The 60,948-nt window shown below is 41.4% G+C and overlaps 1 protein-coding gene across 2 annotated transcripts; it reads right to left on the reverse strand.

The window, feature by feature from the left end:
* Positions 1-3,064: 3,064 nt before the first annotated feature.
* On the reverse strand, positions 3,065-46,007 carry FAM91A1 (family with sequence similarity 91 member A1). 2 transcript variants are annotated; one of them, XM_060681847.2, is made up of 24 exons: positions 45,736-46,007; positions 42,033-42,117; positions 40,887-41,038; positions 39,521-39,578; positions 38,484-38,551; positions 35,955-36,068; positions 35,429-35,519; positions 32,866-32,928; positions 30,364-30,470; positions 27,704-27,742; positions 27,463-27,575; positions 24,929-25,047; positions 22,284-22,396; positions 21,891-21,977; positions 19,024-19,156; positions 17,266-17,414; positions 15,574-15,708; positions 13,988-14,101; positions 12,147-12,219; positions 11,572-11,721; positions 10,015-10,122; positions 8,256-8,379; positions 8,081-8,150; positions 3,065-6,844 (listed from the first exon to the last, which is right to left on the reverse strand). In XM_060681847.2, exons 1-24 carry the CDS (start codon positions 45,805-45,807, stop codon positions 6,638-6,640), a joined length of 2,544 nt encoding a protein of 847 aa, XP_060537830.1. In that variant the 5' UTR covers positions 45,808-46,007; the 3' UTR covers positions 3,065-6,637. The 2 variants fall into 2 exon arrangements, with proteins under 2 accessions (XP_060537830.1, XP_060537831.1); XM_060681848.2 differs by lacking the exon at positions 45,736-46,007 and adding an exon at positions 45,433-45,647.
* Between the last annotated feature and the right edge of the window lie 14,941 nt (positions 46,008-60,948).

Raw genomic sequence — 60,948 nt, forward strand, 5'->3', positions numbered from 1 at the left:
GGATAGATGCTGATAGGCAAATATTACAGGCATCTTGCAGATTCAGAAACTGTATTTCATAAAAAAAAAAAACCAAACAACAAAAAAAAAAATCTCCAAGCCCTCATAGAGAGAGGGTGAAAATATTTGGAGGGATAAGGCAGGGGTGGGTTCCACTTAACTTTACTACTGGTTCGCAACGGGAGCGCACATGCGCAGATCGTCCATGATGACGTCCGGGCGGGTAGGCAGAGCCTCCTGCCATTACTACCGGTTCGTAAGAACAGACTGAACCGGGACCAACCCACCACTGGGATGAGGAGATCTAAAGGTTTTGTATTCTGCATGTTCCTGTCCATATCAAATAAATTTGGATTGTTTATTTAATAATATATAGCCACCCATCATATATCCATCATATATCATGCAACTCTGGATGGCTTCCGTGTCCCCGGAAGTGATTCTATGGAAAAGTGTTGCAACTTTGCTTTTCCAGGCAGATCCCTTTCTTATTTATATGTAAATGACCTGGAAATCTGTCAAATAGTGCAATTAAAAATTCAGATGGATCACGTCAAAAAAAAAAAAAAAGGCGGGCATTGCATAACCTGCTTATTGTATAGCGTGATCATTTATTTATTTATTAGTTCAATTTATATGCCGCCCTTCTCCGAAGACTCAGGGCGGCTTACAATGCACTTATAGCAATAGCCTTCATTCTTTTTGCATATACCTGCTTATTAGGGCTTTTGGCCCCCCATAAGCGGTGTTTCTACAAAGTCAGCTTATTGCCCCCACAATCTGGGTCCTCAATTTACCTACCTCGGAAGGATGGAAGGCTGAGTCAACCTTGAGCCTGGTGAGATATTGTACATATGAATAATATGCACAGTGTAGTAACTACGGTAGATCAATGTTTCTCAACCTTGGCAATTTTAAGATGTGTGGACTTCAACTCCCACCATTCCTCAGCCAACCCTCTGCTGGCTGGGGAATTCTGGGAATTAAAAGTCCACACATCTGAAAGCTGGAAGTTGGAAAACCACTGAACTAAACATTTAGCCAAAATCAACAGGACTACTCCTTTACTTGTACATTACTCTGTTCTACCACCAATACTGTTTTTCAGCGAAGTCAATTTGTATCTTCACAACCAAAGAATGTGCATCTCCAATTTATTTCTTTTATTAGAATGTGATTGATAAACTGTTGTCAAGTACCTCAGCAACAGAAATCCATGATGGAGAAAAAAAATAAAATCTGCTAAAAAAAAAGTAGAGACAGAAACAAGACACACACTCATATTTGGGGTGTATATAAAGTGTTGCGATTGAGATAAAATCTGAAGTCTGCCCACATTTGGTGGTTTGTGGTTCCTGCCTCTGGCGTTTTTCTATTTTAACTAGAGAATCTTTTTTAAGGTGGCTGCGGAAGAGGCCTTGTCCATCTACCTCTCAATTGTTATCTAAAGCTTTCCCACGTTAGGCAATTTATTATTTTAGCTGCTTGAAATAACTGTTGGAAGAAATGTCCATTTGGGTTCAGTTCCAAGTGGGAAGACAGTCACTGGAAACGTGGAGACTGCTTGGAAAGATGGTTTAATGGTGGACAGGACCACATGGCTTGAGGTCCTGGGCAAAAAAGAGCACATGGGTGAGAGAGGGAGAGATTTATACTCTCACTTGGGCCTCGCCTTGGAGCTTCCTGTTCCTGTGTAAGAGCAGGTATTGTGATTGGTTGTCAGACTCTCATGGGGCCATGCAGGGGTAACTTTGTAGGTTGTCTTGCGTCCCAGGCTTGGTTGAATCTTGCTGGGTGATGTAATGAAGGGGCTTTGGTCAATTCCTATTATGGCTTAATGGCTCTGTCCTGGTTTGGATCTTGAGTGAGGGCTAATCCTATCATGTCCTGAGGATGAAGGTCTTTTGTTTTGTAGATAAACTGGCCCAGCCTTTGTCTTGTAGATAGGTTGGCACCAAAATATCTGCTGTGCGGCTCTGAGTTTGTCTTTAGAAACTGTTTCTCCTTTGGGGAAAATATAATATTCTGCCTTTTTAATATTTCCTAGATATTTCATTTTTCTAGGAGAGGGGTGGGTGCTAACTTCCTACATAACATAGATAAGAAGTTCCTTATTTTTAAGCTTGAGATTCAATGCCATAAATAAGAGAAAAAAACCGTATTTCTGGGAAGCATTCAATTAGCTGTTTAGTAATATAAAGGACCTAGACATACAGCTAGTCTAATTAAGCCCACATTTTCTGTTGCTAAGGAAGACAGAAACTGAGTTTTATCCCTTTGTTAGGAAATGATTATTACCTGACTTGTTCGATTGGCAATATATAAACCCTCAATATAGCTTTAAGACTGCTGTATTGCATAATACTTGTCCTGATTGGTTAGCTCTGTAGCCAATCTCCTTAAGAGGGAGCTAGAAACATGGTTTGTTTCTCTTTGCTGCTCTTTGCTGTTCTTGCTGATATCTCTGTATGCTACTGTTTGCAAATCCAGAGGAATTGTTTAATGTGAATGACTACAACGACTGGTAAGAAGACTTTGTTATTGGATTATCCCTGGACTGTCATTTTGCTATCTTCTGCTTTATATGTGTATGACCTGGACTGTGCCTTACTATTTCCTGAAAGTAAACACAACTGTGTATCTGAGTGTTGGTTATGTTTATTTGTAACTACTCTCAATCGCTTTCATGTGTACACCCTTGCTGCTCAAGGGTTACTCTGCGAATTCCTTAACACCCTTTCTTTCCACAGTTAAGTGAATCACTGCAGTTGTTAAGTGAATCTGGCTTCCCCACTGACTTTGCTTCTCAGAAGGTCTCAAAAGGGGATCATAATGCAACCGTCCTAAATCCATGCCAGTTGCCCAGTATCTGAATTTCGATCACATGGCCATGGGGATGCTGCAATGGTCATAAGTGTGAAAAACAGTCATGTCACTTTTTTTCAGTGCTTTTGTAACTTCAAATGGTCACTAAATGAATGGTTTTGAGTTGAAGACTACTTGGTACATGTAAATTCATCTACTGTCAAAATGCTCAAATCTCAGAAATAGGCATCCGCAAAAGTTCCAGACTAGCAACACAATTTTATTTGTAAACATTTATGTTACATGTTCCAATAAGTTAACTGAATTCCAGCATTTGTACATTTCACTGTATATGGTCTAAATCGGGTTAGGAAGAAAGAAACTGGATTGCTTCGTTGGTTGTTACTGTCCTGTGTTTTAAAACCTTCCAAAATACAAGCAGCATTAAAAACTGAGGAAATGCAAAGAAAAATAACAGGATTATCAAAAGGAACAATTTAGATGATTAGGTAGCTGAGAGAAGAGGTTGTGTATAAAAAAAGAATCATTGCAATAAAACACATTCTGGAGAAACTCTTAGAGCAAGTCCAATAAAAACATTGTTTCTGGATGCCTCGTTTACTCTAAATTCAAAAAGCAGATTACATCTTAATAATGAAGCACAAAGACAAACCATGAAATGTTATGGCCTAAAATATTACTAACTTGATTCTGGACAAGTAAAAGCTGCTGGGGGAAAAAAACAGATTTTTAAAAAAATAATGGATTCCACAGATGTTAAAATTTTGCCTTTGTTCACAGTATATTTAAATCATCATTCAAAAAAACCCCCTAAAATATAGCACAAGCACACATAAAAACACACGCACAAAATGACAAATTAAGGCTCTGCTTTGTATATTTCTGTTTTCTGTTATAGAAGGGTCAGTGAAGCAAAGGCTTGGCTTAGAATGACCCATCCAGGACCCCTTATATAATATAGCCATTATTCACCATTCAGCACCTCCTTCGTATCTAGCTTAAGTGTTACCTTTCTGGATTCTCATGCCTTGCATAACTGCATCCAAAAAGGCAGCTGGCCTACCAGTAGTTTTATGGAAACTTTAATTAATTATAAGACTAAAAAAATAATAATAATTAGGGAATGCATTATCCGACATCTGGGAATCAAATAAGAAGCCTGAGGGTTGAAATGAAGGGTCCTTGGTGCTCTCTGAGCTTGCTTGTTTTCTTGCAGACGTTTCATTACCCAACTGGGTAATGGCATCAGTCACCTAGTTTGGGTAATGAAAACAAGCAGGCTCAGAGAGGCCCAAGGACCCCTCACTTCTACACACTGTAACTGTATATTGAAACCAAAAGCAGGGTGGCAAATAGGGTTCACAGGAGCCTTGAAGGAGGGCAATTCAGAGTGGGCAAGTCACTAGGGATGGTTGTAATAGAATCTGGAAGGAACCCAGAAGATATCCAATTATCTCCATGAGAGAGTCTTCAGCCTGAAGATTTCAACATAATAAGCTGATGCTTATGCCCAGAAATGGGCCTGCTTCCTAAATGGTGCCCCTTCCTAAATCATTTGGCTTCCCAACAATAACTGGCTTCTGAACTACAATCAATCTTCATATTTACCCTCTTCCTATTTTTTTTCCCCTTCTCGGTTAGAAAGCTCTTAAGTAACAACTGTGGTATTTGAAGTACTGACATGGTGGGTGATAAATTACATTTTTAGGTGAAGCTGCGTGTTAACTATAATATCAAAGCTCTATCCTAATATGAAGAGGGGGAAGGAGGGTATAAAATGCTGACAAACGAAAGCTTGATAAAAATAGGGCTCTTTATACAAATTTTGTCAATTCTTGCTCTTCAGAAGAATAGAATCAGAATTGGTGGAATGGAAATGGAAGGGGATTATGTCTCTGTGTTTGTGTCTTTGTGTGACTGTGCGAGGGAGGGAGGGAAGGGGGAAAAAAAGAAACAAACAATATCCAACGACCCAAGTTCTAATTTTTAAAATATGGACAGCAAATCCTTTTAAGAAGAAAAAAAAACATTTCCTGCTATATCCTCCTGGAATGTCAAATAAGTGCTCTCTAAATTCTTGGTCCCTCAAACATCTCCACCATTCGAGCCAGCTGATTTGCATTAAAAAGGAAGAAAGAAAGAAAGAAAAAAAGAAATCCAGTTAAAGAAACCAGCCAGCCTTCCTGCAAAGCCCTGGATCGTTCAACTTTAGGCCACAATGATATTAGGAAACAATTCCAACCCCTAACTTCTTACAGCTGCGTTTTTTTAGACTCTGCAACCGCCGAGAAGATCCTGAAGTGAGCAGATCTGCATTACAGAATGTGTTATCGACCCTACAAAACTAAATTATCAAACAACACTGTGCGCATTTTCTCTTGCCCTTCTAGGAAGGGAACACTGATATTCTCTAGAAAGACTCCCGCACGAATCATTTCCATTAACGGTTTAAATAATGAACAAAGCACCTCAACTGCTGTGGCCATCCACTAAAACATCTATTCCTCTGAAACGAGTGAAAGCCGTAGAGAAAGGCGATCTGTATGGACAGTTTGTTCGGGTGCATTAGGAAATCCCACAGGAGGGTTATCCTCAAAGCTTCCCAATTCTATACCAGACTTGCCTTCCTTTTTAATACCTTGCTTATAGCTCTAGTATCTCCCTCTATCTGCCTATTCCTACATGGTAGGTAAATGTTTTCTTGAGTTTGGCCTTTTCCTTGAAAGTCTCGGTTACCCCTGAACAGAATTCACTGAAAGCTTTTCCTATGCCGCCTTCGACAACACGGAATATCGTCGTTACATTTTCCAAAGGTTTTGTCGAAAAAGCTTGTTGCCTATCTTTGTCAAGTCAGACCTTTTCACCTAACTTTTCTTTTTTTTCCCCCCCAAGCTGCCCGATGAAGTGTGCTTGAAAACCCAAGGGAACAGAGTCAAATTTTCCGGGTTCAGCTTTTGGGATGCTTGTTTGGCGCTTTCCAAAGACAAATTCCAGATGGGATGATGAATTCGCACCAACGGAGGACTTATAGGCTGAAATCCATCATGTGTAAAACTTTTTGCATAGCTAACTCTACAATGACGTGCCTGCGTGCGAGTGGTTTTTTTTAGTTAGAAAGGAGAATATTAATCAAATCGCTTAATGTTTTCCCATGCGGCATCGGCAGATGTTCACAAAATTTCAGATTAAAATCCAGTACAAAACAGCATCTATGTTTCGGTGCCAAAATCTTCCCACCATTGTTTTTAATCAGGTAGTTAATAGACTAGGTTGGCGATAGTCGCTTGTACTGCTAGTCCTCAAGAGCATTGCCAGAATCACCGACACAGACACGGAGCATTATTTGAGTATAATTTGTGCCTTTCTAACATCGAAAACTGTTTTAGCTGTTTACGTATTATTGTAATACAAAAGAATCAGGCAAATTTAAGGTCAGCATTACTAATATATATATAAAATTGCTATTATCCCTTGCGACAGCATAGAAATTCAATCAATGATCAGAAAGCTTCGGAAGGGGACGGTCTGTTAAAAAAAATAATAATGAAAAGATTGATAGTCTTGAGATAAAGAGACAGGCCAACGATGAACAAAAGCTTTTTCGTTTTGGCAGAACATGCAAGAAACAGGGAGACCAAATGCCTCTTCCTCCTCCCCTCCCCCCATTGAAATGTAACATCGCACCCTTTATTAACACCTTCACTGCAGGGGAATGTGTGTTGTGACAGCATCACAAGTTTCAGAAGATTGGCACTATTGAGTTGAATGCAGTTGATTACCAGGAGTCCAAAGGCAAGTTGTGATGGCCATGCTACTTTACGTGTTCTGGGGGCATGGCTGCAATTAGGACTGAGGAAGGAGAACGTCCACTCCATTCCGATAACACGCCATCCTTAAACATGAGATTCTTGGCAGGCAGCGGAACCCCAGCGTCGGCAGAAGTTAGAGGAGAAAGTAAACTTGACGCAGAAGAAGAAAAACTGGCCTCTGAAAGCAACTCCACGGTTGAAATGTTTTCCTAAAGGAGAAGAAGGGGGCACAGGGTTCAATAGGATTCCAGTTTGGCTACAGGTGGTCCTCATCTTACAACCATTCATTGAATGACTGTTGTATGAAGAGGTGAAATTCAGCAGGTTCGGACAGGTTCTGGAGAAGTTTTGAGTAGTTCGGAGAACCAGCAAATACCACCTCTGGCTGGCCCCCGAGTGGGGTGGGAATGGGGATTTTGCAGTATCCTTCCCCTGGAGTGGGATGGGAATGGAGATTTTGCAGTATCCTTCCCCTGCCACACCCACTAAGCCACACCATGCCCACCAGACCACGCCCACAGAACCGGTAGTAAAAAAAATTGAATTCCACCACTGGTTGTATGCCATATGCTTCCCCCCCTGTTGAGAGAGGGCTATTCAATTTTGACATAGATGGCCTCTTTGACAGAAGGGGAGACATCATCTGTCTACACCACAGTCCTTTCAGCAGTTCCAAGAAGGCTCCACACCCACTTGCACCACTCAGGTGACCATGAGGACACAGATAAACCTCCAGGTGGCCTCAACGACTCTCTAAAAGGATGCAAATGACCAGCTGTCTGCAAGGAGTATAAATCCTTCCATTCCTCACCATCCAGTCAGAGCTGGAGAAGCTTACTGAATGAGAAGCGAAACGTCTTCAAAGACATCTTCAAAAACAAGGAAGTCCAGTTGCCTCCTAAAAAAGCACCTTTGGGACAACCATGATCTGGATGTCTGAAAATCTCTATAGACTTTTAGCTATCCGATTTGAGGTGGATACCCTTCAAATGGTGTGGGAGTATGAACTGATTTCCAGAGAAAAAATTGCAGACTACAGGAACCAGGAGCACTACTCAGGTGACCCTAAGGATAGATAAGTGCTTCAACGACCCTCTAAAAAGGATGCAAATGACCAGCTGTCTTCAAGGAGTAGAAATTCTTCCATTCCCCACCCTCCAGTCAGAGCTGAAGAAGCTTCTTGGATGAGAAGCGAAACGTCTTCAAAATAAAAAACAAGAAAAGCCCAGTTGCCTCTTGAAAAAAAGGACCTTTGGGACAACCTGGATGACTGGGAATCTCCACAGTCAAAAGATCATGAGATATATGCTCCCATTTCAGCTCCTGACAAAGACTAATCATCCATCAGCCCAGATGCAAAATCCTGACAGAAATTTGTAAACCGCCCGGAGTGGCTGGGAGTTGATCAGCATATAAATAAATGAATAGGTTCTTAGTGCATTTACCTGGAATGAATGAACAAAACTAAGGACCTGCAGGGAAAGTTTTCTGCTGGAATGTAACAGTTTTTGAAGGCTGCCAAAAGACAACAGAAAAAGCGTCAGGGTCACGTGCCGTATCTGATAACCGAACGCTAATTTGCTTTATTTTTTTTTTCGGTATAATCCAACCAAGCCTCACCTCTCTCTGCTGCATAATCCATGGCTGGCGATCTTCCGACAGACTTTTCGGTTGAGGTCTGAGCTGAACAGTGGGATTCCGAAGCTCAGTTCCAGGGGAACCCACTCCAGTTCTGTGGTAGGGACTGAAAAGATACCAAGAGAGGGCAAAGTGGAAGGGACTTCAGCTGCCAACATTCATGACTTTTTAAACACCTTTGTGAATTTAAAGCTAAAGCTAAAGGTTCCCCTCGCACATATGTGCTAGTCATTCCCGACTCTAGGGGGCGGTGCTCATCTCCGTTTCAAAGCCGTAGAGCCAGCGCTGTCTGAAGATGTCTCCGTGGTCATGTGGCCGGCATGACTAAACACCAAAGGCGCACGGAACGCTGTTACCTTCCCACCAAAGGTGGTCCCTATTTTTCTACTTGCATTTTTTACGTGCTTTCGAACTGCTAGGTTGGCAGAAGCTGGGACAAGTAACGGGAGCTCATCCCGTTATGTGGCACTAGGGATTCGAACAGCTGAACTGCCGAACTTTCAATCGACAAGCTCAGCGTCTTAGCCACTGAGCCACCGCATCCCTATTTTTGTGAATTTAGGAACCTTCAAATTACATTGTTAGTAATGAGTAATGACCGCACAACAACGATGATGATGATGCAGTAATGATCTCTTCCTCTTGTACAGGTAGCCCTCGACTTACGACCACAAGCGAGCCCAACATTTCTGTTGCTAAGGGAGACACTTGTTAACCGGGTTTTGGCTCATTTTATGACCTGTCTTGCCACAGTTGTAAAGTGAATAACAACAGTTGTTAAGGTTGTTAAGTGGAACTGGCTTCCCCATTGACTTTGCTTGTAAGGAGGCCGCAAAAGGGGATCACAGGACCCTGGGACGCTCCAACCGTCATAAGTACAAGTCAGTTGCCAGGTCATAGGGATGCTGCAACAGTTGCAAATGTGAAAAACAATCCTAAGTCATTTTTTTCAGTGCTGTTGGTAACTTTGAATGGTCACTCAAAGCACTGTTGTAAGTCGAGGACTAACTCTTCAATGTGGCCCTTTCTCCTTCTGTCATTTCTTCTACCACAAAGCCCAACCAATCTACGACTGGAACTTCTGCTTCTCATTATAGCTCAAGGGCCCCCAACCCCTGGTCCATGGACTGGCAACACTCCACTGCATAGAAACAACCAGGTTGCGCAAACAAGCGAAGCCTCATCTGTGGGATGCAGGCAACATGCAAAACCACACCCTCTTTGGTCCATGGAAAAACCTCTCTCCACGGAACTGGTTCCTGGTGCTCAAAAAGTTGTGTGTGTGTGTGTGTGTGTGTGTGTGACTGTTATAAATTACCCACAGATTGCAGAGAACATCATGGACTACAGTGTAATGCCAATTAAGGTTCTCCGTGTCCTAATAATAAAGTCTTCTCAGCGGTGAAATCCTCTGAAGTCTGCTACTGGTTCTGTGAGTCTGCTACTGAGCGTGCGCTTAGGTGTGAGGCACGCTCGCACAGCTCTAAACGGAACATTTTGAAGCCTTCCGAGTCTTGCAAAGGTAAGTAGAACAGCGGGGGGCGGGGGCGGGGGGGGAGATTAGGTAGAAAGCAGGAAATCTGACGATTCTAGTTAATATAAATCACGTGTCACAGCTGATCGTCGCCCAGCTGATCGTCGGAAATACCGGTTTGGGTGAACCTGAAGCATTTTGTTACTACCGGTTCACCCGAACCAGTAGCATTTCACCCCTGAGTCTTCTCCATTTTGATGAGATTACCTTCTGGGCTTTGTTTAGCAGCAGGATCTACGTAAGGCTCTTCAATGACCATTTCAAAGGATTCTGTGCTTCCGTTTACATCTGAGCCCAGGGCAAGTTCTGGCTCACCTGAAGAAGAAAATCAGCACTTAAAATTATAGACATATATCTTCCTCGGATCAAAAATTGCTCACAATGGCACTTCTTTTCCTGAAATTAATCACTGGATAACCTTAGGTCGCACTGCAGTGGTTAACAGGAATAAGATCTGGAAAAGCAGAAAGACTGATATACAGTAAATACAAAAAGCTGGTTAGTCTTCCCTATAACGATGGATGGATGTGAGAGCTGGGCACCAAGAACGACTGATTGAAGATAAATTGATGCCTTTGCACTGTGATGCTGACGTGAATTATGGCATATATTATGGACAGCCAGAGCAACGAACAGAGGTGCTGAATCGTATAAAATCAGAAACATCACTACAAGCCAAAATCACAAGACTACGTCTGATTTACTTTGGCCACATCATGCGTGCAAATTCATTGGAGAAGGCAATGATGCTAGGAATGGTTAGTAGTGGAACAAGAAAAAGGGGCAAGCAAACAACCTGCTGGCTTGAGAACATCAAAAACTGACCCAAAAATGGGCATTCAACAACTGAAAGATGCTGTCCTTGACCGGTTAGCGTGGAGAGCACTTGCCTATAAAGTCATCAAGAGTTAGACACGACTGAATGGTTAAAACAGAGGTGTCAAATTCAAAGGCCATGGCCCGCATCTGCTTGCAGGGTACTTAAGATCTGGCCTGCGGGGCCGCCCTGGAAACAGCGAAGGACCAGCCCGCGGTGCCTCTGCCAGCGAAAACAGAGCTTGGGAGAGCTGCGCACAGTCCTCTTGGGCTCCGTTTTTGGCTGTGCCGGCCCCTCTGAGCTCCGTTTTCACTGGCAGAGGGCTGTAGGAGGCCATTGCGGCCAAAAACAAGAGCCTTGTTATCAATGCCCACCCAGGCCACGCCCCCAGCCCCCCCCCCGAGGTCAAACACAACCCTGATGTGACCCTCAATGAAATTGAGTTTGACGCCCCTGGATTAAAACAACAACATGCAGATGAACTGCATTTGCTGTAACTAAACGGTCTGGATTGGGGTGCTATTCAGCAGGTTCTGGAGAACCGGTAGTGGAAATTTCGAGTAGTTTGGAGAACCGGTAAATACCACCTCTGGTTGGCCCCAGAGTGGTGTAGGAATGGAGATTTTGCAATATCCTTCCTCTGGAGTGGGGTGGGAATGGAGATTTTGCAGTATCCTTCCCCTGTCACGCCTACCGAGCCATGCCCATCAAGCCACACCACGCCCACCAAGCCACGCCCACAGAACTGGTAGTAAAAAAAATTTGAATTCCATTACTGCTCTGGATGTAAGGTTCTGGAATATGTTTCTTAGTTGAATACGTCTTAACAAAGAAAGAAGAATCTTGCTACCATTCCGATCTCTTTTCACCACTTGCAAGAATGCCCACAAATTCAATTTAAAAAAACAAACAAACAACCCTACCCAATTTGACAACCCAGGACCAACCTTTTTCCTCAGACGCATCACTCAGCTTCCTCTTCACGGGGTGACTGAAAGGGTTCAACATGGTGATGTAGCCGCAGAAGTGCTGCAGATCCATCTTTTCCCTCAACATCTTCAGTGCTTTATGGACACCCATGTTGAGACGAGAGAAATCTAGACATAACCCCCCCCCCCCAAAAGAGTATATTAAATCCGTTTACTACATTAAACCATGGACGATAACAGGAGGATATAAAGATTTGGAGAATTATTGAATGCTGATATAATGTTCAAGTTTGGGATTTGATGTGCTCACAGTGTCTTTTCATATTTGGGGTTTCTGTTTTTGTTTTGTTCAGTTTACAGTACTTTCTTAGGGAAAGAAAATGTGCGATCAAAACTTTTAATAAAAAAAAAACAATTATTGATGGTAAACAGGCTTTCCTCTCAGGATACAAGACTTTGCAGAAGTCTCTAGACTTGAAGTCTAAGGCTGCTTCCTAGAAGCATGAAGTGATAGAAACAAAATTCTGTCTTGATTTAATTACGTGTGAACAATCAATCATCAATCAATCAATCAATCAATCAATCCATCTTACCTCCTTGTTGTTCTGCTTCATCAAGTGGAAATGGAATATGGAGAGTTTCCCCCATGCCGTGTATGCCATGTCCCTAAATGCCAAGAGGTACAGTAAGGTAAAAGATTGGCAGCCTTCTGACAACTTTCGGTTCTGCGTTCTCCATCGCTTTGTGATTTTGGAATATTGGTAAGAGTTGTTGGGTTAAGGCTGGGGAGGTCCAGGGACAACTCTCTCTATGCCCATAAAGTTCCCAAGGACCCTGGGCCTGTCATTCTCTCTCAGCGCTATCTTACAAAGGGGTTGCTAGGATAAAATACAGGTAGGATAGGAACGTTTAGGACATCTTAGAAAAACAGGTAATCCTCGATTTATGACCCCAGTTGGGACTGGAAAGTCCATCACTAAGCAAGGTGGTTGCTACCATGTTTCTCCAAAAAGACGACCCACCTTGAAAAGAAGCCCTATCATGTTTTTGAGCGCATGCGATCAAATTAAACCCCACCCACAAAATTAGCCCTAATTAAGACCCCGCCCACCCTGGGGTTCAGGGGGTGGGGCAAGGCACACCGTTAAAAAATAAGCTAGGGTGGGGATGGCGGGGTGGAGCTGCCCTACTTACCAGGCCTTGCACACCGTGACACCTGCCTCGCCTTCTTTTGTGGCCGATTGCCACCATTCACATGCGTCGCCCTGGCCTTCGTTTCACCTTCAGATGCCTGCTGGCATCTCTTATCTGCAGCCAATAACAGAGCTCCGGATCGATCCAGAGCTGTTATTGGCTGCAGATGCCTTCCGACAGGCATCTGAAGGCAGAACAGAGGCTGGGGCGATGTGTGTGAGTGGCGGCAAGCGGCTGCAGAAGAAGTGGGCCAGCAGGGCGGGGCTGTCAGTGCCACTGCCGCGATGTGAGTCAATAACTGGAACCCTCCAAAAAGAAGGCTTAGCCGGTTTTTCAGGGATCAAAAGAAAATAAGACCCGGCCTTCTTTTTGGAGAAACACGGTAAATGAGTTGAGTCCAATTTTGCAACCTCTTTTGCTCTTGTCGTTAAGTGAATCCCCACAGTTGTTAAGTGAATCTGGCTCCCCCTGTTGACTTTGCTTGTTGGAAGCTGGCTAGGAAAGTCACAGATGGCGATCACATGACCCAGGGGCACTGCAACCATCATAAATATATGCTACTTGCCATGTGCCCAATTTCTGATCATATGACTATGGGAATGCTGCAATGATTGTGTATGAGGACTGGCTCTAAATCACTTTGTTCAATGTCATTGTAATTTCCAATGGTCACTAAGTTGAATGGTCGTAAGTTGAGGAGTACCCGTACAAATGAAATAAATGTTTGTCTGTATACTGGTTTATAAGCCAATTTTAAGACCCAGCATTTCTAAATATCCTGTCCTGCAATTGCTGAGCACCCGGACCTGCAAAACTCCTAAAATTAGTTTTATATCTAGTCCTCTCAAGTGTGAAGGGTTGCGAGTGGAGTTTCACACAGTAACATCTAGCTACCTGCATCTGACAACTCCCAATAAAGACAAAAGTGGTAATGCAGCGCCTCCTGGTGGTTAATGTCATATAAAACAATGTGATGATCCCCCCCCCCCCCAATCCATTGAAAATTGAACTTTGTGGAAGAGGTTGTATTGGCTGATCTGATGTAATTGGTGTCTAATCCAACACATCTGGAAGATACCCTTTGTATTCTATGATTAAAAACTGCTGACCAGGAATTTTAATAAGCTACGCTTAAATGAACAGTCTACCAGCCATTCTTTGCCTATTCATCTTTCTGCTTCTACCCTGGCAAAAAAATCAGAGTCAGTTATTCAGTCTGTTTTTGTAGAAGTCTTCGTACCTGAATCAGGACAGCAGAATGGGTTAAAGCATCATTCAACATCGTAAGCACATTCGAAGTGGGGACTACTCCTGGATCGTGACCCCAAGATGTTATTAATAAACGGTCGTAGCCCTGGGAATCAAATTCAAAGAGACAAATGAAGACTCAATTAACAAGATATTTCCATCTACAATAGTGTTATTCAGTATCTGTATTTTTCTGCACGTTTTGCCATTCAAATTTTACTTGGTTCTCCTTTCAGCCTCGTCACCTGGCTTAAATCTTTTTCTCTTTGTTGGGAGAAAAGAAAATATGCAAAACCTGATCTGTATTTATTTAATACATACTTTTTCAAGTAATATATTTGTTAATGCCATATTTATAATTTCCCTGGGCACTATCTTTGGTGAAAGGCTTAATGTAATAATACAGAAAGTGTATCTCTTTTTGTAGCTAATTTGTTATCAATAAATCAATTTGTTATATAAAGAATCAGAGGTATATTCTCTAGATAACGGGAGAGTGTCTTAACTTTTGCTGCAAGTGTGTCAGTGGATCTCAAATCATGGCTAATGTAACCAAAAATCATATTTAGAATGTATTGGACTCCATTACATTTGGATGCAAAAGGACTGTCAAAAAACAGCACTTTGTTGGAGATGTGATAAGGATCATGCTTCTTTAAAACCACATTTTTACAATAATTCTCTACTTAACAAGTTTTGGGAGAAAGTAGTTGATTGTGTGACAGAAGCTAAAATTCTCAGAGGATAATATTTTCTTGAACAGCATACCTAATACATGGAATTTGATAACTGAGTAATGTAAATAGATTCTCCATGGTCAAAAAACTGAAATTGCAGCACTGAAAAATAAATGTATGCCTTCCCTTCACTCAATGAAGTCCTGATTGCACTTACCTCCAAGGAGTTTATGACATTTATGTTCTTGACATATTATTTCATTTAATTATATAACATTTTAATGTGTTTTTTCTACTCTTGGACAATGAATGTATCGTTATCACTATTAGCTTTGTGTCTTGCCTTTTTTCTTTTTATTAATTAAAAAGCAGTAACAATAAATATAAAAAGGTGTATATTATCTAACAAAACCACTAAAGAGAGTGATTCAGCCCATTTTCAAAAGTTCTCTAAACGCAATGATTTCTTCTTTTGCGAAATGATAATGGCTTAGATTAATTATATTGGTTTATCCCTGGAATCACCTGTCTTCTACTATGAATTAGAAATCCCTTAGATTTCAAACATCAATAACTTCTCAAAGGGGTGCAAAATATTTTGAATTCTGAACAGGTCATTTTGGTAAGAAGTAAGGGAGTAAAAAGAGCCCAATTTTAACTCAAAAAGGGGTTGACTTGGAAACAATTTCACCATTACAATGAAGGAGAATATTTGTAGCTCAGGGGCTGCACTGATGACTTTATCTAGTTTGGAGAATGAAACATTTGCAAGAAAACAACCGAGCTCAGAGTTGTTTCAAACTTTTACAGTTTCACTCCACATGCAACTGTTGTTGAGTTGTTCTGAAGCTGAGGCCCAATTTCAGAAGATTCTCTGTCCCTGAAAATGTGGAACACCTACCTGAAATATATCTGGCAGTTTTCGAAGCCTTGTGCCTTTAGATAATAACAGGGATGGAGGCCCCTGTCCAGTTATGTGATAAATATAGAGCTTGAACCACACAGAGCTCACTTCTGGAATAGCTGGCCCAATATGCTGTGAAAAGATGAAAAAGGCATCCGAAGTCAGAATGAAAGCAGACAGGGCAGCTAATTCTGCTCAGCAGGAAAGAATAGAGCCACTGCCATCAGCATTTGCAGTGGTCCTCAGACAATTTTGTGTTTTTTTTTAAAAAAATGTTAATTATAAGATAAAAATACATAAAAAGGGGAAAGAGGAAGGAAGGAAGTGAAGGGAGAGACGGAAGGAAGGGAGGGAAGGAAGCGAAGGGAGGAAGGAAGGAAGTGAAGGGAGGGAGGAAGGGAGGGAGGAAGGAAGGAAGAAAGGAAGGAAGGAAGAACAAAAAGTAGTAACTTCCAACTTTTTTTCACTGCAGTCGAATGCAAAAAAGTTACACCTCAACCTTTTTGCTTTACATTTCTAGACATTTCAAGCAATTTCTATAACAACAAATCCATTTTAATCATCAACACCTAAAATCAAAGTTTCATTTTTTTTCCAATTTAAAGCAAAAAATCCAGAAGTGGTTTCCAAGTAGAAACAAAACTAGATAAGATTCTTCTCTTGGATTAAAACAGTCAGTTTCACCATCTCTGACAACTGCATCATCTTTAATATCTCTTCTTCCACTGTGGGAATTAGTCCTATATTCCAACAGGGTTTTTTTTTCAGCATGACTTTTGGAATTGTTATCTATTAAAGAACAGAAAATATGCTCATTTTGAAACATTTTTAAAAAACACTTTTTAAAAATCTGATTAGGGCTTCCAAGCAGAAAAAAACCACTCAAGAGATACTAAAAGATCTCTCATAATAAATACACAGGAAGCGTCAATTCTTGGGTATTTATTATGAGAGATCTTTTGGTATCTCTTGGCTAATTTTTTTTTTTACTTGGAAGTTCTAATCAGATTTTTTAAGTGGTGCATATTTTTTAAAAATAGAAACACTGTAGACTTTTATAAATGGCTATGAATAGTTGTGGGGGATTTTTTTTTAAAAAAAAGGCAATACAGTACAAATACAGCACAACACTATGCTAAGTAAATTTTACTTTTTTGTTTCTCAACCCCTTCGGACTTTCATGAAACTCTGAACAAGTTGAGAAACAAAACACTTTTTAAATGTACTCAGCATTTTGTTGTGCTGTACTTGCAGCTTGACCTTGCAATTAAAAAAAATGTACCGTATTTTTCGGCGTATAAGATGCACTTCCCCAGCCCCTAAAAGAGGCTGAAAATTTGGGTGCATCTTATACTCTGAATGTAGCTTTTTCGAAGCTTTTTTTCAGCTCTAACGAGGCACTAACGATCTTCCGCACTTAGCCTGCTTTTCTCATTGCTTCTCTCTCCAAAGATCAGCTGTGTTTAGAAGCTGTTTTTTATCCCCAAGCAGGGGATAAAAAGAATGTGCGTGCACTCAAAACCAGCAAACTAATGTGCTGAAGCTCACCAGACTAAGGATGCTAGCCAGATGAATACCTGGTAGGCAGATTCCCCCCACTCCCCCATTTTCTTCTCCCAAAACTAAACTGCGTCTTATACTCTGGTGCGTCCAAAAACTACGGGTATTTATTCTAAGGATCTTGCTTACCTGGGGGGTGCAGCTGCTGGTAGGTCGAATTTCATTGGTGAGGGGTGCCATGGAGACAAGCAGTGTGTAGTTTTTGTTCAAAACTCTGCTGCAGGTGGCAGGATCCAAGCCAAGCAAGCTTTCGCAACGTAGTAAATCCAGAGGGAAACCTACATTAACAATGTCAAATACAGATAGCAAACGAACATGAAAGGGGCAGAGGGAAAGAGGAAGGAAAAATACAAATTTAGATGGTCTCTCTTCCTCAGAATCTAAGTACTTGGGGTTTTTTTGTTTTGTTTTTTTAAAAAGAACACCATTAGGTAGGTTTGGAATGGGTAAGGAGATTTCTTGGTGAACAAACTACAGGTAGTCCTTGACTTACGACCACAATTGAGAACCAAATTTCTGTTGTTCAGTGAGATGTTTGTTAAGTGACATTCGACCCATTTTACGACCGTTCCTGCCACAGCTGTCAAGTGAATCAATGTAGTTGTTAAATTAGGGACACAGTTGCTAAGTGAATCTGGCTCCTCCAGCGACTTTGCTTGTCAGGAGGTCGCAAAAGGTGATACTGAAACTGTCATAAATGTGAGTCTGTTGCCAAGCATCTGAATTTTGATTACGTGACCATGGGGAATGCTGCAATGGCTGTTAAGTGTGGAAAAACGGTCATAAGTCACTTTTTTCAATGCCATTGTAAGTTTGAACAGTTGCTAAATGAACTGCTGTAAGTCGAGAACTATCTGTATAAATTCTTAGGCCCTTTTTGCTTGCATCAGTTAACCCAAAAGTGCTTGAACCAAGGGTGAAATGCTCTCGGTTTGGATCGGATCGCCCGATCCGGTAGCGATGGAGGTGGGTGGTTCAGAGAACAGGTAGCAAAAATCCCTGCCCACCCCCCATGCCCAGCTGAGCTGCACAATCATCAGAGGCTTTTTTTTTTACTTTTAAAAGCATTTTTTCTACAACCTCTTTGGCCGAAAAAATGCTTTTAAAAGTAAAAAAAAAAAGCCTCTGATGATCGTGCGGCTCAGCTGGGATCCTCAGAGGCTTTTAAAAGCATTTTTTTCTACAACCTCTTCAGGTTACTTTTAAAAGCCTCTGAGGATCCCAGCTGAGTTGCCTGATCGGCAGAGGCTTTTTTTCTTTTAAATGCCTCTGAGGATCGCAGCTGAGTTGCCTGATCGGCAGAGGCTTTTTTTCTTTTAAATGCCTCTGACGATCCCAGCTGAGTTGCCTGATCGGCAGAGGCTTTTTTTCTTTTAAATGCCTCTGACGATCCCAGCTGAGTTGCCTGATCGGCAGAGGCATTTAAAAGTCTCTGCCGATCAGGCAACTCAGCTGGGATCGTCAGAGCCTTTTGAAAGCATTTTTTTATAACCTCTTCGCCAAAGAGGTTGTAGAAAAAATGGTTTTAAAAGTAAAAAAAAAAAAAAAAGGCCACGCCCACCCAGTCACATTACTCCCCCCCCCAACCAAGCCATGCCCACAGACAACTGCAGCTAGGTAAGTCCTGGAAGCGATATAAACTTTAACGTTATTTGGGGACTAACGAGAACAGACGAAGTTGGCCTTAGCTACTGTAGATTATGTTCCACTCTTCCTGCAATTTTAATACCACACAAAAATTAATCTTTAGAAGAGAAAAACCACACCAGCAACTCTCTGCTCCCAAATGATATTACCACGTATTTGGAACAGAGTTGCCCGACAAGAAAGTAAGCGCCGAGCACATAAAATAACAGCTTTCTACTAAAACAGATGTTTTCACTGTACCATTAGTGGGTTGCTCAGCCTGCGAAACCTGAGCCACGAGGTCCTTATTGTGTCTCAGGAACAGGATAGTGTTTCTCAGGGTAAGAGCGTGATCAAAGTATCTTTGAGCTTCACCCTCTCCTGTACTCTGAACCTGAGTAAGAGAAGACAAATATGTACCATCTACGCAAATGCGGTTGCCACAACAAATTGAATTAAGGTATTACACAACCTTCCCAACGCAAGGATTAGGAATATGTCACAGCTGCTTTTGACACTCTGAAGGAAAAAAAACCCCTTATTATATTTGCAGCTATTATATTCCTAGTACTTGGGCAAACTGTACTGTATGAAAAATGGAAGGCAAATTTCAATACTTTACTTAATGCTTCTGGATCCATTTTTATAGGTTAGCTTTGGGTGCATATAAAGGTAAAGGTTCCCCTTGCACATATGTGCTAGTCGACTCTAGGGGGCGGTGCTCATCTCCATTTCAAAGCCAAAGAGCCAGCGCTGTCCAAAGACGTCTCTGTGGCCATGTGGCCGGCATGACTAAATGCCAAAGGCGCACGGAACACTGTTACCTTCCCACCAAAGGTGGTCCCTGTTTTTCTACATGCATTTTTTACATGCTAGGTTGGCAGAAGCTGGGACAAGGAACGGGAGCTCACTCTGTAACGCGACACTAGGGATTCGAACCCCTGAACTGACGACCTTTCGATCGACAAGCTCAGCGTCTTAGCCACTGAGCCACCTGAGTGCATATAAATAGCTATATATGACTATGGACAGAAAGCTTATCTATATAAATGGATCCCGATAGAGGAGGTGTGCAAACCTTCTGTCTCCCAGCCTAATTTCAAAGCTCCTCTCCAAGAGATCTGTTCAGCCCCCCTGGTTACAGATCTCTATGCCCGTGATGGCGAACATGTGGCACACGTGCCAGAGGTGGCACGCAGAGCCCTCTCTGTGGCCATGCACGCCATTGGCAGCTGGTCTTTGTGGGTGCCGGAACGCCGAAAAACAGCCTGAAAATGGCCCAAAAAATTACCCCAAAACAGGCCTGTGCATGCCAGCCAGCTGGTCTTCAGGTTTCCAGTGCTCCAGGGTATGTGAAGACCAGCTGGCTGGCGTGCAGGAAACCTGAAGACCAGCTGGCCAGCACGCGCATGCGCGCTGGCCAGCTGATCTTCGGGTTTCCGGCACTTCGGCACATGCACATGCATGCATGTGCATTCCAGTTTGAACACTCGGTGCCGAAAAGGTTCGCCATCACTGCTCTATGCCTTCCCTGCATTCTGCTGCTTTGGAAAGAGAGTGGAGCATGTCAGGAAGACAAGGGGTGTCTCCAGCCATCTCTGCTTCTGATCCCCGCCACTGTTTGCCTCGGTTGCATGCGCTGTGTGGCTTGCCACAGATTATCTCTGATCCTCGGTGGTTTGAATAAAAAGTTCATCCCTGCTACATAAAGTTGAAATCGGTTTTTAAGCAAGTAAGGATGATGGCGGTGAAGAAGAGAAGAATGCAATCCTCTTCTTTTAATGACCTGATAATCCCTTGCAAGGTGGAGTTTGAGCAACTGAATGGAGCTGGGTGGCTACTGGCCGGATGCCCTTCCTGTCGCCAATGCGGAGCTTTGTTCAGCCGATATATTCTCATTGTGCCCAGAGAGAGAAATATCTGCCTCTACCTAGGATCGAACTCACAGCCTCCTTCTTGATTGTGAGGCGAGAGCTCCAATTCTAGGCCACCGCACCACTCAAGAAGAGAAGAATGCAATGATGATACAAAAATCTGATTAACTGAAAGGTACAGGTAGTTCTTGAATTATGACCCCAACTGAGTCCAGAGTTTGTGTTGCTAAGCAGTTAAGTGAGTTTTGCCTAATTTTGTGACCTTTCTTGCCACAGTTGTTAAGTGATTCATTGGAGTGGTTAAGTTAGTTAACATGGTTGTTAAGTGCATCCGGCCCCCCATTAACCTCACCTGTCAGGAGGTCGTAAAAAGTGAACCCATGAGCCCCGGGACTAGGGGTGAAATGCTCCCGGTTCGGACCGGATCACCTGATCCGGTAGCGATGGAGGCAGATGGTTCGGAGAACCAGTAGCAAAAATCCCCGCCCTTCCCCCATTGCCCAGCTGAGCTGCGCAATCATCAGAGGCTTTTTTTAAAATTTTTAAAAGAATTTTTTCTACAACCTCTTTGGCCGAAAAAAATGCTTTTAAAAGTAAAAAAAAAAAAGCCTCTGATGATCCCACAGCTCAGCTGGGATCATCAGAGGCTTAAAAAAAAAAAAAAAGAAAGCCTCTGCCGATCAGGCAAGTCAGCTGGGATCGTCAGAGGCTTTAAAAGCATTTTTTTTAATAACCTCTTTGGCTGAAGAGGTTGCAGAAAAAAATGTTTTGAAAAAGATCATCAGAGGCTTTTTAAAAAAAACTTTTAAAAGCATTTTTTCAGCATAAGAGGTTATAGAAAAAATGCTTTTAAAAGTAAAAAAAAAAAAAAAGCCTCTGATGATCGTGAGGCTCAGCTGGTATGGGGGGGGCGCGCAGGGATTTTTACTACCGGTTCTCAGAACCACCCGTTGCCATCGCTACCGGATCGGGCGAACCGGTCCGAACTGGGAGCATTTCACCCCTGGACAGAGCATATGCCCTGATAAAAAACACTTAATCTCTCTCCTGGTATAGCCGACAAAGCAAGGAGAGCCTGTGGCTTAGAGGTTAATACATCTACCTAATATGTAGGCAGCCCGGGTTTGAATCCCAGAAGGGTATGGCTATCTGATGAGAGCTAAATAGCTTGAAATAGATCTATACTAGTCTCCCTTTATTTCTTTGTCGGTAAAACATAAATTTAACACAATCATAAGGGTCAGGTTTTTTTACCTTTTCAAGTTCCACCAGAAAACTGTCCAGTGACTCATCGGACAGTTTTCCCACTTCGAACATGGTGACTGCATGACTTTTCAAATTCTGCAAGACAAAAATGCGTTGTTACTCATTTTCGAGGTAAAAAGCACCGGGAATAGCACTAGCACTTAAGACTTATATACCACTTTATAATGCTTTTACAGCCCTCTAAGTGGTTTACAGAGTCAGCATATGGCCCCCAACAATCTGGGTTCTCAAGAAGAACATAAAATTAAAAATGCCTCTTGAATGCCGTTTGTGAAAATCAGTGCTTTAAAATTGACTTTACCCATGATTCTGTTTAAAATAAAAGCAATCCAAGAGCACTTTAACATGTTGCGTTCAATCAGATTGAGCAAGTTAACTTACCGGCGAAAGATTCCCCATCATTAAAAAGGCAGTCAGAGTTGAATCAAAGAGGAATGCTATCCTCTTCATGTGTGCGGTAGACAGACTTAAGCTGTTCACACTGGCTGTGTCACCTTGGAAAGCAAAACAAAAAAAAATCAAACCAATCAAAACAGAATTCCACTAATCAGAATTGCCTATCTTATTGTTGAACTCACCACCTAGTTGGGGTGCTGTGATGGACAGCTTGCCAAATTGTGCGAACCGCCCTCTACTGCCCTCACCCACCTGCCATTGGGATATGCTCCAAATCAGCTGATGTGCTATGATGTCACTGTAGGTTTGTGTCATTCTTGCAATTAAAGCCTGGAATACTACAGGTATCTTACAACTTACTTCCAACAGTCAATTTACAACCATTTGTTTAGTGACTGTCCGAAGTTGCAAAGGCACTGTAAAAAAGGGACTAATGACTGATCGTCATACTTATGAGTGTTACAGCAGGAGTGTCAAACTCATGTCGTCACGTCGTTGTCACATGATGTATCAGGACTTTTTTCCCCTTCACTAAACTGGGTGTGGCCAGCGCATGACCAGTGGTGGGTTGCCCCCAGTTCGAACCGGTTCTATAGAACCAGTAGTAAAACCGGCAGATCTGCCCACTGACCCCAACGTCATTAGGAAGCTTCTGTACATGCGCAGAAGTGTGCGTGGCCCTGTTGCAAACCAGTAGTAAAGGTAAGTAGAACCCACCCCTGCATGTGACGGACCCAGCCCACAGGCCGGGAGTTTGACAGCCCTGTGTTACAGCAACCCTATGGTCATGTGTTCAAAATATGGGCACATGGCAATGTTTGTGGCATTTTGGGATCATGTGATCTCAATCTGAAATCTTGTCTTTCTGACAAGCAAAGTCTTAATAACAGCTTAACCACTATGCGTTTCGCTTAACAACTTCAGTGATTCAGTTAACAATCACAGCAAAAAAAAAAAAAGATCCTAAAATTCAACTCACTTAGCAACTATCTTGCTTAGCAATGGACATTCTGGTCCCAATTGTTGGGTTAAGATAAATTTGAGTTAAATTTTTTAATTGATTTTAAATTGGATTGTTTTAATTTATGGCCAAAATATTTAATTATTTTAAACTGTTTTTAAATTTTGTATGTTGTTTTTACTTTGGCTGTTCACTGCCCTGAGTCCTCTTTGGAGAAGGGCGGTATAGAAATTGAAACAAATAAATAAATAAAATAAATAAATAAATTGTGATCATAAGTTGAGGTTCTATCTGTATAATATTTAAGCACCAAACATGATAGTGAATAAGGCCGTAAGGCCGTATCTAATAGCTATTGGCTCAGGTCCTCTGAAATACGAATAGGCTGTGAAAAATATCAAGGCAAGAAATTTAATTGATAGAAAATCCTGAGTATCACAATCACAATATCTGTGAGCAATTCGGACTACATTAGGCAGCAGAGAGACTACACTGAGTGTTCTTTTGTTTGGGTAAGGTGCCTTGAATAACCTAAAGAACTCCCACAAAAGCCACATTTCCTTGGAGATATGACAAGACATATCCTTCCTGCAGTTCTACAAATGTAGTGGTTTAGCATGAGATAAGGATGGAATCTTCTCCTTAAAAGAATACAAGGAGATTCATCCACAAATGATCAGTGGCTTCCCCTTCACTGCTAGGTTTTCTTCCTCACGTTTATTTATTTTATTAGATTTCTATACCACCCTTCTCCCGAAGGACTCAGGGCGGTGAACAGCCAAAGGATAAAACACAAGAATACAAAATTTAAAATAAATTAAAACAGATTAAACAATTTGGCTCAATTTTAAAAATATCCCATAATTAAACAAATTAAAATTAGTATTTAAAATTTAAATTTTAAAATTTTAAAAAGGAGAAGATTTAGGCCAGGCCAGCTTGATGGAATAAAAACGTTTTAAGCGCGCGGCGGAAGGTGCGCAGATCTGGGATCCTCCGTATCTCCGGTCGGAGCTCGTTCCAGACTGTAGGTGCCCCCACAGAGAAGGCTCTAACACAGTGAGACTAGCATGTTTGAAACAAACCATTGCAATTCCTGAAGTAAGTGAAAAAGAATCCCTGTAATACGTTGCCAGCAGAGATCAGAAGATGCCAGGCCTACTAATGAGAGGCACAGAATCAGGGGTGGGCTGCTGGGGGTTCGCAAGAAACTCTAGCTAAGATTCTGTGCAGTTCGAATCCCCAAATCCCACTCCTGGCTGGCCCCTCCCATCCTGCCCCGCCCCTCTCAGGAGTCCCCACACGGCCTGTTTTGGATGCAGGTAAGTGCAGGGTATGCACGGACGCTAGGGGAGGACAAAAAATGGGCCTACTGGAAGTTTGGGAAGGCTGGAAACGGGCCCATTTCCAGCCTCCAGAGGGCCTCCGGAGCCTGGGGAGGCCCTCCTGGAGGATCAAGGAAAGCCTCCAGAGCCCGGGGAGGGCAAAAACGCCCCCCCCTGCTGTGGTGCAGGAGACCGACTACGCCACACCCACCATGGCCATGCCCACCCACCATGGCCATGCCCACCCAGCAACTGGGCAGACAACCCCTTGTTAAAATTTTTGAAGCCCACCCCTGCACGGAATGATATGAACTGCAACTGCAGTCAGCACCTAAATTGCTCACCTTGGTCATCTTGACTGTTAGTATCTGTATCGGTGGCAGAAGAGCCAGCCTCTTGGACAGGACTCCTGCTTTCTCCACTCTCCCAGGATAACAGCATCTTCTGTGGGTCCAACGATGTTCTGACCAGGGGAAAAACATGTCATAGGAAGAGCCTTATTAGATCGGATCACAAGACTTCCTAATCTGGAACGCTTGTAAGTCAAGCGTCTGCCTCCCGCAGAGTCTACAAACAGGATCTGAGGACAGCAGATCCCTCCCATCGCTGTGCCCCAGCAACTGATCTGAATAACTGAGGTTGTGAAACTGGGCAGAACTGTCATCTCAAAATAGCATACTGTTCTAGAAGTCCACAAGCTCTCGGCAAAGATTTGAGTTACATTTTGAGGCTTCACAGTCCCGACGTTCACTGCCCAAGCTTCTAGCTTACTATCACCGAACCCACAGGTTAAATTAGACTTCTCTAGGGAACTGGTTTTAATCAGTGAAAAGGAAAGATTTATTTGTTTTGTGAAGGGATTCTGACGCCTGTGATAGAACAAAAATTTGGAAATGGAAAGATTTAAAAAGGTGCTTTTTTTTTGTGTGACAGTGAGTGGCAGCCCTTTTAGCTGTGTGCTTGAAATGTTTAACGAGGCTCCATTGAATTCAAAGGCTTTTATTTGTAGCCGTGTATAGGATTAGACCCTGTATTGTGCTGATTTCATTATAAAATCAAACTGCATCTGTAATTGAAGTTAGGATTTGTTAATCAAAGAGACATTTACTAGGAATTTGCAAAGGACACAAGCCCCTTAAAAAGGAAAAAAAAAAGCACTTTTATATGCCCAAGAGACAAAATTTGAGGATGCCGGAATGCAATCTGTAAGGGTCTGTGCTATTTTTCTTGCCACGTTTCACAGTAAGATTACAGTAATTTAGCCAAGTTTTTCTTTAAAGTGGCAGTTCCTTAATTTTCACCTTACCCAAAATTTCATTAGATTGATGTTAGGACAACCAGCAAGAGAATACGACTTGACAACAACTCAGCCCAACATTTCTGTTGCTAAGTGAGACAGTTGTTAAGTGAGTGTTGCCCCATTTTACAACCTTTCTCGCCACAGCTGGTAAGTGAATCACTGCAGTTGTTAAGTCACATGGTTGTTAACTGAATCTGGCTTGCCACTGACTGCTTGTCAGAAGGTCACAAAAGGGGATCACTTGACCCCAGGATACTGCAGCAGTCATAACTGTGAACAAGCATCTGAATTCTGATCACGTGACCATGGGGATATTGCAACGGTTGTAAGTCACCGAAAAACGGTCATCGGTTACTTTTTTCAGTGCCGTTGTAAGGACTTGAATTTGAATGGAGAGCACTTGGGAAAAAAAAAAACTCAGGTAGAAATATTTGCCAGGAAAGGCAGAGTGGCTTCTTTTGCAGGCAGGCATCAATATTTTAATTCAGGCAAGGGGGCCTTGGTTGGCTCACTGGGTTTTTGGCTGATAAAGAGGGAGGGAGGGAGGGAGGGAGGGAGAGGGAGGGAGGGAGAGAGGGGGGGGAGAAAGGTGGGTTGTTAGAGGTTTTCCCCGGTTCGGGAGAGCCGGTAGTGGAAATCTTGATAGGAGAGTGAACCGGTTCACTCCAAACATCAGTTGGGCCCTCCCCCACAGCCCCTGTACTATACCTACCTTTATTTCTTTTGTTTTTAGCTCAGCTGTAAGGCGTGGCAGAGTGGATTGCCATGCCTCAGCTGTTTTTTTACTAAATGCACTTGCGCAAAGCGCAAGTTTGGCACACGTGTGAGTAAAGTGAGCACATGCGTGGCGATTGCACGCAAAGCGCGTGCACGATGCGAACTGGTGGTAAAACTGGTTAGAACCTACCACTGGATAGATAGATAGATAAATAGATACCATATTTGGTATTTGTTTCTTAGCACATATCGTAATTATATTTCAACAGCATTATTATGTTTAACTTTTATCAGCTAGTTTGTGGCCTGCCTTGAACACCATCTACTGATCTGTTGGTGGAAAAGCAAAATATCAGTCCACCTTTTAGAAATACTTCGATTCCAAAACGATCAAGAGCTTTTAGAAGGATATAAAGCTATCACCTGACTGCAATTTAAGGTCTTTTTCTGGGATCACAGCCACACAGGGCCACTGTACAATTCAGGGGGAAAAGATATAGCTCATTTTAAAAGTTGCAAATGTGAGCTACTTTTCTACCTCCAGATTTCCTGAAGCAGTTTTTTGCAACGGAATCTAAAACACTGTACAGCTCTCATATACATAATCCTCCAAGCCAGTGTTTCTCAACCTTAGCAACTTTAAGACGCCTGGACTTCAACTCCCAGAATTCTCCAGCCAGCCATCTTAAGTTGCCAAGTTGGGAAGCCTTGCTCTATGGATATTATTGACTATTATCTACTATGATTCTTCAGAACAGTGTTTGGATAAATGTTCAAACCAACACAGATTAAAACTGAGGTAGGAAGTTGAGAAAATTGTCCTCTTCTGCTTCCAGTGTAAAATTGTATTTTTATACTTACTTTAGCCTGTTTATGGAGGGAACGTTCCGCCATGATGAATGAAGATTATCCAGGTTTATTACTTGACCCTTTTTATGGGCAAACCCTAGCCGGCAATACATGGAAACAGCATTCTGGGGGAGGGAAAAAAAACACCCTTCTATCAGCAGGCTGCATTTTAATAATGTTGAGAAAGAGAAAACGTTGAGCAATAGAACAGTTAATCTTTTCTCTTATACAATTAAACGGAGTTGAGGCCTACCTTCACAAGCGACAAATCAATCTCAAGGACATTTGCTAGCTGAAAAATACACAAAATAAGTTAAGGGTTATTGATAATTGTGTTCATTTACAACAGCTCCATTACAACAAAATTACAACTCGCTCAACCGCTGTCTAACAACTTTGACATCAACGCACAGGGGAAAGCCAAATGGGCTGCTGAATGCCCAGATACAGGCAGTTATGTAGATGACCCTAAACAAAAGGTTCCAGGTTTTGACCTTCCTCACCAGCATTGGTCAACTCTGAACAGGATCTGTACCCAACATGGTGTCTGCCAGGACTCATTGTTCAAGTGAGGTCTTGTCTCTACCCCTCAGTGTGACTGTGGTGCTCCTCGACAAAATATCCATCACATTGTGTTTGAATGTCTATCAAGAACTTACATCGGCCCAAGGTCTGATTTTTTTCAACGTAGACCACCCTGTCCTTGAATGGCTGGGTGGACTGGACATTAACATCTGAACCAGTGGTGGAATTCAAATTATTTTACTATCGGTTCTGTGGACGTGGCTTGGTGGGCATAGCTTGATGGGCATGGCAGGGGAAGGATACTGCAAAATCTCCATTCCTTCCCCACTCTGGGGCCAGCCAGAGATTGTATTTGCCGGTTCTCCGAACTACTCAAAATTTCCGCTACCGGTTCTCCAGAACCTGTCAGAACCTGCTGAATAGCACCCTTGATTAATACAATACTGATATAAGTCCATGTATTCGCCATCCGCTAAATAAATAAAGCTCCATTAAAAATGTCACACTTATTCAGTACTGACCACATAAGAGAGCCAAATGACTGAATTATATAGTGTTTTCTTGGGATATTTAACATTTCATCATGGTGAAATAAAAGCAACCAATGAACTCATCAGCCCGGTCAACTGGCTAGCGTTCTAATACTACGGTAAATACATTTCAAGTGTTTAGTGGAGGCTTAAGATATCAATACACTCCGCAATGATAAATCTGCATCACCTTATGGAAAATGCATTCTTACACAATTTCACAATCTCAGCGGTTTTCATGGAATTGGAACACAGCCACAGTTCAGCAGCACCATATATATACTTCGGAATCTAAAGCCCCTTGGCCCGAAGTTTGATGGATAGTCCGATCTAGCATAAATCAGCTTTGTTTGTTAATGTGAAGGCAGATTTCAGAGGAGAAAGTTGAAGTACTTTTCAGAGCTACAGTTCATTTCACTGTCATTTCAAGGATTTATGACATGGGGCTAGGAATCTTGAGTTAATCATACTTTCAATTGGAAAATGTTTTCCATTAGTACAAAAATGAAAAGAAAAAAAAAAGCAGCACGTTCTTCTGGTTATTTTTCCAATTTAGCCCAGCAAGCTTACATCATCACCTCCGTAATAGAGATTGAGTGGGAGATGATGGGAAGGTCAGGAAACTGAGGACTGGCTCCACATGGGAATGGAGGGATCGAATGGCGGCGACTTGTGTTTTCTTCCAACCCTCAGTATTCATCCCCAAGCTAGGGATGGTGGTCCTAAGATTTGGCTGCTATTAGGTCGGTATGTCCTGTCCTGTCCGGTCCTGGTCCATGATCTAATGATAGATGGGGCAAACAAGCTGGCATTTAAAAAACTGCCCTCGGTAAACCTGGAAGGTGAAGCTCCCTTCTCAGGAATATGCTCACCTGGCTTTGGGGTTTGGCACTATACAACTAGGGCGGGTGTCAGCAACCTGCGGCTCTGGAGCCACATGCGGCTCTTTGGGCCCTCTGCTGTGGCTCCCTGCCGGGTGATCCCACCATTGGCTGGCCCCGCCCTTGCCCTCGCCCTCCCCTCCCCGTCACTCCTCACCTGGCCTGTGAAGGTAAGGGCAATGTCGGGGGATAGAGAAGCAGCCAGGGCAGAGACATAGAGAGATACAGAGAGAGGGGGAGAACGAGAGAGACAGAGAGAGATACAGAGAGAGAGAAGGAGGGAGGGAGGGATGTCAAAAGGGTTTGGGTTTTTTTAAAAAAACTGGTTCTCTGCCCTAATGACTGGCTGGGTAGGCGTGGCTGAGGGGGAGGTTCATGTGACTGGTGGAAGTGAGTGACGTCGAGTTGGCCACACCCACCCAGGTTTTGTGGCTCCCGGTGTTTTCTTTTCTGTGGGAAACGGGCCTAAATGGCTCTTTGAGTGTTTAAGGTTGCAGACCCCTGAATTAGGGGGATGGGGAGAAGACAGAGAGGAAGTTGTCAGCTGTAAGACCTTAATGCAGGGGTGTCACATGATCATGGGGATGGTCACATGATCATGGGGATGGTGCAAAGGTCATAACTGAAAAATGGTTGTAAGTCACATTTTTCAATGCCGTTGTCACTTTGAACAGTCACTAAATGAACTGTTGTAACTCAAGGACTACCTGTGCCGAGGACTAAAAGAGGTCGTCTCTCTGCAGTCCTGGGGAACTGTTGCAAACCCACTACAACCACCAATTGTTTGTTTGTTTATATTTTTACAATTTATATTAATACGGTTGCTCATTTCATCGATGGGGCTCTGGGTAGCCACAGGAATTAAAATTCACTACAATGTAAATTAAAGAAAGATCGAATAAAAATCTAAATAAATAAAAGCTTCCAAGCAGCGATTGATTTATAGCCTCAGAGGAGTATTTTAAAAAATGACTTACCTCTGCGACATTTGTGTGTTCATCTATGGAAACAAATATCTTGTACAGCAGAGTTTCAAAATAATCTCCCTGAACTCTGTTCATCACAAATCCTTCCAGTGGCGGCACTGAAAAGAAAAGCTATGTTTTTAAGGATATTGTTAGGTAGAGAAAGAAATGCCATTTATCGAAGAAAGAAAATACAATAGAAATTCCTGCTTCTCTGTCTCAGAAGAGAAATTAGCCTTTCATAAGTGAATGAGATACAGTCACAGACCTATTGTTCTACTTTTACTTTACCAAATACAGGTAGTCCTTGACTTACGACCATAGTGGAGCCCAAAATTTCTGTTGCTAAGTGAGACAATTAATTAAAGTTGAGTTTTGCCCCATTTTACCATCTTGGTTTCCACAATTGTTAAGTGCGATCATTGCACTTGTTAAGTTACTAACGTGGGTGTTAAGTGAATCTGGCTTCCCCATTGACTTTGCTTGTCAGAGAGTCGCAAAAAGTGACCTTGGGATACCAGGATTGCAATCGTCATAAATATATCCTACTTGCCAGGTGTCTGGATTTTGATCATGTGACCATGGGGATGCTACAATGGTCATTAAGTGTGAAAAACGGTCATCATTCACTTTTTTCAGTGCTGTTGTAACTTTGGTCATTAAGCAAATGACTGTAAGTTGAGGACTACCTGTAGCAAATGAGTAAATGGGACACATTCATCAAACACATACCGTAAGGCTCTTCAACATTAAAATTTTCATGTAAGATTCCTATACAACTCTTGCCGTTGGACTTTACTGGGTTTTTTAATGACTGCTGTTAAAACTGATAATGAAGCAAATGCATTTGCTCACAAGTTTTTTTTTCTTTAGCTTACAAATAGGCCAGGAAGGGGATATATGGTGAAAAGTAATGAAATAACTTCTCTTCTATGACTTAGGACCATGATGGCGAACCTATACGCGGAGCCATATTAGTGGGCACGCCAGCTCAGCTCTGGGGCGCATGTGCGCGCCGGCCAGCTGATTTTCGGGCCTTCTGGGCCCACCAGAAGTAGGGAAACAGGCTGTTTCCTGCCTCTGGAGGGCCGGTGGGGGGGGAAGGAGGCCCGTTTTTCTTTCTTACCTGGCTCCAGATCCTCTCTGTGTATCTGGGAACGGTGAAAACAGCCTTTCCCACTCCCTTGGAGGCCCTACGGAGGCTGAAAGGCCCATTTCCCCACTCCCGGTGGGACAGGAAGTGACATTTTTTCCTGTCCCCAGCCTCCAGAGACTCCTAGAGAGGCTCCTAGAGACTCCTAGAGAGGCTCCTAGAAACTCCTAGAGAGCTTCTGGAGGCTGGGGACAGCAAAAAATGTCACTTCCTGTCCCACTGGGAGTTGGGAAATGGGCCCTTTCAGCCTCCGTAGGGCCTCCAAGGGAATGGGAAAGGCTGTTTTCGCCGTTCCCAGATACACAAGAGGATCTGGAACCAGGTAAGAAAGAAAAACGGGCCTACCAGGCCATTCTATGCCAGGAGCGGTGGGGGGGGGAGGGGGTTGCGCACACATGTGCATGGGCATGTGCGCACGCAACCCTCCCCCGCCCCCCCTCTCCTGGCACGCGATGGCAAAAAGGTTAGCCATCACTGACTTAGGATCAGTCAACAAAGCTAAATCATGGAATATGCAGCAATATTAAAGTTAAGTTTTTCAGCACACAATGAAACTGAAATCTGGAATTCAGCATCATTATGTCATTAAATTGCTAAGTGAATTGTCTACAGCAGGGATCCCTGACCCCCACCGGGCTGTGGCCCATTCGGAATCTGGCCACACATGCGCGTGGGAGCACGTACCTGTGTGCCTAACATAGGGTGTGTCAAATTTTTCAACTTTCAATTTCCAAACATTACAGTTGCTCAAAGATTGTGACATGCCTTGGGGATTGTAAAGATATTTTGCTTTCTTTAATATAATTGAGCTGTGCTTGAAAAGTAACTACATAAATATCATAACTTTTAAAACACTGTGTTTGTTTCATGCTGCGTAGCTCCGCTTGCACAAGTAACAGGCGAGCGCCCTCACATGCTCAGCCCCATTTGTGTGAGCGGCAGGCGCGTGAGAGCACGCTCCCTGCTGCTTGCACGGGAGTGTCCCCTCTTCCCCCATCACCGCCACTGCCAGTCTGCAAAGCCAGAAATAATGGAGACCGCTGGTTTATTGAGATTCTCAGTCATCCAGGTTATGGTTGTCTCAAAGGTGCGTTTTCCAAGAGGCAACTGGACTTCCTTTGTTTTTCCTTGAAGATGTTTCCCTGCTCATCCAAGAAGCTTCTACAGTTCTGACAATTCAGTTCTCCAGTCAGAACTGAAAAAGCTTCTGGGATGAGAAGCGAAACATCCTCAAGGAAAAACAAAAAAAGTCCAGTTGCCTTTTGAAAAACCTCCTTTGGGATATTAAGTCAGTTAAACTATTCAATGTTTAATTGTATCAATGTACTGAACAGTTTTTTTAAAAAAAAACATACACCTACCTGCTATGCAACTGTCATCGGATATTGGTACATCAAGGTAGATAAACCCCTTATTATATAAACCTAGGGATATAAAAAAGAACCCCATTATCGTAACAGATATTCATGCAGTGTCTTCAATCAATTTGTTGTTCCAAGAAACAAAGAACGTGAGACAGAGTTCAGAAAATGGTACATGGAATACTGACAGTTATGTCCACATTTTTCTTCTATTCAGATTAAATCCAGTTGCTGTTTTGAAAATTAATCCAAATTACTACACACATGGCACAGTATTGGGCAGAGATGCTAGTAAGAAAGGATACATCTGTGGCACAGACCTGTAAGACACAAAACTCATTCTCTAAAGCAGTTTTCTCAACCTTGGCAACTTTAGGATGTCTGGGTTCTAAGACATCTTAAAGTTAACTTTAAGAATTCTTTGAGTTGAATCCAAACATCTTAAAGTTGCCAATGTTGAGAAACACGGCTCTAAAGTATCCTTCCTTAGTATGATTCTTTCAAGTTTGAAATTAATAGGCTAGGAAACATGTGCATATACAGCCACACACAATCACACACTCACACACAATGTAAGCATGCTGCTTTTTCAATGACAGATTTCCTTTGAACATATTCAGATGAAAGTTTCAAAACAAAAGCAAAGCTGGAAAGTTACAGTATAATTACAATTTTATCTTTATGCATATTTGCTTAAAATATGATTCACCAAAATCTAAATCCATCTCTGAACAAGAATTAAATGTATACTTATGTAATGAATTACACGTACTTTTAATGTACATTAAATGTACATTTCATAACCCTGTTCTCTAAAAAACTTGGAAAAAGACAAATTTTAGCTGAAAAAGTATCTGCAGTGAAACCTTGCAGTAACAGACCAGTAGAGAAGTGTTATATCCATTATTTCCAAATGCCTGTTAAATTGTCAATTATGTTATTTGCAGCAATTTACAATGTTATGTTCATTTGCATAATGATCTCATTTAGGGTTAATTATATCATTATGCCAATCGCCAGAAATGATGTGAAATTAATATAAATTTAATTTCCTTCAGGAGGATGCCTGGACAGAAATCTGGTTAACTGCATTCAAAATAACACTAAATTTGTTTTGTTAAATTGTAATTTCACTGTTTATCAATAGTCACACATAATTATTCTAAAATCTCAAGTGTTATACAAATAATTTATTGGTTCTGTGCGGTGCTCAAATATTTCAGATAGATTAAATTTTGCAAGTAAATTCCACCAGCATGATTCAGATGACTGAGACACTTATTCCATGAGCTGGAAGAGTGTTTAATTATTAAGGCTATTTGCAAATATGAAAAATATGAAAATAGCAAAACTATTTTCTAAATTGAAGGGAAATCCAAAACAATACCTGATTCAGCATTGGGATCAGCTGTTCTAACAAAGATACAGAATAACAGAATTGAAAGGGACCTCAGAGGTCTTCTAGCCCAACCCCCTGCTCAGGCAGGAAACCCTATACCCATGATGGTGAAGCTATGGCACGCATGCCACAGGTGGCACGCAGCACTCTCTCTGTGGGCACATGAGCCTTCACCCAGTTCAGCTCCGCTGCGCATGCGTGCGCACCTCCCACCAGCCAGCTGGTCATCCAGTCTCTGTTGCGCATGCCCAGGGGTGGGACGCACGCGGGGGCCCCTACGTACACATGTAGGGGGCAGGGCATGTGTGTGGCCCCATGGGACTGCACACACATGTGGGGGGTAAGGCATGTGCGGGGGGCACGCACGCATGCGTAGGATGGGGTGCATGTGTGGGGGCTGCAAGCACATTGCATTTTGGGGGTTCGTGCGCACTTTGGGCACTCAGTCTGGAAAAGGTTAGCCATCACTGCCCTATACCATTTCAGACAAATGAATGTCCAGTCTCTTCTTTAAAACCTCCAGTGTTAGAGCATTCACAACTTCTGGAGGCAAGTTGTTCCATTGATTAATTGTTCTATCAGGAAATTTCTCCTTCGTTCTAGGTTGCTTCTCTCTTTGTTCCGTTTCCATCCACTGCTTCTTGCTGGCATTCAGGTTCTTTGGAGAATATGATGACCGTCACTTCTTTGTGGCAGCCCCTGAGATATTGGAACAATGCTATCAAGTCACCCCTAGTCCTTGTTTTCATTAAACTAGAGATACCCAATTCCTGCAACCGTTCTTCATGTTTTAGCCTCCAGTCTCATAATCATCTTTGTTGCTCTTCTCTGCACTCTTTCTAGTCTCAACATCTTTTTTACATCACGGCGACCAAAACTGGATGCAATATTCCTGGATGCAGATGTTGAGACAGTACAGAGAAGAGCAACGAAGATGATTAGGTGATCTTACCAAGTCATTATAAAGTGGTATTAATGCTTCATGTAATCTTGATAAAAAAAAGGGGGGGAAACCATACAGCAAAAGGTAAATGCCCAAATTATTCTCTACTCATTGATTCTCTCTAATTTGGATGCTTTCCAATCTTTACCTTAAATCTGTAACAAAAATAATACGCAAAAATTACTCTTTTGTTTGGAAGAAAAAAAAAACATGTAACTCACTGTGAACAACATTGTAGTCTAGGACTCCAGCAAGCTGAGGACCTGAATCAATGATTTTATCAACTGCAATTTTTTCACAGGGTGTGCATATCTAACGAGAAAAGGATGTATTAAATAAGGAATGCATAAGGGTTTAAAAATTATTCCATGTAGAGTGGGCAATGAAGAACTCAATCTATCCCTATGCTAAGAACCCACTGTTTGATTCAATTAAATTTTCCACTAGAGAAAGATGCATGTTTTCTATCACATTAATTCAGGATGACTTAATGAAATTGTACTTAGTAGGAAGGTATAGATAGATATTTTTTTTTTCAAACACTGCATAGTTTATGAAATTAAACATAAGCCACAGCTTATTACTGCTGTAATTTTCAAGCAACTTTATCAAACATAATTCACCAAAAGAAAAGTTTCTGATCAAAGCAGCCCAGGTTTTTAGGTTCATGACCTGGAAGTGGAAGTAAATTTTTTAGCAGTCCATCTGCAACTAACTGAGCTGGAAAAAAAATAATTTTATTTATACCTTAATGTCATCCTCTGTGATGTAACCGGCTTGTACTACCCACCAAGCTTCAATGGCAATTTCTACTGGTTTCATGGGTAGCAGGTCACGGGCAGTTTTCCTTCTAAAAAATTTCTGAAATGTTTTAAGAAGAAATTACTGTAGGTTTTCAAATGCAGAACATTCAAATTTTTAAGCACACTATCCCTTCCCCCTGATAAGACTGTCCTTATCATTCAGCCTTGTTTCCGGCTGGGGAATTCTGGGAGCTGAAGTCCACAAGTCTTAAAGTTGCAAAGTTTGGAGACCTCTGATATAGACTGAAAGTGAGAAACTGTAATAGGTTCTCTGGTCCATATTTCAGTTTCACCCACATAAATTTCTTTTTAACTGAAGCACATGCATCCAACTGAGAAAAATACATTTGTTTATCTTTTTTATAAGCCAAAGACAATGATAATAAATACATAGGGATAGACCATTTATCAATCATAAATATCCAGAGCCTACAAAGTAAGCTTTGCATCAGGGGTACCCAAACTCACCGACCTCTTTGTGAACTTTTAGTTGGGTCATCGACTCCCAGACATTATATGAAAATAATGTATTAAACACCGCTTTAATTATTAATGACTAGCTAGATACCCATGCTTCGCATTGAAACTATGTGATCGGGGTTGATAAATCAACACTTACAGCTTGAAAATTAATGAGTAGTTACCATCAGCCTCTCCTATCCCCTTCTCTCCCTCAGGGTTGCCCCAGAGACCTCCCCTATCCTATCCCCTTCTCTCCCTCAGCCTTGCCCCACATAAGCCTCCCCTATCCTATCCCCTTCTCTCCCTCAGCCTTGCCCCACAGAAGCCTTCCCTATCCTATCCCTTTCCCTCCCTCAGGCTTGCCCACAGAAGCCTCCCCTATCCTATCCCTTGGTTGCTGCTGTAAAAGTAAAACTGAAAGTGAAACTCCTCTCCTCTGCTTGTGTTTTGCATTTGGAACAGATTTCTTTTCAGGTGGGGAGGGGGAGTAGAACTCCTTAGCATCAAAGTGTGTTAATCATAATATAGGAAATACTAATGCTCTGATGGCCATTTCGAAAAATCCTTTCTTAGTGAGCACCTAGAAGCCAAGAGGAACATACATGGCAAATTTCATGTTTGTAGGTTTTACGGTTCTGGAGATTTCGTGATTACGGCGTGAGTGGCTTTCGCTTTTATATATATAGATAAGAATACCAACCCTTATGGATAATCCCTTCAACCCTTGGAGCTGATCATTCTGGAGAACCCTGCCTTTCTTGGTCATATTAAACACCCTTGTCTTCCTTACTGTACTGTATCATACATGGGCCTGCCATGGCCATCATTAGGGAGCTCTTCTTAGCTATTGTTGAAATAATTTTGTTAGCTGCCCATTCATTTTAGGATGTCCAAGGTAGTCCTCAACTACCATTCGAGTGACCGTTCGAAGGTACAATGTTACTGAAAAAAGTGACTTAAGACCTTTTTTCACACTTAAAACTGTTGTATCATCTCCATGGTCAAGCAATCAAAATCCAGATGCTTGGCAACTGACTCATATTTATGACGGTTGCAGTGTTCCAGGGTCACCTTTTTTGACATTCTGGCAAGCGAAGTCAATGGGGAAGCCAGATTCACTTAACAACAGTGTTACTAATTTAACAACTGTGTAAAGAGAGGTTGTAAAATGGGGCAAAATTCACTTAACAATGATCTCACTTAGCAACAGAAATTTTGGGCTCAATTGTGGTCTTAAGTCAAGGACTTCCCGTAATTGAAAAATGCAGAGGTTTATCTTCAAACCCATAAGCGAAAGAAAGATTTCCATGTGCTGAGACTTATCAGAAGTCCTTTTCCAGGGAAACTGAGCAAGCAACTGGCTTCAGAAATCTCTCTGGAGCGAGGCATACATGTCATTTTCCAAGCTGTCTCTGAAGGCTGAGATCTTTTTGATTTCCCAAGACTTTTAAAAATTTTCAGCCAAATTGAATTCATCTTCCTATTAGAACACTTTTATTTCTGGGAGTGTGATCCAGACACACATTTATAATATTGTCTGATCAGTGCTACAGTGTTTTTTATTTTCAGCACGTTCTGTTTAAGGGCAGGATATATTTTTTTTAAATTAAAAAAAAAAATGAATCGATGCTGTGCAAGATGATGGCAGGATATTTATTGCCATATTTACTTTCCCTCCAGAAATTGAGGGAAAGTCATAGACTAAAAAAAACGACCCTTGTAACTTGGCAAAGACTACAGATGACCAGATGCAAACAGTGGCAAGCCAATATCTCATAAACTGCCAACTGTACCTGCCAAAACAAACTGTCCTTGTGGGCAGCCTCAAAACTCACCAAGCCAAAGAACTGGAAATCTGAAAACATTCCTTTTAGGTTACAAAAAAACAAAAAAAACAAAAAACCTGGCTAGGCAAAGTACAAGTGCTCAAAACTATGAACATATTTGTTTTTATATCAACCTCTGAACAAGAGGCCAATAGTAGATCAAATGGAGAAAACAGAATACATACTTTTGATGACCTACATTGGTTCATCAGATCAATATACTGGTTTCTTCCTATGCCAAGAAGCCTTAAGCCTGAAAAAGAAAAAGATAAATCTCTTAAAAACAGAATTCTATTTTGAGAGAAAGTATTACTAATATGCCACATTGCTCCCCCCTCTTTTTTTTTGCTCTATAACCCAGAAAGGCACCCTTAAATGGGCAAAAATAATAGATTTATCTGAACGTCATTTGTCATTAAAATAACATTCAGTTGAAGATAGTCATTATATTCTGGTTGGCTGAAAACAAGCATTATGTCTGGAATTATCATGCATTTTTCTAAATCTAATAATCTAAACATCGATTAAGTTAATCCTTGATGCAAAAGTTATGTAAGAACTTTATCTGAAAGCAGTCATTTGAAAGCAGTCATTTTTAAGTTGGAACAAAGAAGGCCTCCTTAATTCTCCTACAACTTGGAAGATTTCAAACAAGATACATATATATATCCTTGTAACAGCTTTTTATCAAAGACAAGCATTGTTTTAAAAGTTTGTCCTGGAATTCTGAGCTTTTAATCCAAGATCTGTATTTGTGCAATGGAAAAGAGAACGAGTATATCTGCAAAAGACATTTATTACAAGTTATAGCAATCTAACTAGAACATTAGATAATCAGAAAACTAAACAAAGATAGAACCATTACTCAGAGCAATTGCTTTAATGAATAACTGCAAAGTGACTGTAATTGAACGGCCTAAATAATCTAAATATCATTATTATGGCTTACAGCTAAGACAATAAACAACTATTTAACAGACATGTGATCATGCAGAAAATTTATTTTGTTAACTTTCTCCATGTTATTCTCTTATTGCTGTCTCTTTTGTTCTGTTTTCAGATGGGAGAGATTTACTTTTAACTTCAAAAGCTTTCTTAAACAAAGTATTGCAACTTCAAAAATAGGAACTATCAGGCAGCTGGACTTTCGAAACTAGGAAATTATTTTTAAAAACTAGGCACTTATTTAACACACGTAAACTGAATGTAAGTTTATACTTACAGTCTGCAGCAGTAAAATTAGGCAATGAATCATAACTTTTTTCACTGTTCATTATGTCCTTTGCAAAAAGAAAAAACAAAGTGCAAAGTCAATTCAATCATTGTACATTTTAAATTTAATAGCTGTATACTGATGCTACATCAGTATGTGCTTCAAATCCCAAGTCTTGTATTTCAAAAAAACTACTGATTATCACTGGAAGTTTTTTAGAAAAGACTGGACAGCCATTTGTCTGAAATGGTATAGGGTTTCCTGCTTGAGCAAGGGGTTGGACTAGAAGACCTCCAAGGTCCCTTCCAGCTCTATTCTGATTAAAGATTGATTACTGTCACTGGAAAAAAAGCCTGGGAATTAACTGACAATTCAATCTCTTCTTCATTATACATGTTAATTCTTTCAAAGCAGCTTCTTTGATTGAAGAAATTGAATGGAGAGCTCCAAATGGAACATAAGTAATTCTCAATTTACGACCACTGGCGACCATTCCAAACTCATGACTTACCTAAAAAAGGTAAGGGGGTTGCAACTTGGCTATGAAGTTCCTACAGTTGGGTATCTTGCTTGCAGTCATGTGACTGCATTTCCTGCACTCAGCAACATGGCCACATTTAGGAGAGTCTGCAATATCCCCATATCACCTGACTGCATTGTACAACACTTTGGTGAAAACTGGAAGTTATTTCCGGTTTTCGACAAAACCAGGCCATAGTTTAGTTTAGTTTAGTTTATTTGATTTGTATACTGCCCTACTCCCAAAGGACTCAGGGCGGTGAACAGCCACAAGATAAAAACACATAAATACAAAATTTAAAAACAGAAAAAAACCGAATTAAACAATTTGGCCATAGTGAACAATGGGCTCATTTAACGACCAATGTAAAAAAAAAAAATGTCAAAAAATTGGGTTGTAACTGACCTATTTTATGACTGTCACGACATATGGCTATAATGCAGGGGTCTCCAACCTTGGCAACTTTTGAGATTTTTGGACTTCAACTCCCAGAGTTCCACAGCCAGCTGGGAGTGCACAAGTCTTAAAGCTGCCAAGGTTGGAGACCCCTGCTATAATGGATAGGTTCCATTACGGTCTTATGTTGAGGACTATCTGTACTAATGCAGCTCAAGGGGTATAATGTTCCCCTACGTATAACAGTAGCCAAAGAAAAAGCAAACACTAGACATGTGTTTCCAGCAGGTAAGCATTAGATGATATGTATTGTTTGCTGTGTTTTGTTTTGTTTTGATGCATTTGTGGTTGTTCTGTATGTTGTTTTTAAAGACAAAACTATTTAATAAAAATTATTTAAAAAAAAAAGAAAAAGAAAAAGAAAAAGAAAAAGGAAACCAAGTATTTCTCTAAGCTTACCTCCATTATTCCTGTGTAATATGAAAAAGGTGTTATCCTTAAGCCCTTCACCATAATGTCAGACAAATGGTAGGGGTACAACATAAGATGATCTCTGCTGTATTTTAACAGATCCTCGTAGTATTTGCGTTCATCTTTCTTGATGTGCTTAACTGGGGAAGAAATGAAATGTTAGAACAACAGTCTTCTTAAATTAGTTAATAATGTAATCCCTTTTTTAAATAGGGTACCAATGGGACATAAAGACATCAATGCAAACGAGTTTACTTTCACACAAAGCTGAACAATTCCCTATGCATCTATGTAAGTAAGAAAGTCAAAACAAGACAGAATGGTTGTTATACTGAAATCTGCGGCCCACTGGGAGAAAAATTATATTCTTAATTTATTATTGAATTATTTATTTATAGTTCACCTACATGAACTGCCCATCTCTCTCAAAGAGAGACTCTAATACCCTACCTCTGTCTAGTGCAAGATTATTTTCAGCAACACTAAAAATGCAGAGTATAAGACAATGCAATAATGTGGATGGAACTGAGATCAAAACCAGAATTAAAGTCCATAATTTAAATACTTAATAATGAAAATAAAAATATTATGCCACACAATACTTACTACAAATGTAGGATTCTATGTTTGTGCTGGCCAAGGATGATGAGAACCAAAATCCTTGAAAGCCAGAAGAAACCAGCAATATCATCAGAACTGAGTTTTTATATGGGACCTGATGTATATAATGACACGGGGAACAAAGCCATCTAAAATGTGTCCACACTCATAGGTGCAAAAGAGGGAGAGAATGTTTTAAAATTTCTAGATTATTGACAGAAGTTCCAGAGCATTTATTTAAAGCATACATCTCATCCGTTTTGCTCAGTTTCGAGACACAAGTGATGGGTTTATTTCTATCTACATTTGTAAAATTCTAACAAAACACCTTGTCTTTAGGTGCTGTCATTGTTTATAATGTTTTACAGAAATTCATAAGAATTGGTGTAATTTCTTGATTTTCCTTTGTAAATTGGTCAATGTACTTCAGCAACAAAAAAAATCTATTAGGGATCATTTTTTTCAGCATGGCCAATATTGATAGAATAGTTGCAAAACATTTTCCCTTTCCCAAATCTGTATTTTTTTACTCACCTAAGTTATTTCGGTACCGAAGTTGATTGCGGATACTGTAGAGTACAACCTGCTTTTCATATTCTCGTTGTGAGTTTCCAAGACCCTATGAAGCAAACAAATCACATTCATTAGGATAAACTAATAAAAATTTGATGAACACTTGGATGTTCAGAGATTAACATCCACTCTTTCAGCTTGAAAGCACCACTCATCTTAATGGATTACTTTTCAAGAAGATGCATGATTGACTTGTAATAAAATGAATGTATTTTTACCTAAAAGAATTGTTATAAAATGTGATGATAAAAAGTAGTTGGATACTTTTCTCCAAATACAACCAATTCTTAGAATAAATTTGCATGTAATTTGGGGAAAAAACATCTGCAGGAAAAGTTACTGGAAAGACAGTTGATTTTATTGAGGCTGGCTGTGATTCAATTACTTCCCATTAGTCTCATGAGGGTAAAAACTGTAAGGACCTGGCACAGAACTTGTTGTGAGCACAAATACAATTTTGAGAATGGAATCAGTATGAATCTCAAAACTGTAGCGGTTTCTAGCATTCAAATATCATGATTTTTATTTAGATATTCAATTTCTATAACAGCCATCTCAACCAATGCCTTTAAATAACATATCGCATCAATGATATATCAAACATATCATTGAAAATCATTGAAACATATCAATGATTTTATACAGCAATATTGCAGACCTATTTTTAAGAACGGTGTAAAAAAAAAGGTCTTCACATGATATTTTTAAATACCACTACGAAATGTTGCCACTGTCTACCCATGTGTTCTTGAGAACAGTCTGCATCTGAGATTGCAAAAGACAACATACCGATTATAATGCAACATTTAAACTTAAACCAATAATCAGATTTTATAAGAAGCCAAAAATGCAGAATGAAATTTATTATTCATTATCCTGGAACTATGGAATGAAAAATTGGAATATCTAATCTTGGAAAATCAATGGATCCAGGTTTTAAAACACAAAATATGCATGATTTAAAAATGAAATCAATTCATTAGAAAGTATTATTTCATAACTTTTGGAACTCTCAAAGAAGGTTTAGAAAGTGCTGGACATTTTCTGCTGGAATTGTATGAAATTTGATATACGACTTTAGTTTTGTTTCAAATCATAGCATTTGTTAATATACTTTGGGAAAGAAATGCAATAGCTAAAGGTGTAAATATGAACTATATCTTATTCTGAAATGGACTTTGTCACTTTGTGAAGAACTTTGGCTCTACCAAGTCTGGTGCTGACAAAGAGTATAATCTTAAGTAAACAGAAAGAAATTTCTTGATAATAAGAAATGTATTCAAGATATGAGTTGGGTTTTCTAGTTTTTAAAAGTCTTTTATGTTCTTAAAAATGAAAATTCAGATCTTTTTAGTACTAAGTTTAAAGATCAAAATTAATTTTATCTCAATACAACATGGATATTATACACGGTTTTTTTTCCCTTTTTTGTGAGTTTCCATGTTTTGGTACATTATTTTAATTATTCTAATGTTATTTTTTCACTGTATAATCATGTTTTGTTGGTGTTGCATTTGTTTCTATTGCAACGTAATAGAAGTATTCTATTCACTACTGAAAACATTAGGACAATTAAGTTTAACACTGACATTAGTTAGGATGTTAATATGGCACTGATACGAATGATATAAAGTTACCAGCTTGCAAAACAAATACATGCAATTCTGGCATAAAGAGATTATAGCAATATTGGTTATAACTCTTTCACATCATGTGTACTAGATTGTGTACAAGAATGCTTATATCTTTTAATCTGTGATTCTGGGAAAGGTGGTTGAATAGAGAAGAGGATGACCAGTAATAAAGGGAATGGACCCTTTATTTACACTTACAGTGTACAGTAAGTTACAGTGGCAATGATAACCTGAATGACAGGTGAGTGCAAGACCTGAAAGACCAGGTGAGGGACAGATCATGATGGAGAACTCTATGTAGTCACTAGGAGTAAAAAATGACCTTATTGTATATAATCGATAGCACTTTAATCAATCAATCAATCAATCAATCAATCAATCAATCAATCAATCAGAACAGAGCTGGAAGCCCCCTGCTCAAATAGGAGACCTATACCATTTCAGACAGGTGTCTGCTCAATCTTTTCTTAAAAACCTCCAGTGATAGAGCACCTACAACTTCTGATTAGTTGTTAACACTTTGTAAATTCAAGTTATGCCTGCACAACTCCCTAACCCATAATTGTCTTAACCATACTTTATTGAGCTAATCCAGTTCTTAAGTGATCTTAACTAATAATGCTGTCCGTGCAAACTACTTAATCCAAGTGAGCTAATCACATTTTACTTTAGAGTGTTTTGTGAACTCATTTTAGACATGACTCTTAATAGGCTCCTGTGGCAGAGCCACAGGTAACCTGGAATAACCTTGACTCTGTAGAGATTCTCAGTCATTCAGGTCATGGTTGTCCCAAAGGTGATTTTTCAGGAGGCAACTGGACTTTCTTGTTTTTTACTTTTGAAGAAAGAAGGAATTTATATTCCTTGCAGACAGCTGGCCATTTGTATCCTTTTAGAGGGTCTTTGAAGCACTTGGAGGTTTATCTGTGTCCTCAGGGTCACCTAGTTCCTGTAGTCTAACGATCCTCTAAAACAGTGGTTCTCAACCTTCCTAATGCCGCGACCTTTTAATACAGTTCCTCATGTTGTGGTGACCCCCAACCATAAAACTATTCCTAAGACCATTGAAAATATGTGTTTTACAATGGTCTTAGGTGACCCCTGTGAAAGGGTCGTTCGACCCCAAAGGGGGCGCGACCCACAGGTTGAGAACCACTGCTATAAAAGGATGCAAATGACCAGCTGTCTGCAAGGAATATAAATCCTTCCATTTCCCCATTATCCTGTTAGAGCTGAAGAAGCTTCTTGGATGAGAAGTGAAACATCTTCAAAGAAAAAATAAGAAAGCCCAGTTGCCTCCTGAGGGGAAAAAAAAGCACCTTTGGGTTAGGGTTAACCTTTGGCTAAGACGCTGAGCTTTGTCGATCAGAAAGGTCGGCAGTTCGGCGGTTCGAATCCCTAGTACAGGTCTCCTGCGTGAGCAGGGGGTTGGACTAGATGACCTCCAAGGTCCCTTCCAACTCTTGTTACTGTTACTTGAGAGAATGTCCTCCATGTCCACCTCACTAATGGCTCAGGGAAGCTCATTAGCCGATCCTTTGCAGTCGAAGATCGCGCCTTATGTTCAACCAAGGCTCTTCCAGTAAAAAGGGAAGTGGCAATTCGGATTCACGAGGCCCTAAGTAAGTCAATGTGTCTCAGTAAACTTGGCAACCTTAAGTCATGTGGACTTCAACTCCCAGAATTCCCCAGGCTGTAAGGAGGACGCAGGCGGCCACGTGCGTTACCTGCCCTGGAACAGGGTCATTGACCGGCATTGCCTTAATTCTCCTCGGACTGCAGCTCACCCCGTTCCCAGCCAACGGAGGCCTATTGCTCGGGGAAAAGGAGAACCGCAGCCCGCTGCGCTACGGCGGGAAGGAAGGGCAGAAGAGGAACTTCCAGCATGGACCAGCGGGGGAAACGAACTTGACTTTTGGCTCAACCTGAGTGGGCTACGGGCAGCCCGAGGGGTCAATTTCGCGGGACGTCGGAGGGGCGTTGCTTGCGTATGGGTGCCGGGAGGGGTCAGTCAGTCAGTCAGTCGGTACCTGCTTAACGCTGGCGGGGAGACGGGCCCAGGGGTAGTTGTGGCGAATGTGGAACTCCACGTCCACATTCATGGCAGGTTCCCCGGGATGGGGGCGGAGCGAGCAAGGGAGAACGGACGGAGGGTTGGCGGGCCCCAGGTCCTCTTCGCGGCCGCCTCAGCCCCGCTTCCGAGGCGACCCCACGCAACTGCTCAAACTTGCCTTCCGCTCCCCCTCGCCGCTTCCGCGTTGTGGACGCCGGCGGGTCCGCCCCTCCACCCGACGTCAGTTCCGGCGCTGAGGCGAGCTGGAAGGCGTGAGCGCGCGTGATGGTGGGGTGGGGGGAGAGGACAGACGCGCGCGCCGGATCTATGGGGCCCTCCTATAGAATAGAATAATAGAAAATAATAGAATAGAATAGAATAGAATAGAATAGAATAGAATAGAATAGAATAGAATAGAATAATTAGAATTAGAATTAAATAGGAATAGAATGGAATGGAATGGAATGGAATTAGAAATAAATAATTAGAATTAAATAGGAATAGAATAGAATAGAAATAGAAATAAATAATTAGAATTAGAATTAAATAGGAATAGAATAGAATAGAATAGAATAGAATAGAATAGAATAGAATAGAATAGAATAGAATAGAATAGAATAGAATAGAATAGAATAATAGAATACCGGTAATTAGAATTAGAATTAAATAGGAATAGGAATAGAATAGAAATAGACATAAATAATTAGAATTAGAATTAAATAGAAATAAATAATTAGAATTAGAATTAAATAGGAATAGAATAGAATAGAATAGAATAGAATAGAATAGAATAGAATAGAATAGAATAGAATAGGAAGGAACCTTGGAGGTCTTCTAGTCCAGCCCCCTGCAGGAGAACCTGAATAATGAGCAATTCCATTAGCTGTAATAGATTCTTATGTATGAAAAATGTATTTTGCCTTATGCGAAAGAATCCTTGAGAAGCCAAGAAATGGGACCCTTGGAACGTGGTCTCACAACACGATATCTGTGAAACTACGATTCCCATGATGCTTGGGGCATGCTCCACCTTTTTATTTGTGACATAGTAGAGAATAGAAGGAAGGTGGAGTCTAAATATTAACCTGAAGGGCCTTATTTCACCTGTACAAGTAGTCCTTAACAACAGTTCATCTAGGGACAATTCAAAGATAATGGCACTGAAAAAAGTGACTTATCACACGACCATTGCAGCATCCCCATGGGTCATGTGATTTGCATTTCAATGCTTGACAACTGACTCACTTTTATAATGTTTGCAGTGTCATCATGTGATGACCCCCTTTTGCGACCCCCTGACAAGCCAAATCAACGGGGGAAATCAGATTCACTTAACGACAGTGTTATTAATATAAGAATTGAAGTGATTCATTTAACAAATGAGACAAGAAAAGTAATAAAATGGGGCTCACTTAAAAAAGCTCTCTTAATACATTTCTCACTTAGCGATATAAATTTTGGGCTCAACTGTGGTCATAAGTTGAGGACTATCTACGTTCCTTGGAATACGAGTCTTATCATGCTTGACTGAGAGTAATGGGGTCTGTCAGGCTGTTGAAAACCGACAGGAGGCTTATTGCTCTGTTTGCGTATTATGTTTCTATGCCAATAGTTTTAAAAAAACATAATTCTCAGTCATCCAGGTCATGATTGTCCCAAAGGTGCTTTTTTAAGAGGCATCTGGACTTTCTTGTTTTTCTTTGAAAGTCTTCAAATGTTGCAAATGCAAAGATGAGCTGGAGAACAAGTGTTCTGATGGAAAGGCTGATAGTTTTCCTTGCTGTTCATAGAGTTTTCCTCACTCTGATATAGGCGCATATGCAAAATTAGTCAGAATGACTTAAAAGATAAAGACTTGCTCTTTGAATATTAGAATAGAATAGATTTTTTTATTGGCCAAGTGTGATTGGACACACAAGGAATTTGTCTTGGTGCATATGCTCTCAGTGTACATAAAAAAAAAGATACATTCATCAAGAATCATAAGATACAACACTTAATGATAGTCATAGGGTACAAATAAGTAATCAGGAAACAATATCAATATAAATAGTAAGGATATAAGCAACAAAATTACAGTTATACAGTCATAAGTGGAAGGAGATGGGTGGTGGGACTGATGAGAAGATTAATAGTAGTACAGACTTAGTAAATAGTTTGACAGTGTTGAGGGAATTATTTGTTTAGCAGAGTGATGGCGTTTGGGGAAAAAACTGTTCCTGTATCTAGTTGTCTTGGTGTGCAGTGCTCTATAGCGTCGTTTTGAGGGTAGGAGTTGAAACAGTTTATGTCCAGAATGCGAGGGGTCTGTAAATATTTTCACAGCCTTCTTTTTGACTCATGCAGTATTATTATCTAATAATAACTATCTGCAAAACCATAATTAATGGTTTAAAAAGCTCAGTGCCTAAATCCAAATCAAGCAAATTGTGTTATATACTAAATCCCAGTGAAATTCATTTTGGTTTTGCATAGTTTGTAGGCGTGTGCCTTTGAGTCAGTCTTGATGACTGCCTGGATGAAACCCTGCAATTTTCATGGCAAGGTTTTAAAAAATGGTTTGATGCTCTCTCTTTCCTAGGGCTGAAGGAGTGTGACTGGCCCAAGGTCTGCCAAGAGTGATAAGTGAAGAATCATGCGATCTCTCAACATCACAAAAAACTATGATTTAAACCTTTGCATTAGAGATTAGGAGGACTTGCATAAGGGTGTGGCTTGCACCATATCACTAACTTGACGCCAGCTTGATGTGCTGCAGATGCTTATACATCTGGACTTGAGAAACAGATACAGCACGTGATGTACTAGCATTGTTTTCTAGGAACTATTTCTAGGAACAAACCAGTGGTGAAATCCAAAAATTTCCCCTACCGGTTCTGTGGGTGTGGCTTGATCATGTGACTGGGTCAGTGGTGGAATTCAAAATTATTTTATTACTGGTTCTGTGGGCGTGGCTTGGCTGGGTGGTCATGTGAGTGGTTGGACATGGCCAACTCAATGTCACTCCCACCCAGTCACATGACCCCCCCCAAGCCACACCTGCCCAGGTTTTGTGGCTCCCTGTGGGAAATGGGTCATGTGACTGAGTGGGCGTGGCCAACCTGATTGGTCTCACCCTTAGGAAATTTCTTAGTTCAACTCACAATAAAATAGCATAATAAAATAGCACTGTTTGAATAGAATAACAGAGTTGGAAAGGACCCTGGAGGTCTTCTAGTCCAACCCCCTGCTTAGGCAGGAAACCCTACACCACTTCAGACATGATTATCAATCGCTTCTTAAAAATTTCCAGTGTTGGAGCATTTACAACTTGGAGACAAGTTTTTCCACTGTTTAATTGTTCTGTCAGGAAATGAGGGAGTTAATCTATTTTCCAAAGCACCAAAATGCACAACAAGAAACAATGGTTGGAAACTAACCAAACAGTGAAGCAACCTAAGACTAAGGGCAAGACCAATCAACCAATGGAATAGCTTGCCTTCAGAAGTTGTGGGTGTGCCATCACTAGAGGCTTTCAAAAAGAGTGAGGGAAGTACACGCAAAAAGGACAGTGCAAGGAACCACTAAAACAATGCAGAAAACTTAAAATAGCCATTCCCCTTTTAAAAAAAAGTCAACCCCAAAGCAAAGGCAGCATCTGAGAGGGAAATTAAGAGCAGCTGCTCAGGCTAATTGAAAGCTTGGGCGTGCTGCCAAAAGCCATTAACCCTTCCAACTCTATTATTCTATGTTCTCTATGTTCTAAATTGGGTGCTTCACAGCAGAAGCAATACAGCTGGCTGAACCACACATGCATTAAATTTATATCCTGTATGATCAAGCTGCATCATTGTCCCCTCCTGTATTTTTCCCCCCAGGAAGAAGCAAGTAGTAGCCAACACTGCAGCAGCTATAAAAGGTCTTGGGAAACCTGATCACAGAAGTATTACTTAATACTCTTTATAATGAAAATGTTTGTAATCTTGTCCTTCTTTCTGAAGGGAAGAGGTTAATCCCATCCCTAGATGGATGATTGATGGGTTTCCCTGTCCTAATCCTGTCAGTTTCTGTTGTTCATTGACTTGATTCAGCGTGTATCGGCTGCATTCCAGCTGCAACTGTTAAATGGAGCTATTAACTGAAGGGAGAGAGAGAAACCTCTCTTGCACTTTATTTTTAACCAGTTCTCCAAACTGCCTAAGCAATTTACTAACAGTTCAAGTGAACCGGTGAGAACCAACTGAATTTCACCTGTGAACAAACTAACTGTTTGGTTTGGCACAGCAGCCAAACAAGACTGACACAGACTTCAGTGGATAGTTAGGACTGCACAAGAAAATAACTGCAACCAGCTTGCCTTCCATTGAGGACCTGTATACTGTGCAAGCCAGAAAGCGGGCTGTGAAAATATCTATAGACTCCTCGCATCCTGGACATAAACTGTTTCAACTTCTTCCCTCAAGAGGATGCTTTAGGGCAGGGGTGTCAAACTCGTGGTGTCACTTTGTCTTCATGTGATGTATCGCGACTCTTCCCCCTTTGCTAAACCAGGGGTGGGCGTGGTCAATGTGTGATGCATCCGGCCTGCAGGCCATGAGTTTGTACCCCTGTTATAGGGTACTGCAACCCAAAAGAACCAGATACAGTTTTCCCCCCATGCCATCACTCTGCTAATTCCCACAACACTGTCTATGCCGTAGAACAGGGGTGTCAAACTCAAGGCCTGCGGGTCGGATCTGGCCCACAGGGTACCTAGATCAGGCCCTCGGGGCTGCCTTGGAAACAGCAAAGGACTGGCCCACAGTGCCTCTGCCAGCAAAAACAAATCTTCGGGCAGGGGGAGTAGATGAACGATGAAGTGCATCAATGAATGAATAAGATGAATAAAAGTAGGTCCAATGAGAACCTGGAAAATTAAAAGAAAGGGGAAAGATGTAATTGATTTAAACGAGACCCTGATCCTGCAGATCAAATTGATGAATATGTGGCCAGGAAGTGAAAGGAAGAGGGAAACACAGAAAGTCATGACTGGACAAAGGAGAAGTGAGAAGTTTAATCAATAAAAGAAAGTGTTACAAAGCAGAGTGTAGAGGTGGTTGAAGCAAGCAATAGAAAGGTATTAGGCTTGGTATAAATTAGATTTAGCTGAGTTTTTTATCTATCTCTTACCTGAATTTCTTTGGATTTGTATTCCTTAGTTCCTTTCTGCACTTTGCATAATGTTGTTTACTTAGGAAGGGGATAGCATGATGGAGATGTATGTAGAATAAGAACAGAATTTAGAATAGGATAGGATAGGATAGGATAGGATAGGATAGGATAGGATAGGATAGGATAGGATAGGATAGGATAGGATAGGATAGGATAGAATAGAATAGAATTCTTTATTGGCCAAGTGTGATTGGACACACAAGGAATTTGTCTTGGTGCATATGCTCTCAGTGTACATAAAAGAAAAGATACATTTGTCAAGAATCATAAGGTACAACACTTAATGATAGTCGTAGGGTACAAATAAGCAATCAAATCATATTAGAAAACAGTCAATATAAATCGTAAGGATACCAGCAACAAGGTTACAATCATACAATCTTAAGTGTAAGGAGATGGGTGATAGGAACGATGAGAAGATTAATAGTAATGCAGACTCAGTAAATACAGTAGTTTGACAGGGTTGAGGGAATTATTGGTTTCGCAGAGTGATGGCGTTCAGGCAAAAGCTGTTCTTGTGTCTCGTTTTTTTTTTTTTATTTGATTTATAGCTGCCCTTCTCCGAAGACTCAGGGCGGCTTACAATGTGCTCAGCAATAGCCTTCATCCTTTTGTATATTTATACAAAGTCAGCTTATTGCCCCCACAACTGGGTCCTCAATTTACCTACCTTAGAAAGGATGGAAGGCTGAGTCAACCTTGAGCCTTGGCGAGATTCGAACCCTGCAATAATTGCAGGCAGCTGGTCTTAATAACCAGCTTAATAACAGGGTACCTTAAACCCCTGTACTACCAAGTCTCGTTGTTCTGGTGTGTCTCGTTGTTCTGGTGTGCAGTGCTCTATAGCATCGTTTTGAGGGTAGGAGTTGAAACAGTTTATGTCCAGGATGCGAGGAGTCTGTAAATACTTTCACAGCCCTCTTTGGTACCAGGTTGGTAGCAATTGTTTTTTCTGCAGTTCTAATTGTTCTCTGAAGTCTCTGTCTGTCTTGTTGGGTTGCAGAACCAAACCAGAAAGTTATAGAGGTGCAGGTGACAGACTCAATAATTCCTCTGTAGAACTGTATCAGCAGCTCCTTGTATATTTTGGAGCAACCCAGTCCTAGATGGGAAATGAAACTTCTTGCTTCCCATTGCTGTTCCCGATTTCAAGAACCTTGATGTGCATCAGTCTATTTTTAGGACAGCTGTAGCCCTCTTATTTCCCCATTCTGGAGCTATGCTGCAGTCATGCTCTGCAGCTGTTGAAATGTGTAACTGATTGATGCACACTACAAAGATGCGGATAACCATTAGAAGTGGAAATATAATGAACGCTTTTGGAGCACGTCCAGCTGCAGAGTCAGTGAAGCTTAAATCTACAGCAATATGTTCTGGTCGGACTACTGGCATAATGGTGTTGACAACTGGGATGTAATAATTTATTAAGATTTATAGCTTTCTCAGGGAGCATTGAGCAAAGAGCAATACATGAGTTGCATATACTACTAAATATTTACAGCATACAAAGTGCCTATTAGGCCAATCTTCCTGAAAGCTGATGTTGTCAAGATGTGTCTGGGCTACAAGTTTTCAGAAGTCCTAACTAGCTTGGTGGACTTGTATTCTCAGTATAGTTTAGAAAGGAGCAGATTGGAGAAGGTTGAGCTAGGCTAGGACTATGGAGAGCCAGTTTCAAATCAAAGGTATGAAACCTTGTCTAATGAAGAGAAGGACCAGGGGAGGCATGATAGCAGTGTTCTAATATTTGAGGGGCTGCCTCAGAGAGGAGGGGGTCAAGCTATTTTCAAGGCACCTGAAGGCCAGACAAGGAATAATGGATGGAAACTGATCAAGGAGAAATTCCACCAAGAAATAAGGAGAAATGTTCTGACAGTGAGAGCAATCAACCAATGGAACAGAAGTTGCCTTCAGAAGTTGTGGGAGCTTCATCACTGGAAGCTTTCAAGAAGAGACTGGACTTCCATTTGTCAGAAATGGTGTAGGGTCTCTTACTTGGATGGGGGGGGGTTGATTAGATGACCTACAATGTCCCTTCCAACTCTGTTAATCTGTTAAATCTTAGTCCAAATGTCTGTCTTGCCTTACAGAATCAGTATGAGGATAAAATGGAGCCATGATGTGAACTTCCTTGAGAAACAGAATGCAGGTAGTCTTCAAATTACAACAATTCATTTAGTGACTGTGCGAAGTTACAACAGCACTAAAAAAAAGTGACTTATGAGTCTTTTTCACATTTAATGATCGTTGCACCATCCCCATGGTTGCATGATCAATTTTTTTTTTTAAAAAATTGACAACTGACTCATTTTTATTATGGTTACGGTGTCCTAGGGTCATGTGATCTCCTTTTTGTGACCTTACAAGAAAAGTCAATGGGGAAGCCAGTTCACTTAACAACCATGTTACTAACCTAACAACTGCAGTGATTCACTTAACAACTGTGCCAAAAATGTTGTAAAATGGGGCAAAGTTCAGTTAATAGCTATCTCACTTAGCAACAGAAATTTTGGGCTCAATTGTGGTCATAGGTTGAGGACTACCTGTAAAAATGAAAATGAAAGAACCAATCTATACAGTTACGTATGATCACGATTGGGACCAGAATCTCCATTGCTAAGCAAGGAGGGTTATTATGTGAGTTGCGCCTAATTTAATTGATTTAAATTTAACTGATATTTGCCACATTGGTTAACCGCATAGTTAAGTGGATCACACAATCATTAAGTGAATCTGACTTTCTCCATGGACTTTGCTTGTCAGACGTTGGCTGGGAAGTTCACAAATCTCCAGCCATTCCAGACCTTCTTTCTAAATGCAGAATTTATATTTCTGAGTGTTAATGTGTTCACCAGCTATAGAGTACTTCATTGTAGCTCCAGCATCCAGCCTTTGGAAAACTATTGTCAACACCCAGCAGTGGTTGCACAGTGGTTAGAATGCCGTATTGCAGGCTAACTCTGCCCACTGCCAAGAGTTTGATCCTGTCTGGCTCAAGGTTGACTCAGCCTTCCATCCTTCCGAAGTTGGTAAAATGAGGACCTAGATTGTTGGGGGCAAGATGCTGACTGTAAATTGCTTAGAGAGGGCTGTAAAGCACCGTGTAGTGGTATATAAGTCTAAGTAACATTGCTATTGCTACTGTTAGTAGTGAAACCAGAAGACTGAGTTCTAGTCCTATCTTAGATATCAAAGCCGGCTGGATGATTTTGGGCCAACTCCCAGGGTTTTTGTGGGGAAAATGTAGGAAGTTAGCACCCACCCCTTTCCTAGAAGAATGAAATGTTTTAGGAAATATTAAAAGGGCAGAATATTATGTTTCCCTGGATGAGAAATGGAGAAGCATGTTTTAAAAGGCGAAGCTCCCACCTTCTTGCTCCCCCCCCCTTTGTCAATGAGCCAGAGGCAGAAACTCAACCTTTGTGTCTGCAACACAATAGGACCCACCTAGCAACAGAAACTCACCACATGGCACCTGGGAAGATTACATCAGCCAGCAAGGCTAGCTAAGACCCCCACCCCCTGGGAGTCTGACAACCAATCAGGATACTCTTTCAGGGCCACAGGAAGTTCAAAGCCAGAGAGAGCATAAAGCCCGGGGACTCGCGGTATCTCGCCCCTTTTCTGTTCAGGAACTCAAGCCATGTGATCCTGTCCACCATTAAACCATCTTTCCAAGCAGTCTCTATGTTTCCAGTGTCTTTTTCCCCACTTGGAGCTGAACCCAAAAGGATATTTCTTTCTACAAAAATAACCCTGAATTATTTATTTAAAAAAGTAAAGGCAGGATTAAAATAAATACATATTGTCTCAGGATTCTCAGATGACATTTGAAGGAAGGGTATCTAAGGCCATCTTTCTGAAAACTAGAGATTTTCTCTCTAGGAACTACTAAAACTCTCGGTGCTGTCTGTTTGTAGCCTTTAATTAGCTAAAACAGTATATCACAGGACAACAATTTTTGAATACAGTTGCCTCAAATACACCAATTTAAAAAATGCATCCAAAATCCAGGACCTGTTATTCCTATGGAATTGAAATTTCAAGGATATTCAGACCAGTTGTATTTATAAAATTGTGGCCCTTGCAGTGCTGTCATGGTCAGCCACTGTCATGTGGTCATGGTTTCTGATATTCCTTGCCAACTTCCCACAAGCAAAATCAGTGGGAAAGCCAGCAGGAAGTCAGAAGTCACTCCTGCTCCCATTTTTTGGGGTCTCCCTGTCGTGATTCTGTTTAGGTACGCTGTTTCCCCCCAAAATAAGACATTCTCTGATAATAAGCCCAATCGGGCTTTTCAGTGCATGGCAATAAGGCCAAGCTCTTATTTCAGGGTTCAAAAAAATATAAGACAGGGTCTTATTTTCGGGGAAACACGGTAAGTAAATACTGACAAAGAATGACCCAGTGGGTCAAAGTTGCCTAGTATGCACTAAGGTTCAACCGTTGAATTGAATTGAATTGAATTGAATCGTCAGGTGAAAATTAAACCCATCTTTCAGAATAAAAACAGTGTCCTTTCAAGACCTTCCGAAATAGGTTCATTTGGGTTCCTCCTCTACTTAGAAAGAACTGAATGAGCAGTTTAGGACTTTGAATTAACGTAATCCATCCTAATTCACATAGACAGATTTTTATATCCCAGCATAATTAATCTCAGAAAATAGATTTTCCCCTTCACCAAGCAATTTTAACTGAACTATGGGTGAATGGAAAAGCATTATCACTTTAAGGGTTTCATGAATGCCTTCTAACAACAAAATTCACGTGATCATATATGAACGAGGAGCTATCAGAGAGTACACAGTCAGTGACAGATAATGTGCCATCAAGTCAGTGTCAACTCTTGGCAATCAGCAGAATAGATTTTCTCCAGGTTGATCTATCTCCAAACTGGCTCTTCTGGTTGTCCAGTGCTTTTATCCTAATTATCAATTAATTAATCAACAGTAATTGAGTCCATCCATCTTGTTGCTGGTCATCCTCTTTTCTTTCCTTCCTTCCATCATCATTCCCAGCATTATTTTATTTTTGTAACCCACCTTTATTATTTTTACAAATAGCTCAAGGTGCCAAACATATCCACCCCACCTTCCTCCTCCTATCGTCCTCACAACCACCACCCTGTGAGATGAGTTGGACTGACAGGAAGTGATAGGGGCTCAGAGTCACCCAGCTGGCTTTCATGACTAAGGTGGGATTAGAATTCAGGGTCTCTGTTCTGTCCCCATCTCACACACGCACCCCCGCAGACAGTCAATAGTGAAATAAACCAGCCGACAAAGGTTTCTCTAAGAGCAGAATTGGCAGCAACCCAGTGGCTGGCTGCCAAGAGTCTTTTACTTACGAAGGGAGTGTTTTTCAAAGCCAACACACAAGAGATAAGAGAATACTCAAAAAGTCCAGCAATGCAGAGAGGTTTGTTCAATATCAGTTTTTGCTCATCACAGAGCTTGAACGGCCACCATACCCCCTTTTATACCCTGTGGGGTGTGGTCCAGTGACTCAGCCTAATCCCTGGCACGCCTCTTCCTCTGCTGCGCACGCTTATGTCTGCGACGCTGTCGAGGATCCAGCCAAGACTCATCATCATCATCATTACTGTCCACCTGCAGCTGCGTGGAAGTGCTTGGCCCCGGGCCTATCTCTTGGCCTTCGGAGGACACCGGAGGCATTGCCAGAGAGGAGGGTCCTGGAGAGGGAGGCCTTGCCAACTCCTCTCCTTCATTCTCGGAGTTCTCTCCTGCTGATAACACAGGCTCGGTGATCGGAGCCACAACAGTCTCCTACTTTCTAGTCTAATGCTATTCTAGATTTCTCCAAAGAGCAAGATCCAGTGGTGGTATTCAGCTGGTTCGGACCAGTTTGGGCGAATCTGTAGTGGCGACCTGCGGGTGGACCTGCCCACCTGCCCTGGCGCTATGCCATCCTATTTAGCCACATTTTCTAAGCCGTGTACACACACTCACATTTTTGGTACGCAGCAAACCGGTGGTAAAATTATGTGAAACCCACCTCTGGCAAGATCTTTATATAATATGCCCCAAATATGATAATTTTTCCCCCTGGTCATTTATTCCTCTATTAAGAACTCTGGATTGATTTTTGATTACCTATTTGTGTGCTTTCTTGCCTATCCAATATTCTATGGAGTCTTCTCCAACACCAAAGTTCAAAAGTGTCTTCCCAGCCTGCTCCTTTAAAGTCCAACTTTCACTTCCGTAGTGAGTTCAAGGAAAACCATTGGCAGTACGATTCTGATCTTTGTAGGTCCTGACATCTCAATGTCTTTTTCTAGATTGCCATTGCTATTCTACCAAGAACTAGTCCAGTGATGGCTAACCTTTTTGCGATCGCATGCCAGGAGGGGGAGAGGGGGGGTCGCGTGTGCATACACCCATAATTCTATGCACCCCACCCTCGCGCATGTGCGCGCGACAACCCCCCCCCACGCTCCTCATGCTCCTGGCACACGATGGCCCGGTAGGCCCGTTTTTCTCCCTCACCTCGCTCCAGAGCCTTTCTAGGAGTCTAGGGAGAATGAAAACGGCCTTCCACTCACCCCCTGGAGGCCAGAAATGGCCTGTTTGCCAACTTCCGGTGAGACTGGAAGGCCTGTCTTTTGCTGTCCCCAGACTCCAGAGCCTCTCTAGGAGTCTGGGGAGGGCGAAAACAGCCTTCCCCACTCACCCTCCCGGAGGCCCTCCAGAGGCCGAAAATGGTCTGTTTGCTAACTTCCAGTGGGACACTGATATGGCTACGTGTGCCACTTGTGGCACACGTACCATAGGTTCGCCATCACGGAACTAGTCTGTAATGTATTTCTTGATGCTCGTTCGTTTTGGTTTGTTTTTCATTTTGCTTCTTTTGTGCTTTCAATTCAGTCTTGGCCCTTGTGCTTGGACAAGACCATATGGTTTTCTTGGACACCAACATTTTCAGAAGTGGCTTGTCATTGTCTTATTCCTAGGGCTGCAATAAAATGACAGGGCCAGAATTACCTAGCAATAGCACTTAGACTTATATACTGCTTCACAGTGCTTTACAGCCCTCTCTAAGCGGTTTACAGAGTCAGCATATTGCCCCCAACAATGTGAGACTTCATTATACCAACTGATGGATGGAAGGCTGAGTCAACCTTGAGCTTGGTGAGATTTGAACTGCCAAATTGCAGTCAGCCGGCAATCAGCAGAAGTAGCCTGCAGTACGGCATTCTAACCACTGTCCCACTGCATCTCTTAAAATAGTTTCATGCCTAAGGTAGGACTGAATTCATGGCTTCTCAATTTCTAGTCTGGTGCCAGACTAGACCAGTAAACCAAAACTGTTTTTCTTACCATTGATAATTGACCCTAAAATGAAGAAACTCTCCACCACTTCAATATCCCCGTTGTCAATTGTAAATCTGGTTACTGTACCTGTTGTCATTATATTAGTCTTCTTTATATTTAATCTGCATCCCAATTTTTCAGTACTGTTTAATTTTCTTTACTAAAGCTTGCAGATCCTTTGTATGTTTTTAGGTAACAGTGTCATCAGCATAGTGCATGTGCTTGATATTTCTTCCTTCAGTTCATCTTCCAGTCCAGACTCTCTTAATGCATATTCAGCATTTAAGATGAATTAATAAATATACACTCTTACTTCACTGCTTGCCAAACTGGAGCCAATCTGTTTTACTATGTTCCATCCATCTTGTAATTTCCTTTCCTGTGTTAGATTTGACGATGAATCAATGAGGTGTTCTGAGATTCCCATTCAAAATAACAGAATAACAGGGTTGGAAGGGACCTTAGAGGTCTTCTAGTCCAACCCCCTGCTCAAACAGGATGTCAGGCTCCCGTTGGAGCCTGAATCTGTTGGGGAAGACAAGCTGGAACTGGAGCCAACAGAGATCGAGGGGACGCCTTCATTGGAAAATGGGGAGGAGCAAGGCCAGTCAGGCCAGGGCCTTTCAGGATTGGGACATCTTGTAGGCAGGGAGGAAGTGGGGCAGGATGACCAAGAGAGGCTAAGCAGTGAACATGAGAGACAGAGCTCAGGCGATGAACAGGAGGATCACCTCCTCCTGATCCTCAAGCACGGAGAGTGGAGAGAAGGTGAGAACAGTGCAGACTGACCCAGCTACTCAGGAGGAGAGCATCCTGCCCCTCTTCACAAGGCACACCTGGAGACTGAGACTTCAGCGTTCCAAATTGTGATCTCTTTCAACGCTGACATAAAAGGCACAGGAAGACTTGCTTAGTGCTGGAATGAACTTTCACCTAGTTCCTGGCTCTTCAGCAGATAGAGTTACCTGGGCAACAGAGGGAGGGGGGAATTCTTGTGAAGAGAAAGGGAATGGGACGAAGAGATGGATTTGCATAGTGGCCAATGAGACATTGGGGTTGAAGAACGGAAAAGGAGGGGTGTGGAAGGAGGTGCCAATCTTGGCTGCAACTGAAGTCAGGCATGTCGTTCTTTCTATACTTAAATAAAAAAAAAGGATTCATTAGAAACTTTGCATTTGAAAATGAAGTTTATTTAAGATAGCAGCGAAACCTGACAGAGACACTGTGGGGAGGGGCATTTGTCAGAACAAATACTGAATTCATGGAATGTTGAGTGCCGATGTTTGAACTTTCCTGAATTCCTTGCATTCTTTCTGGATTTCTGGATGCTTGCCTTGCTCCTTTGATTCCTAGACTCCTCGACATGCCATGCTGGATTTCTTGCTTTGTAGCCGTGGTGCTCACAGTGATGGGCTGGACTATTTGCAGCCAGAGGCTGCTTGAGGTGTGTGTGTGGGTGTGTCATCACTTTGCTCTGGGTCTTGCCAGAAATGTGGGAGTGTTTTGGGAAATTTGGAGCAATAAAGGGGCAGTTTGAACTGCCAGCTGCCTGTGTTACCTCTGTGGCGTGCCCCAGGACATCACACAGGAAACCCTATGCAGTTTCAGAAAATGGTTGTCCAAATCTCTTCTTAAAAATCTCCACTCACCCACCCATAACTTCTGGGGGCAACTCAGTCCACTGATTAATTGTTCTAACTGTCAAAACATTTCTCAGATATTCCACAGTTTGACATGGTTGATACAACTAAAGGCCTTTCATAATGATGAAGCACATACAGACTTCCATTTAGTGTTTCTTTGGGTTTTTTTTTTTTTTGCTTTTTACTTTCTCAATTATCCAGTGTACAGCTGCCATAATGTCTCCCTCTGATAGAGGCACAAGGATGTATTAATTGTGCTGTCTTTATCTAACTGCCGTGTTGTCTCTTTTTCCCTTTACCAGATGTTGCTCGGTTTACATGGCATATTCACCTAATTGAACTATGTTTTCTTTAAACATGACCCACATTTGGGGTTTCATATTCGTGAGTTCTGATCAGACTTTGTGCTGAAGTTAACAGCAATAAAGTAAAAGAGTGCAGCTTGCCTACCACACTTCCTCATTTTTTTCCCCACAGTGCCGAAGATTTTTCTTATTTTTAATAAGAGCTATCGATCATGACAAAAAATATCTGCACTTTTCTGTGGTCAGGCCATAAAACTTTTCTTTTGGGGTGGGATGGTGGCTGGCGGTGGGAAACACAACCTTGTACTAAGTTTATATTGTAAAAGTCTCCGTTGTTGCAGCAGGTGGCAGCATCTAGCTGACCTTTGACTGATTTTATTTTTTATTTTTATTTTTTATTGAAAAAGTTTTACAATTACATTTTCTCCCCAATTTCCCCCCCACTAACCCTCCCTAACCCCCCTAGCCCTCCCCTCCCCCCGGACTTCCACAAAATATAATCCAAATCAAAATCCACTTTTTATAAAACTTGAACCCCTCCACCCCCTGTATATTTTTCACATCTTCACAAAATTCAATTATTCTATCCCTATATAATACTTTCAGTTAAAAGCTATCTGATATTTCCTAGTTTGATATTTATTCTGCACATAATCTATCCACTTTTTCCACTCCCATACATAAGTCTCTTGTGTCCGATCTTTTAAATATGCTGAAATCT

This window comes from Pantherophis guttatus, chromosome 3, assembly GCF_059756535.1.
Source record: "Pantherophis guttatus breed Tessera chromosome 3, ASM5975653v1, whole genome shotgun sequence".
Lineage (NCBI taxonomy): Eukaryota > Metazoa > Chordata > Lepidosauria > Squamata > Colubridae > Pantherophis > Pantherophis guttatus.

Excerpts from the sequence above, each read along its gene's own strand:
- FAM91A1 (XM_060681847.2), bottom strand. The coding sequence starts at position 45,807 with ATGAATGTGGACGTGGAGTTCCACATTCGCCACAACTACCCCTGGGCC. Across the intron at positions 35,520-35,954 it reads TCACAGAGGATGACATTAAG|ATATGCACACCCTGTGAAAA; the intron begins GTATAAATAAAA and ends TTTTCTCGTTAG. Across the intron at positions 17,415-19,023 it reads GGCTGAGCAACCCACTAATG|GTTTCCCTCTGGATTTACTA; the intron begins GTACAGTGAAAA and ends TTGTTAATGTAG.